This window comes from Crotalus tigris, unplaced genomic scaffold, assembly GCF_016545835.1.
Source record: "Crotalus tigris isolate CLP2741 ecotype Arizona unplaced genomic scaffold, ASM1654583v1 scf7180000019826.329540, whole genome shotgun sequence".
Taxonomy (NCBI): Eukaryota; Metazoa; Chordata; class Lepidosauria; order Squamata; family Viperidae; genus Crotalus; species Crotalus tigris.
Genome location: NW_024097729.1, coordinates 46,790 through 107,162, shown reverse-complemented (window position 1 = coordinate 107,162; position 60,373 = coordinate 46,790). Strand labels below are relative to the sequence as shown.

The 60,373-nt window shown below is 39.3% G+C and overlaps 1 protein-coding gene across 1 annotated transcript; it reads left to right on the top strand.

The window, feature by feature from the left end:
- The first annotated feature begins 287 nt into the window (after positions 1-287).
- Positions 288-30,706, top strand: LOC120317798 (cytochrome P450 2C23-like). The gene is made up of 5 exons (XM_039364673.1): positions 288-464; positions 5,198-5,360; positions 7,845-7,991; positions 26,948-27,108; positions 30,555-30,706. Exons 1-5 carry the CDS (start codon positions 288-290, stop codon positions 30,702-30,704), a joined length of 798 nt encoding a protein of 265 aa, XP_039220607.1. The 3' UTR covers positions 30,705-30,706.
- Positions 30,707-60,373: the final 29,667 nt, after the last annotated feature.

Genomic DNA, 60,373 nt, shown 5'->3' with positions numbered 1-60,373 from the left:
TACCATCTAGTTGCATTTTTCATTCTAAATCTACCCACAACCAGAAGATACTTATTTCAATTTAGAAAATTGGATTAATTACATAACATTTGTTAGAAGCATGTTATTAGAGTACTTCATGTTCCCGAAAAATTGGTAGAAGAAAAGAAGACAGATAATTTGGGGAGTAGATGGGAGAAGACTAGAGAAACAATCACATTGATTTTGCTTCTCTCATTCTCATTTGCAGATTTTTTCCAACCCCAAAGTCTCATCCCTTCTGCTCCATCAAGGCAAGAAAAATAAAAATGCAGGTGGACCTGATCTCTGGAGCAGCAATACTGTTGATTGTCTTTCTGTTCACACTCTGGGCCTTCCAGTTTCAGCAAAGAAGAGGCAGATTCCCTTCAGGCCCCAGGCCCTGGCTCTTTCTGGGGAATCTACTGCAAAAAGATATTTTCCCTCTGTATAAAACCTACTCAAAGGTAAGACAGTCTTTGATATGGCTTCTTTCTTAGTGGATGAGAGATTCAAGAATCATTTACCAGTTACCCATATTTTCTTAATTCTTTCTTTGCATCTATTTTTACACAAAAAGAAGAAATAACTGAACCTATCAAAAGCAGTGTTGAAAGAAAATCTTCATTGGGGTCCAGTCCAAACCTGGAATAAACAAAATGGAGACTGCTTTAGAAAGGTTGTAGTTTATTGAAGAGCAGAGCCAGACATAAATGTGGCTCTGGGAAAGCTGACCACATGTAGCTGGGAGTGGTGGGTTTTTATACCTTCTTGGGCTTTTGTGTTTGGAGTTGTTTCCAGTTCCTGTGGCATGAACTTTGACCTGAGCTTTTGAGTGTGTCCTTTTTGGCATTCTGATGGTGGTGGGTTAATCCTATTATGTCCTAAAGGTCATAGCCTGCTTCTCTGGGGCTGTGGCTGATGACTATGTTAGCAGCACTGAGAAAGGTATAGGCACACAAGTCAAAATAGCCAAGAAAATAGTAAGAGAATGCCTAACCATGCTGAATAAGTTCAAATCACCTTCATTAGATGGTTTATATCAGAGGGTTCTGTAGGAGCTGGCAGATATAATCTCTCAGCCACTGAATGTAATTTCAAAGTTCCTGTAACACAGAAAATCTACCAGAGGACTGGAAAAGAGCTGATGTGGACCCAATCTACAAAAGGGGGAAAATTTGATCCAGGAAATTATAGACCAATTAACTTGACATCAATAGCTAGGAAAATCCTGAAAAAAGACAATCAAGTGAAGGGTTTGTCAGCATCTAGAAATAAACAAGGACATTAGTCGAAACAAGCATGAGATTCTTAAAACAAACAGTTCATGCCAGGCAAACCTTATATCATTATTTGATAAAGTGACTTAATTGGTGGACTAGCAAAATGCTTTGGACATAATATATTTGGTCTGCTTTTCATTGTTCTGTTCACAGTAAGCCAAAATTGGCTTTTGATTTAAGAAATTTCACTTAAAATAGCTATGAAATTTAGCCATAAATGAAGACATATACCTATGAAATTTAACAATGAATATTTTGGGCTCAGTTGTGTTCATAAATTGAGGATACCTGTAATATCTCACTGAAAATGGGTTGGGCCCTCGGAAATACGTTTGCTTGGGTTTTGGGTTTGCATCGGCCAAGAGCCCAGTGGAAGAAGGAAGTTTAGTCATTATCATCTGTAAGTTGTTATAGGTTTTCAGGAGCTCTGTAGATAACTAAATGTGAGGTATTCTGGTTAAAGTTGGGCTGAAGAGAACAGTTGGGATTGTTGCTGGTGTATCATCCTCTCTGCTGCCAAATGTCATGCCTCCTGAGTTGATGGATTTTTTTTTTCTGAGTTGACAACAGAATCTCAAAGGTTGTTGGTGCTTTCAGGATATCAGCAGCCTGATGCATGCTGGCAGCTGCATGTTGGATCTGGTTTTTGTCTTTGGACAGTTGAGATATCAACTGATATCAATCTATTGGCATAGACAGATGTTGTTATTTATTAAATTTATATGCTTCCCATCTTACTCTTGAAGTGTCTCTGGGTTTCATGTGACTCTGGGCTTCGGATCACTCCCAGATGGCCTTTTGACTCATTGGTGTTACCCTAAATTGCAGGCAAACAGGGTCTGTTGAAATGACCTATTCAGAGTGTTGATGGACCCAGTAAGATTTTAGAGTTTTTCCTTGAGGATAGCATGGGTGGTTCTGCTGAGGCCATAAATCACTCATATCTGGCTTCTTCCTGAGTGCCAATACTAGAGTGTACCATGGTTTACCAAGGAATTCCAAAATATGGGAATACCAGAGTGAGCTCCTGGTCATTAGAAGACTTGAAGAAAGTCTGACCAGATGCAGGTTTACTGATAAATTCATTATACTATCAAATGATTTTGTCCATGATGATATGTTCCTAACCTCTTCTTTCAAGTCTCCCAAACGTGCATTCTAAATCCCCCAAGCTTGCTCTGGTCATCCTCTTCATTTTCTTCCCACCTTTCCCAGAATTAAAGCGTTTTCCAGATAGTTAGAAGTTTACCTAATGTGTTCAAAATAGGATATTTTGAACTTTGTCATTTCTTTCTTGAAAGAGGATCCTGGCAGATTGGTTTGATGATCCATTGGTTTATTTTTTGATGGTCCACAGCTTTCTCAGGAGTTTTCTCCAACATCAAAGTTGTAGTCAAACTTTCATTTCACTAGAGTATCACAGGGAATACATTATTCTGGTCTTTGTAGGTATAGATACAACATGGAATTTGGATATCTTCTCCAAGGCCTTCATATATGATCTATCAAGTGCTACTTTGGCGTATTTCTTTTTAAATATTGTTAATTAGAATTTTTCAATACAATGTAAGTATAAAAACTTAAAGGAAAAAAGAAAATAAATGAAAAAAAGGAAGAACAGAAGCATGATTTTTACCCTTCTTTCCATTAAGTAATTGTCATCTTAATTTTTATCTTTAATCCTTTTTAATTCCCAAATCCAAAATTCATCAATTCAGTGTTTTCTTCTTTTAACAGAAATCTAAATGAGCCTTCCAATATTTTAAAAGTCTTTATATTTTTTCTCCTTCAGCAAATTGGTCAACTGTACCATTTCCACAGGCTCCATCAATTTTATAATCCCATCTTCTACTGTATTTCATTATTCTTTCATCTTTGTCTATACTATAATTTTACCACACTTACCATATACAGTTTCCCATATTACTTTTCCAGCTTTGGTTTCAATATAATATTAATCCACAGTATCTTTTCACCATTGTATATAGCTTAACCAATATCATATATCAATGATACAGCATTTTATAAAACGTTGTCTCTTAAATTATGACACAAAATAATTTTATTTTATCTTTTTAATATATTTTATAGATTTTTTACAATAATAGTCTTTACTGCTTAGTAAACAGTGTGTTATCTGGGTTCATATATTTAAAAACAATCAATAATAATTAATTTCTATAATTCCATAATCAATATATTAATTAGTGATATATTTCCTTGATCTTCACTTCTTCCAATAGTATTCTTCTTTATCAACATTAAAAAAATATAATTCTTAATACTTTCGATACATACGAGGTTAAATATAGACATTTTTCTTGCATTTGTAGAAGCAACAATAACATCAACCTATAACATCTTTTCTGGTCATCTTATGTTTCAATTGCATTTGTAAAAGTCATCTTATTAAGTCACTATTTTTCAAGATTCTTATTTAAGCTTGTTTTCCCCTCAATATTCAAACCATTCTTATCAGTCATAATTTTCTCAAAATTAATTGCCTTTAAATATCCAAACTTTTCATTCACATACACCATGCCAAATTTTTTTACATTTTGTATATTTTAAAAAATACTATACTACTTATATATCTTATCCCTCTTACTGTAGGACCCCTTTATATCCAAAATTTATCTATTCTTTTAACCATATTCAAACAAGTGTTTAATCATAGAGTATACCATCTGGTAAGTCGAGTCAAATCTCTTAAATTTAGCTCTAGCCTTCTTTTAAAAAGCACCTTTGGGACTTTAAACTCTGAGCTGGTCAAAGGAAGCTGTCAACTGCCTGGAGGTGGTGTAGGTTTGGATTGGGAGGAACCACATCTGACTCATTCCAGCCAAAAACAAGAGGCTGAGGGCGTTTCAGACACCCAGATCTAGGGGTGTTTCATCTCAGACCTTGGATAAGGTAACTCTTCTCTTTTCAAGCATGCTACGCGATACCCAGGTTGGAATATGGTTACATGAGGCTACTGTTTAAGAACACCTGGAAGCTTCAACTGGCACAGAATGAAGTGTCATGCTGGGGGAAAAATGGTTATAACATACAAATGCAACAATGGAAGTATAGTGGATGAATTTTACATTATGTTATAATCTTAAGGATAATTTTTATAAATCGCATTGTTGTTAGTAGTCATTGGGAAAAATTTTTAAAGGTACTCTGATTTTTTTGCTGGAATAGTGAACAACATGAAGGGACTTTTTATCAATTGTGATACGTAGGTAAAAGAAACTGAATACAATTGTATTGAAATACACATGTTAATTTAGAAGATTTTAAAGATGAATATATAACTGAAGACAGAGGTGTTTCTTTTGGGACTGATTGAGAAAAAATTGGAAAAAACGAATGGAACTTTGTTTCTATATATGATAAGTGCAGCAATTCTTTTATATGCACAACAGTGGAAAGATTTGGCATTACCCACAATGGAGTAGTAGATGGTGAAGATGATGGAGCTTGCAGAGATGGCTAAACTGAGAGCCTTGATCTGAGAAAAAAAACACTAATTAAATTTAATGCCGGTGGAAATCACTTTTGGACATTTTTCATGAAACAAAAAAAATTATATGTGGATTTGATGACTACAAATGATAGATGGTAAAAACAGCAAAAGTTACTTTGTAGCCCTAGATTAAGAGTTTAATGTAGATTTATAACGGTTGTAAAAGAAAATGGGAACTCAATTTCTATTTTTTTCTTTTTTTCCTGCTCATTTGCCTTTTTCTTTTTTCTGCTCTTCTTTCTTTCTCTTAAATATTGTTTTTTGTAAGCTTTTATTTTTTTGTTTAAAATTTAATAAATTTTAAATACAGTACCATGAGAAAAAGATCCTGTCAGCCATTAATTGAATCAGATATCCAAGAGTAAGATCATAAATCTTGCTGATTCACACCTTTTTTCCTCAGCTCAGTAAGAAGTATGGTCCAGTTTTTTCTATCTGGTTAGGAACAAAGCCAATGATTGTAATTTGTGGATATGAGGCAGTGAAAGATGCCTTAGTAACTCATAGTAAAGAATTTGGTGGACGACCTCCAGTACCTAACCTTGATCAAGTAACCAAGGGCTATGGTGAGTGCACAGATTATTTTCACTTTGATTTGAGTTGTAGTTTCCAATTTCTAGAGAAAAGATAAAAACACTAACTTTTCTAGGCAAGAGACGGTGGCCAATATTCTTTTTAAGGAATACAAAAGGGAAATAGCTAAGTCTCTTGGAGATACTTGAAAATCAGTTCAGTCAAAACTCTGCTTAAAGGATAAAGTATCAAAACAAGAAAGAGCGGGGCACTCAAACCTGTATTTAACATTCCTTCAGAAACAACAGATTTCAGAACTGCCATTTCCTCAATTTTTTTTTTAGCCAAATTTAAAAGTGAACTAATTAAATAATGCCAAATCCAAAATTTAATAATAAAAAACTTAAATCAGAACCAATGCATTAAATGCATTAGATAATGCTAGATATATTTTTTCTTTAGAAGTAACATCATAAACAGTAAGTATCAAATTTCAGATAGAAGGTTAATAGAATTTACTTCCAATCGGTTTGTTTATGTTTTATTTTTTTAAAAAAATATTTTATTGATTTTTTAACATAAACACCCTGATATTTAGTAAACAGTGTGTTGTCTGGTTTTATATTTACAAAGTAATCACTAATGGTTAATTTCTATATTCCAAAATCCACATAATTTTCTCTTCTTCCAATAATATTCTCTTTGCAACTTTAAATTAATACAATTCTTATTAATTTGATAGGTAACAATTAAATATAATGATTTTTCTAAAATTTATATCATTAATAATCACATCAATATCATGCTTCTTTTTATCTGGTCATCTTGGTTGCCTTGTCAGCAATCTATTTTGTCAAATCTTTCTCCTTATCCTCAAATTTACTTTGTGCTCTTAGAATACAAGTTATCTTTTCTACGTTCAATGTTTCTTGTAAGTCATCCTCCACTTGAGTCTCCATTAGCTTATATTCAGTTGTCTGCTTTACATGATCTCTCTCTCTTTTTTTTCTGATCATTTGATTGTTGTGATGTTAAATTGAGAATGCATTCATTTAAATTTTCAAATTCATTTTTGATTTCCTCATCATTTGAAGTTAATATCATTTGCATTTGTTGTAACAGAATATACATTTCCTACTGGTAAGTTTTTATTTTTTTTTCTTGGTATGTTCTTTCTGCACATCTCTGATGCTCAATAATAACCAAAAATCATTTCTTTGCCAATCACTTTAAAGTCGCAATTTAAAAAATATTTATAATTCAGGAAGGTCAATTTTTTTCTAACTTTTATAGTTCTCATTTTATAGATAGTCCACAATGTTTTTTTCTTTTGTTACAGCTGCTCTTTGTTTAATCAAAGCCCTGAAGGTCATGACAACAGGCTTTTCTTTCTGGGCTGTATATTTAGGGCAGTATTTTCATCCACCACTAGATGTCAGCACCAGTCATCTTTCAATTTTCTGTATTTTTTTTCTCTAAACTTAATTTGCCGCTTCCGTTTAGAGGAGGCTGGAACAAAGACCCCCCCCCTCACTTTTGGAGGATTTTTTACTTCTGGGTTTTTTTCTTTTTTTCTCAGGAAATCAGTCAGGTAGAAGAGAGAATCAATACTTACCCAGTTCAGTCACGCTGTTTACAATCACACTTAGTTTAGTGCTTTGGCTGCATGTAGCTTGGGCTAGCCTCAAGAATGACGCTAGCCTTTCTTCTGTCGGTTTTTGGAGAGCTTTCCGCAGATGTCCTGATTGACCACCATCTCCCCAGGATCAGTGGGGCTCCCCTCCTTCTTTGCCACCTCTCCGGGGTGGCTTTGGGCCTATTTAGGGTCCCCAGAGAGAAATCAGCCGTAGGGGTCGGATTGTCTCGATCCCTTGGTTGTCGTGCTAGCTGCACAGAACCGGAAGCCTAGTTTGTTTATGTTTTAATGAGGGAGGGAGGGAGGGAGGGAGGGAGGGAGGGAGGAAGGAAGGAAGGAAGGAAGGAAGGATGGATTTGGTCTTTACCATTTTTAGGGCACATTTCAACACCAAAGTTGCAACACTGCAATACTGAAAGTACCAAATCTACAAAACCCTTTCAAGCCATCAGATACCATATGTTGCTTGGAATGTTTATCTTGCTAAAATTGAAGATGTCAAATTTCAAGATATATTGAAGTAACAGAAAATAACACTTTTGCTTTTCAAATATGCCTTCTGTTTATGTATGTAAGTGGGAAACAGGAAAACAGGAATACTGAGGAAAAATGAAAAGCTCTTCTATCCTTTTCATGTTCGCATGTTCATTATAGTTATCAAAATACTTTGTAACATTGCCAAGTTATAATCTGACTAAGAAGAGTTCAAACCCATGAGAAAATTGAATTTCTTTTCCTTTTGCCAAAGTACCAATGACTTCTGAAAAAAGAACTAAAAAATTATTTGAGAAAGGTAGATGCTTTATGGATGGGAATGAATATTGGGTACATTGCTTTTTTATTCTTTAAAACAAATGCTGCAGTGTCTGTTGTCTATTACTGCCAACTTCTATCCCTCCAGGTCTTATTAGTGAACATGCAAAATGGAAGATTTTACGTCACTTTACTCTCATCACACTACGGAACTTTGGAATGGGAAAGAGATCAATGTGTGAGCGGATATCAGAAGTGGCCCACTGTTTGGTGGAGAAGATAGCAACCTTTGAAGGTGATCTTACATTGCAGAAGATTTTTTATTTATTTATAGAATTATATCCTGCCTTTAAGCATACGATATAAGGTAGTGTACATAATGCCCCTGCCTCTATTTGCTTCACAACAGCAAAACTGTGAGGTAGTTTGTTTATGTATAAGTTAAGAAACAAATACTTGGTTTTTGTTGAATTAATACTCTGCCGTTGTCAAGTACAAGCAACCAGAACCACTCAAGGATATGCCCAAGTAGATATTTTATTGTTGTTCATCTATATTACAAGAATCTCATCTCACTTGGGAGAAAGAAGCTATAGACCTAAGGATTTGATCGCAGACATTTCCTGCCCTGAACAGCCTCTAAGCTGGAATGCTTCTACTCTCCCTAGAGGAACCCACTCCTCTTCAGCCAATGGTTCTGTCACATCACCTCCATCTTTAAACAAGCCACCTCCTTCCTCCATTTCTTTGAGTTCTCATGGGACCTGGGCAGTGAGGGTTGCAATGCTATCTAAGAACAGCCATCCTCCTCTAAGTCCAAAGAATCTTCTCAAGTAGGTGATTCTCTCTGCAAAATGTCTAGAAGATCTAGTTAGAAGATTCCTCTCCCATTTCCCTTGAGAAGTGAAGCATGGAAGTTAAAGGCTGAGCCTAGTCATCTTTGACATCTTCACTAGAGGGCCCCTTTGAATGGTTAACCACTTCAGCCACTAGTTCTTCCTCATGCTCTGTAAATCAAAGTGGGTACTGGGAGCTTGGAAAGTTTTTTCTGGGAATCAGTAGTGAAACAATTCTATTAATTCTGAAGCATGCACATACTTCGCATTTTCCTATGAATACTCTGTTTCTGAGGAGCTCTTCCAGTAAATCAAATATTGTGTTCCTTCCCCCCCCCCACCTCATTGAGTCTAATATTTCTATTACTTTGAATTTCTCCTTACCTTCAACAATCACTGGGGGGGGGGGCTGTTGTGATCACAAATCATAAAGTGCTTGGCAGCATTTCACCAGCAACAAAAAATGAAAAATTAGATGCACATTTAGATGGTGCCAATTATAAATGAATAGTCAGCATATTAACCTATTTTAGGACCTTAAAATAACCCACAAACTGCATCTAACTTTTTCAAAGGTCTAGCAGAAGCTAAACATTCAGTAGATAACCACACACTGTTTCCCTCTGCAGTTGCTAGCATCTCTTACTGATGAGTGTCTGCAGGCTGCTTGCATGCCTGTTTAGCTTGGTCTAACTGTTCTTTCAACAGCCCTTGAATAACACATTGCTCTTTAGAAAATCTACAGCTCCAGAGTTGAGACACTGTTGCAAGTTGCAAGTAAATCCCTCAGGTATCTCTCACACAATGCCTGGAAAAGTGTCATTGAAATTGATTTATGTACTGCATTATTATATGAAAATTCTGTCCTGGCTATAAGTACAGGATTACTGGCCACCACTGGTCATAACATGTCAAATATTGTTGCAACATCTGATTAGTTTTATCAGCATCTCCATTTGTAGCAGTAGGGTAGGCAGATAAAAAACTGAACTGTACCTTCAAAAGTTGGAATAGTACCCTCTAAATCCTGGAAGTAAATTGATTTCTGCAATCTGACACAACTCCATAAACCATTTCTCCATAATGAAAGACACGATCCAAGAATATCTAAGTAGACTCCCTTGCCTTTGGCAAATCCTGGCAAGGAATAAAATGTGCCATTTTGGTGAAAAGATCCACCCTCATGAATATGGATGTATAACCTGCACTAGTGTCAAGTGTCATGGTTCCGTTAGACAGAAATGAATAAAGCAGAATTCCAAGGCTTGTGACTTCCTCAAGGAACATCTTTATTTATTACAAAGTATCAACACAGTCAAAAGTGAAACCAAGTCTGAAGTTTCATTCAGAAGCAACAATACTACAAAGTTGAACTTCCCTCCCAACAGCTATGCAATCAGCTACATTACACAATAGAATAGTTTTGCGGGCTTTCTAACTAAATGCTCCAGCCCCTATCTAACTGACCAAAATGACCTTGGTTCTCATGGAACAGTAAAATGTTTTGACTTGTAGAAATCCTCCATCGCCTTCCCAATCCTGTGGCAACTTAGAAAGAAAGAAATGGCTGCAGCCAGGTTTGTTGTAAAGTTGACAGCCAGACCCCCCTTAAGGAAAAAGGCAAATCCTGTAAATGAAACAAAAATGCAAGTTAAGATTCCTCCCTGGGTTTCTGTGGATATTTGTCATAAAATTTCTTAATCAATCTGTCTACTTTCATGTCTGCACCCTTGACCCAGGTAGTCTCTGACAAAGGGTAGCCTTTCCACTGAACCAGATATTGTAATTTACCCTTATATAATCTTGAGTCAAGAATGTGTTTCATCTCACAATGAGTCCCTCCCTCTACCAAAATGAGGCCAGGCACTTTTTGGGGAATTGTCCACAAGGATGATTCTGTGACCAGTTTTAATAAGCTGCTATGGAAAACAGGATGAACTTTCCCTATTATTCGTGCAAATTGCAATTGGAGTGTGACTGGATTTATAATTTTGGCTATGGGAAAAGTGCCAAGAAACTTAGGTCCCAATTTCTTACTTGGTAGTTTTAATCTTAGATATTTTGTGGATAAGTAAACCTTCTCTCCCACATGAAATGGCTTCTGGGGGGATCGCTTTTTATTAGTCTGTTCCTTCTATGTCTTTGCCACCTGGGTTAGTGATGGAATGAATGACCAGTCATTGCAGGGTGTAAAGATGTCTGACTGCCTTTGCAGTGTTTATTCCTTTTTATACAGGTATTCCAAATAGCATAAAGTAACATGGCATCAGCATAGCAACAGCATTTCTATTGGTGAAACCCCTTGCCAATCCTTAAGAATATACCAGCTAGGAGGCCCCAGCCAAAGAGGGGCTGCCACATCCTGTTGATGTAACCTAGCTGATATCATGTGAACCAGGTGATATCATGTACCAGCCCGGGGTATTTCCCTACATCACCATGGCAATGTGAACGGATGAGATCATGTAGAGAGAAGAGGCATGCAGGCTTTGAAGGGGCAGTTTGTGCTCATGACCTCTACCTGACCCCTATCTTTACATCTCACTCTTTTTTGTTTTGTTAGAGGAAACATTGTCGTAAGAGGGGTTAGTAAAAGTATTATAATCAGGAGAAGAGCATCCTTGCAGTTGTTTATACAGGGCATAAACTTGACCCTGAGGCAATGTGGGAGAGGATTTGGGGCTAAAAGCTCTGATACATATATTGCAAAAGGAAGGAATACACTGAACAAAACAGCACCCACCAATCAAAATAGCACAAGTAATGACTGAATAATGTAGGATATTTCCCAGTAATCCTGTTGGCAACCAAGCCCAAAGGTTTTCCCACCAAGATCCTAAAGTATCAATTTTAAAATCAGAGGCCAAATTGTGTAAAATATTGATCTGGTGCTGGATGGTTCGTGAATTATCAAAAATATTGAAACAACACATTCCCTCAAAACTTTCACAACTTAAATGCTGTTGCAGAAGCAAATAATCAATCGTGGCCCGATTTTGCAAGATAGCCTTTCTCAAATCTTGCGGCTCATGGTTGATTGCTGAGATAGCTGAAGAAGTAACATTAATTGTTTTTGCTAAGTTACACGCAATAGCATTGATGTTGAGGTGAGCATGAACAGCAAGTCCTGGCACACCCACTAGAGAGATAGCCAGTGCTACATATTCTGCTTTATTAAGTAAGGCTGTCTCAGAGTCACAAGTGCTATCTAGCATGACCCCACGTCGGGAATGGTTCAAATGAACTTGTTGTTTGGAAAGCAAAACAGGAATCAGCCAGCTGAGGCAACACTGCACTTCACTAATATTAGCAGGAATATAATTAAAAGTTTCTTGACCACATGTAAAAAAAACATCCTTGCGGTAGCCAAACATGTCCAAAATGAAAGGAAGTCTCTTCAAAAGCCGAGGTGGCGCAGCAGTTAGAGTGCAGTACTGCAGGCCACTTTAGCTGACTATGTTCAGCAGGTCAGCGGTTCAAATTTCACCGGCTCAAGGTTGACTCAGCCTTCCATCCTTCCAGGGTAGGTAAAATGAGGACCCAGATTGTTGGGGGCAATGTAAATATATATATCCATTGCTTACTGGTGTATACCGCTTAGAGAGTGCTTGCACTTAAAGCAGTATATAAGTCTCATAAATAAATAAATAAAAGCTGTGCAGTTTAAAACAGTGAGCTAATGCGACGACTATGAGGTTTTTTACTTGAAGAAGTACAATTAACTATTTTTGCACATGTTATATTTGCAGGGATTGCTACCACCGGGGTGTGCAAAGCAATAGCATCAGGGGTAGATAATAGGCAGTGACCCTCCATCTAGATATAGCCTTATAGTTAAAGTTCCCATTTAATAAAATTCTGCTCAGTGAGGTTTTGAATTACTGCAGAAGGGGTGCAAACAGGGACTAAACATGCAGAAAGCAAATTTTCCGTGTCATATGCTTCAGATAAGCAAAAGACATCATTTTGTGTGATGTTAGCCAGCTGCACCCATAGATTTTGCTTCATTTGTTGCTCGAATGATTGTTTAGGTGGGATGACAGCTGCTGTTGCCAAAGGGCAGATGTTAACAATCAGACACAAACAAATGATGGCTAAAGAATTTGCAGTTAAAACCACAAAAACAGAAGCTCACAGGTTCTCGGGGGTCTGCTCTACTTGCTGCTGCTGCAGCACTGCCTGAGCTTTGGCGGTCAAGTTCTTCACATCTCCCCACATCACTGGCCGACTGGCATGCCCGAATCGGATTGGTTGCTGTGCCATCTGTAGTGTCACCCTTGCCATTTCTGGGTGGGTCCAGGGACTGGTGCCACAACATCCCTGGCTGGGTGAACGTAATGTGCTGGAATCCACAAAGGTCCTATAGAAGCAAGCACAGCAGCATAACCTCACCCACAAGTGATCAGAGGGACCGGTCCCAACCATGCTTTGTCTGGTAAAGCCCGATAATATACTAGAGGCAGAGGCAAGCTTGTTTTCTGTTGAAAGTGTCTCTGATAAGCGGTCAAATTTTGAATGGAAACATTCAATTGGTGTAATGTAAATAATACTTTTTTTAACCTGTTGTGTTACCCACGACAAATTGGGTACCTGAGAACCGTCCTTTTTTATTTGTTTGTGGAGGTAGTTCTTAAAGGACCGATTAGCATGTTCCACAATGGCTTGACCCGTGGAATTATAGGGAAGACTATGAGTAAGAACAATATTCCAGAATGTAAAAAATTGAAAAAAGATGAAAAATAACATGTGCAGCTGTTTCTCCTTGTTGAGGCTTGGTCCAAATTGCTCCTGAATAGGTATCAATAGATAAATGAATATATTTCCAGGGAGCCAAAGAGGAAACATGGGTAACATCCATTTGCCATAGTTGATTAGAGGCATAACCACCGGGATTAGGAAGATATAAAAAAGAGGCCCAGGAAGGGAAGAGTGACTGCATATATGAGAAATAAAATATAAATGTTTTCGGTCTTGTAGCAGCTGCTGTAAAGTTAAAAACAAAGCCATAAGATTGGGGTCGATCCTGGGCGTGATATAAGCACCTGGAAGATTAAAAATAAGTTGACACACATAATGAGAGTCAGAGATTAAGTTAAAAGACTGTTGAGAAAAGGTGTGGAAAGCTAAAATAGCAGCAGATAATTCTGAGCATTGTGGTGAGGATTGCATTGCAGTGTAGGACACTTTCCAGGTATCATCATGAGGATCCTTGTAAGCAGTTGCTCCTCTCATTTGCCCTCCATCAGGAAAAACAGTAGGAGCTTGTGTCAAGGGAGAAGGAGAAAGCAGTGGGTGGACAGGAAAGGAAGAAGTCATTAAACAAGCAAGTCAAGGCTCTTTAGGCAGATGCCATGAAATACAGCCTACATAATCAGTTAAAGCACACTGAAGAGATAAGTTATTCTGAAAATAAAATTGAAAATCAGATTTTGGGATAGGAAGAACAATATTAATTAAATCAGTCCCATTTTGATGGCAAGCTCGTGTGCGTCCTAAGGTTATTATTTCAGCAACCGCTTGGATAAAAGATAAAACATTTTGGGATGGGGTGTGGGGTAAGTAAAGCCATCCAATACAATATATTTTTGTGCTTTTAACACAGCTAATACTTCTGTAGGTAGCTTACTAGTAGGAAATATCAAAAGTGTTAACTGATAATTTTTATGTGGAATTCTGGCCACAAATTGAATACTCAAGATGTCATTAATTTGCTCAACTGTGGCAAGTGCTGTAAGTGGAACTACAATGAGATCTCCAGGTTGTTTTCCTTTGGTCAATAAGTCAAATTCCAATTTAATCAAATTCCATTCAGATGGAAACAATTTTCCATTAAATAGGTTAAACATTTACAAATCTAAGCAAAACAATTCAGAGTCATTTCTTTTGGTTGATGGATATATAGGTTTAACTAAACAATTTAAACTCAACAATTTCCCCCCCAAAGAAATTGTCCAACAATTACTGTCTCCTCTTTCAAGTAAAAAATTGCAAGCTGAAACTTCAAGAGTGGGCATCAAATTTCACATTCACTCCACCATTCTCAAATCGGAATTCTAAGCAGAGAAAAAAAGTTAAAAGGAACAGCCTCCCCCTCTTCTTTCTGTCTCTCTCGCTCTTAAAGCAACACAGCCAGCAGAAAAATGAAAGAGACAGGAGAAAAAAAAGAAAAAGATATTTTACAAAAATCTCACCACTAAAAAAATAGTTTTCTCTCCTTCATATGCATTTTCCATAAATTCTCTCAAACATCCTCTATGGGACTCTTCTCATGCAAACATTTATTATTGCTTTTCAATTTACTTTTACAACAATAAAATCTGCAGTTTACTATTTCTTTCACAGCCTGGGAGGGAGTTGGTGGGGGGTAGGGTTTGAGGGCTAGCACACACTTAGGTATCAGCAAATTAACTCATTCACTTTCATTCTAACTGCTTGCATAAACAATTCCACATACAAATATTTCATTTCATACTTTCTCCAGGCAAACCATTTATTTTTAAATAAGGCCTTTTTGTGTGTTGTTATCAGAGAGGGTTTTGACCCTCTTCCAAGTCTTAGAAATAACACAGAACAACACAGACAAACATATACACAAATACTATTAAAACAACATTTATTTAGACATATGGCTTCTCCTGCAAGAAGCGAGAAAAATCATGAGATGATTCCAACCAAACATGGTTTTTATAGGGCCTTTTAACCATCTCCTATTTTTCTCACCATTCCAAGCCCAAGTGTAATGTTCTGGGTGGCTACACACACACACACACACACACACACACACATACATAAACAAAACACACTACACATCAACACAAAGCACCAACAGACATTATCTGACAAGGTTAAACTTAACAGCCACTTGAAGTTTCAAAACATCCCAATTGTTCAAAACACATTGCAGAGGAGTACATTTTGATTTAATTTGTTTCTTTAAATTACTCTGATGATTCCCCATATTATTTTTTTTCTACTTCAAGATTGTTCCTCTAATATTTTCCTTATGGCGGTGTTTGATGGCTCGGAGCTGAAGATCCAATTAAAGATGCTTTAGGAGGGATAAGTTTTACTTGGTTGTAATCAGGAGGGGGGCTGGTAGTTAATTGTGCCCTTCTGAATCATCAGAGCCAAATTTTTCCACTGCTTGACGGCACTGATACCATCAATGAAATATCTTTACTGGAGCCCGAGGTTCAAGATGTAAAGTATGCCCTATCTTTTCCCAAACTTGTAGCCTAAGCGTCCCGCACTCAGGATACAAAGGCAATGTTTCCCTACCTCCTCCAGCAGCTTCCTTATGTCTGCCTCAGGCACTGTCACACCTGATTTATGTAGCAGGAATCTGAGTTCCTGTGCATGTTTCTGCTGGTGCTGAGATAAATTGCAACCCATACTTACAGCTGAGGGGTCCCAGAGGATGAAAGTGCACTTAGGGTTCTGTTCCAAATGCTGGTAAGTATGTTGGCTGTTGCTCATCCATGGGGGGGGGTCCCAAATGTCTCTGTTCGGGTCGCCAGCTGATGGAATCAGTGACCAGTCATTGCAGGGTACAAGATGTCTGACTGCCTTCACAGTGTTTATTCCTTTTTATACAGGTATTCCAAATGGCATAAAGTAACATGGCATCAACATAGCAACAGCATTTCTATTGGTGAAACCCCTTGCCACTCCTTAAGAATATACCAGCTAGGAGGCCCCAGCCAGGGAGCAGTTTTCTGCCACATCCTGTTGATGTAACCTAGCTGATATCATGTGAACCAGGTGATATCATGTACCAGCCTGGGGTATTTTCCTACATTGCCATGGCAATGTGAATGGATGAGATCATGTAGAGAGAAGAGGCATGCAGGCTTTGAAGGGGCAGTTTGCTGCTCATGACCTCTACCTGACCCCTATCTCTATATGTTAGAACTTTTTTCATATTAGCCCAAACCACTTGCAAAGTGGTCACCCCCGATCTAAGGTTTGAGAAGCAGGAGGCTCCTGGAGTAGCTATTTTAAATAGCATTAAGTCCAGTGCTACTGTTGTTATATGCCACCTCAGTGAACAGTAGGAGGTCCAACCAATTAGTCTGCTGGTAATTTACATAACATCTAAGGTATTGTTCCAGTATTGTGCTTGCACGTTCAGCCAATCCATTCATACTCAGATGAAAAGCAGATGAAAGTCCCTGGGTAGATCCAATGAGCTTCATAAACTTTTTCCAAACCTTTGTAGTAAATTGAGCCCCCCCTAACTGATATTATCCGTTTTGGTGCCCCATGGAGTCAATAGATGTGTTTTAAAAACAATTTGGTGAGCTTTTGGGCAGTTAAGAGCCCTGAACAAGCAATGAAATGTTTCGAGAGCAGATCAATGCCAGTCCAGATCACCATGCTCCCCCTGCTCTCAGGCAATTCTACAATAAAGTCCATAGTTATTTCCTCCCAAGGCTGTGAAGGATCTGCCACTTGTTGTAACAGACCAGGAGGCTTGCCAGGATGCTTTTTCAAATTGGCCCAGGTAGCACAGATTTGCACATAACTTTCAATGTCTTTTTCCATGCCTGGCTACCAGAATTGCTGCCACACAAAATGCAGTCTTTAAAAATGCAAAATGAACAGCCTGCTTTACATCATGGAGGGCTTGAATTCTGAAGGAGACTGGAAGGTACAATTTAGAGTCCTTCCAGGCTAATCCATTTCAATAGGTCAATAACGATCTATTGTCGCTGAACCAAGAGTCTGTTTTTATTTTCTCTTTGAGCTTTCATGTCAATGGGCTATCAGGTTCATCAGATCCACTCCATGTCTGACCTCTTGTGGTCACCTGAGAGGCTGACTAGGGCAGAAGAATGATGGAATTAATGACTTCCTCACAGTGGCTTTTATATTGGGGAATCCTAGACAGAGCATCTGCCAGAAAGTTCTTCCTCCGAGGAAAGTATTTGAGAGTGAAATTAAAATGGTTGAAGTACTGTATCCATCTAACCTGCTTGGGAGATAATTTACAAGGGGTCCTCAGTGCCTCTAGATTTTTATGATCAGTCCATACTTCGAAAGGCACTTTACTCCCTTCCAGGAAATGGCACTAATTTAATAACACCTATCTCACTTTAAAAGCCTCCTTCTCCCAAACTGTCCATCTTCTCTCTGTCTCTGAAAGCTTATGTGAAGTGTAAGTGCAAGGCTGCAGATCCCCCCTATAGTTTTTTTGTAGGAGGACCATACCCATTGCAACATTGCTAGCATTGGCTTGGATCAGGGGTCTTCAAACTTGGCCCTTTTATGACTTGTGGGTTTCAACTCCCAGCATGCCTGGCTGAGGAATTCTGGGAGTGGAAGTCCACAAGTCATAAAAGGACCAAGTTTGAAGACTCCTAGCTTGGATGATGAAAGGTTCCTCAGGGTCAGGATGCTTAAGCACTGGTTCTGCTGCAAATAATCTTTTTAACTGCTCAAATGCCACTTGGCACATAGTCCATTGTAAAGATTGAAAGGTCAGGGTCCCCCCCCTTTTCCAGTTTTTAACAGTTTGGTAATAGGCATGCGATTTTTGCAAAGAGGGGATTAACTGCCGATAGAAGTTTGCAAACCCCCAAAAGTTTTGAAGCTGCTTGTGGGTCTGTGCAGGCCTGCCACTCCAGCACTTTGGCAGGGTCATTTCCACTTCCTCATTAGAGATCTGGTAACCTAAGTAGTCAAGGTGTTTTTGATGGAACTCATATTTAGAAAATTTGGTATAGAGACTAGCTTTTAACAGTTTCTTAAGCATCTCTCAAACTAACGTGATGTGTTCCTCCATGGTTTCAGTATAGATGAGGATATCATCAAGGTAAACCAAAACCCCCTTGTATGGGTGATCATGCAGCACTTGATTTATTAGTTGCATAAACACAGCAGGAGCTCCATGGAGTCCGAAAGGCATCACCTTGAACTGGAAACTTACTAAGGGGCAATTGAAAGCTGTCTTCCATTCATCCCCCTCCCTAATTCACACTCGGTAATAGGCTTCTCTCAAGTCCAATTTGATGAAAAAAGTTCCTTTAGCCAGGTGGGCTAACATGTCTTTCATCAGGGGGAGCAGGTACATGTTTTCTATGCTGACCACTTTTATCCTTTAAAATCTATGCAGAGCCTCAAAGATCCATCTTTCTTTTCTTTAAACAACACTGGGGAGCTACCCACGATTTTTCAGCCTAGATGAACCCTCTTGCCAGATTCTTGTCAATATAGTCCCGTAATTCCTTCAATTCTCTAGGAGCCATAGAGTACATCTTGGGCTTTGGGAGCTTAGCTCCTGGCAGTATTTTAATCACGCAGTCGGTAGCCCGATGAGGAAAGAGGATGTCGCATTCCTTTTCACTAAAAGCCCCCGCCAAATCCTGATATTCACTGTGGATAAGTTGGATCCCTGGTAGCTGTTCCACAGCAGCTATTAATGTGTGTGTGTGTGTGTGTGTGTGTGTGTGTGTTACATCTGAATTGCTAACAAAGAGTTAAAGGGAAGCTGGTATAGCTATTTCAAGCTCCTTAGCTCTCATCAGTCAGATTTCTTCTTCTCATATTTGGGCCAACCAGGTGCATCATAAAAAACACTTAAGATATATATATCTACACTCTGATGTAAGACACACACTCAGATTACAGTGCGCTCAGCTGGGACCGGTGACACAGTCTAGGAGCCAAGTGCAGATGATTAGCGATTGCATATAAGCTTTCCCAACAACTGCCTTTTACACCCTGACGAGGTCAAGAGTTCTTGATGAAAGCTAGGTTCAGTAAATAAATTTTCTATATTTTTATTCTCTTGGTGATCGACTTTTTATTGATTTTAACATATATATATATATATATATATATACACACACACACATACACACACACACATACATATAAATATACATATTATTATTATATTTTTATAGTTACAAATCGTTCATGCTTAGTAAACAACGTATTTGTCTAGGTCCAAATATTTGACATTGATAATAATATTAGAGCTTATAATAATAGTAATGATCATAATACAAATGCCATTCCTACTCTTTGTTCCATTTTTCTAGCCATTTATAAAAATTATCCCAAGTTTGAAAATATTCTTTATCTTCTTTCCCTTTCATTTTTAAAGTAAGCCTATCTAATTCCGTACAGTCCACAATTCTCCTAATTATACCTTCCTCTGTTGATGTTTCTTCATTTTTCCAAAGTTGTGCAAATATGATTCTTGCTGCTGTTAATACATGTAATATTAAATATATACATTTTTATCATAATTCTCTGTAATTATACCTAAAAGAAATAGTTCTGGCTTAAGATCTACATGTTTTTTTTAACATTTTCTCTACCCACATGTTTATTTTTGACCAACATTTTTTTGCTTTAGGCATATCCACCAGAGATGGTAATACATGCCTGACTTTTGCTTACATTTCCAGCAATTAGCAGACTTGTTTTTAAACATTTTTGCCAATCTTGCAGGTGGCAGATGCCATCTATGAAACATTTTATATAAATTTTCTTTATAGGCGACTGCCCTTGTTATCTTCTGGTTTCTTTCCCATAAATTTTGCCATTTTTCTAGGTCTATATTATGTCCAATTTTTTTTTGCCTAAGTAATCATTGTTTCTTTAACTTATTCATTTTCATCTTCAAATTTAGCAAAAATTTATAGAATTTCTTAATCAATTTTTCATCTGATGATAATATCTGGTCAAACACTGTTTGATCTTTATAAAAACCATATGTTTTAAAATCTTTTTCGTGTCTCATTTGAATTTGCAAATATGGCCACCATGATAGCTCAATACCCTGCTCTTCCAATTCTTGTTTAGATTGTAATTTTCCTTCAGAATTCAAAATGTCTCTACCATATTTTCTGGAATATAAGATGACTCAGCATATAAGAGGACCCCCAACTTCGGAGAAGATTTGCATGGTTAGAAAGTCGTCTTATACCCCAGAAAATACGGTATTTTCCAGCGTATAAGACGACTTGGCGTATAAGACAACCCCCGACTTCAGAGAAGATTTGCATGGTTTAGAAAGTCGTCTTATACACCGAAAAATACGGTATATATAGTTTTTCACAGTTAATTAAATTTGGGTGGACAAACACTTCCATTGTCAAGATCCATCTTGGTATTTTCATATAGATTTTCATTTTTATCTTTTCCCCTATCAAAAGTAATGCATTTTTATACAATGACTTTGAAAGTAGTTATGGACCTTATTCTTCCCATATCATAGAAAAGCATGCCATTCGAGTTGTAAGTCATGTCCCTCTAGGGATAGTAATCTTTTATTTCTAAGGGTTATCCATTCTTTTAACCATGTTAATGAAGCTGCTTGGTAGTATAGGACCCAATCTGGTAGTCCAACTCCTCCATTTTCTTTCACTTCTTGAAGCAATTTCAGTCTTATCCTGGCTTTTTTTCCTTGCCAAATGAAGATTGGCAAATCAAGATCAGTGCATTTAGTTCATCAAAAAAAAAAAATGCTCTAATTTTATAGGTATCGTTTGGAATAAGAAGAGTAGTTTTGGTAAAATGTTCATCTTCACCATTGTTATTCATCTCAGCAACAATAGTTGTAGGTTTTTCCATCTTTCCAAATCCATTCTTATTTGTGTTACTAGTTTGTGATAATTATCTTCTTTTAGTGTTGCACATCTTGCTGTTAAATATATCCTGAGATATTTAATTTTCTTAACTATTTGGAGATTTGTTTTTTCTGACAGTTGGTTTCTTTGTTTATCTGTAAGATTTTTAACTATGACTTTGGTCTTATCTCTATTTATTTTCAGTCCTACTACTTCACCAAATTCTTCAATCTTTATCAATAGTTTAGGGCAGGGGTGTCAAACTCAATTTCAATGAGGGCCGCATCAGCATTGTGGTTGCCCTCAGGGGGCTGGGTGGGTGGGGCCAGGGTGGGTGCAGCCTACTGGGTGGGCATGAATGGAGTGGATGTGGCTTATTGGGTGGGTGTGACCAGCTCTACATCATTTGCATCAAGGGTGCCTGTGGGGGCCTGGGCAGGAATGGGCTAGATCTGAGGGTCTCTGGCAGAAGGAGGTGGGACTAGGGCAAGTGCCAAGGCATGGTCCACTGAAGGAGCCTCACTGCTTCTCTCAGGCCATGTGGGTGGGGGGGGGCTTATGGAGCTAAGACTGAATGCATTTCAGCATAGATGGCCACCACCAAATTGTACACTGGCTCCCGGCTGGCCTGGGCCAGGGCCAAGGCAGAGGGGGCTGTTCCCTCACTGTTTTCAGGATGGCTTCGCAGGCCACATGAAACCACTTCACAGGCCGCATCAGGCCCTCGGGCCTTGTGTTTGACATATCTGCTTTAGGGCTTGTTTCCAAGGGATCTTCTAATATAAATACCAAATCATCAGCAAATGCTTGTAGTTTATATTTTTCATCTTTGATCTCTATACCTTTAATTTCTGGGTCCTGTCTAATATTTCTATTCAACACTTCAAGAGTTAGAATAAATAATAAAGGTGATAATGGACACCCTTATCTTGTACCTTTTTTAATATTAAAATTCTCTGTAAAATCTCCATTTACAATTACTTTAGCCATTTGTCTATGGTAAATTGTTTTAATTATATTTATAAAATTTTCTCCAAAATCCATATAGTTTAGTTGTTGTATCATGAATTGCCAATTGATATTATCAAATGTTTTTTGATCTAAGAAAATTAATACCATTTGTTTCCCTGGGTACATTTCATAATATTCCAAACTATCTAAAACTATTCTTAAGTTATTCTTTATTTGTCTTTTTGGTAGAAATCCATCAATAGCAGCTATTAATGTTTTGATAGGCTCTCTCTCGGCTCCAATGGCAGCAGCCCCCTTTATCTCAGTGAAGTTGGTTGGTGGGAGAGGTCCTATTCACAAAAGTTCGCATGCCATCCTCCCACCAAATATTTGGGCGCCATTTGTCCAGCCTAGCCAAGCCTAGAATTACTGTTTCTTTCATCTTGGGGACTACCATGAAGCAAATAATGTTGTCCCAATGTTGTCCCATTTCCAGATGCAATGCTCTGTTAGGTACATTGCTGGGGAACCTCTGATAAGCGGCCCATCCACTTGTTCAAACCTCGCAGCAATTTGGTGCGAATTTCCAACTTAAGAATGGTGGGCAAGTTAATGAAGCATCTGGTGCAGCCTGAGTCTATTAAAACGTCCAAATCAGTCTGAGCCCGTTTTCAGCACTATAATCTTGGCAGGAATAGCAAAAGATGGGATGGGTTGACTTACCATAAGGTTGTCTTCATCATCCTCATCACTTTCATAAGGCACTGGTGCCTGTTGTTGCCCAGGCAGGATTTTCTCCTCGAGTTTGGTAGGAGAGGAGATCTCCATGACCGGATCCTGATGGGCCCATTTGGACTTCTCTTTTACTCCCCATGGAGCTTTATGCAGCTTAGCAGTGGCCTGGAGGGTAGCAGCTGGGCATTCCACAGCACGGTCACACATTTGACTGCATCGGTAGCACTTGATGGGAGTTCTGGTAGATGCTTGGGAATGTTGGCCAAAAAGACATTTCTCTTGAACATGTCATGGTTTAGGTTTGGCTGGGCTTGACTTTCCAGGGCAGTCCAATTTGATGTCTAGAGTCACTACCAGGTTATAGCAGTCCCATAGCTGGTTGGGAATGCCCAGATAAATGCAGGCTTGGAACAAGTTGTGGTTCAGCCCTTGCTTGAAATAGTTGATCAGTGAACATTCTGGCCATTGCCCTAACTATGAGCCAATCTTCTGGATTCTCAAACATATTTTTTAGCAGAGCGGACCCTCTGTTTCAAACAGTGATTTCCTTCTCTGACATCAGGATTAAATATTCATTTTCAAAGCGGGCCCTCAGCTGTTCTATGAATAACATCCTGGAGCCCCTTCATCATGGAGGTTGGTCACCCACTTGGCTGTCTCTCCCTCTAAATTTGCCATCATAGCATTCCCCATTATGGCATCATCCGGATAGACATAGGCATAGTCTTCATTTAGGAAGAAAGATAACTTCTCGGAGTCCCCATTGAAGGTGGGCTTAATGGAAGGGGGCTCCAATGGCTGTGGGGCCAGATATACCGGTTGATGGGCTGGCCATTGGTCCTGGGGACATGGTCAAATCACTCTCCAGATTTCACTTGGTTGGGCTCCAGGACTTGCAGCTCGGCGGTATGTCTGAGGGTTTGGTTGGGTCAATCCAGGGCTGGACATCACAGCAAATTGGGGAACAGGAGATGCAGTGTGGGCTTCAGCAATCTGACTGGGATTCCAGTGAGGGGGGGAAGGGATGGATAATCCTTGGGTTTTCCCCACATGCCACAGATACACATTGAGCAGTAGAAGTTATATCCTTTACCTCCAGACAGCTGAATTTTTCCTTCAGCTGCTTGACTGAAGGGTTGAGGACTACAGACTGGAACTTCCAATCCCCAGAGCCATCCCATCCAGTAGTCCCCTTACTCTTCTTCTGTGTCACTGACAAAGGACCCTGAGACAGGAGCAGCAACAGGAGTACTCCTGTGCTGAGGTCCGCTAGGACTGTACTTCCTTCCTGTGGTACCAGCTACCCAGGTTGGATCAACCTGAACTTTGGCCGAGCCCCTGCCAGCGATGCCTCCTTGGTGACTGAGCTCCTGCTCCCACTCCAATGGCTGAAGCTCTGTTGCAGCCAGCATTGGCTCTGTTTCTCATCTCCAGCCTCAAATCTTTGCCGAGTCCCAAAAGTGATGGGTAGGCAGCCGGGGCCCAGCACCCCCCCAAAAATGGAAAGGTTTTAGGAGACTTGGTTTAATGTCATGGTTCCAATAGACAGAGACGAATAATGCAGAACTCCGAGGCTTGGACTTCTTCAAGGAACATCTTTATTAGTTACAAAGTATTGGAGTGATCAAAAGTGAAACCAAGTCTGAAGTTTCCTTCAGAAGCAACAATATTACAAAGCTGAACTTCCCACTACAGAGCTATGCAATCAGCTACATTCCCCAATAGAATAGTTTTGCGAGCTTTCTAACTCAACCCTCCAGCCCCTATCTAATTGACAGAAATGACCTTGGTTCCCATGGGACAGTAAAATGTTTTGACTTGTAGAAATCCTCCATTGCCTTCCCACTCCTGTGGCAACTTAGCATTAAAGAAATGGCTGCAGCCAGGTTCATTGTAGAGTTGACATCAAGTCTGTTATAAAGTCAATTGACACTATATGCCAAAACTGGGAAGAGGTGTTTTTAGGGACAGTAAAAGTCTGCTGATTTGCCATGTTATGGACTTAGCTCTTCTGCATATTTGGCGTGCTGCCTTTGATGTCTGCTGTCAGCAAGCCTACAAAAAGTCTCTTAGCACTCTTTGCAGGGACTTGAAGATTCTTCCAGCCATCTCATGGAAAAGCTATAGCATTTCTTCTCTTAAAGATACAGGCACAAAGATCCTGCTCTTATGTCACAGATTCCTTTTTCCACTGAAAATGCAGATCCAGAGGTTACCCATTCGGGCCCACATGTATGGATTTTTCTGCTTCTGAGTCTTGATTCTGGTGAACAAATCCTGGATCTGTTTTTCCTATCCTAAAGTTTCTTTGATAGTACCTGTGTGTTGTCAACCAAAGTTACAAGGCTATAAAATTCTCATGGGGGTTGGTGCCTATTTTTGCAAGACTGAAGATATTCAGACTTGTGAGATAGAGGATCTGTGCTGCCCCACTAACTCACATACACCTATAACTGTGGTTTAGTGAATATATTAATATTCTCCAGCAATTCCCTTCAGCAAAACTCAAAACTATCCCAATTAAGTCCAGTCACAAGCAGGCCAAGTTTAGTCCATAGAGCAATGGCCTAATAGTCCACAAAGCAACTGAAAGTTGCTCAAACAAAATAACTCCACCAGGCAAAACTTAAATCCACACACAAGAGAGCTCACGTGGCAAGAAAAGTTCAGAGTCTCCAAGGCACAATTCCAAACACGGTGTCAATCCAGAGTGAAGCAGGAATCAAAATGATCAAATAAATAGCTAGAAAACCAACACGTTGTTCCCAGCAATGCCTCCATCTGTCTGATGTGATAAATAGCCAACTTTCTGAAGCAGCCCAACAAGATGGGTGGGGTTTCCCCTTCTTGAGTAGTCTGGCTAATCTCCACTGCTCCTGCCTTTTCCCTGCCCTGCATATTTTTGAATCAAGTGCAGAAGGCAGTTCCTCCTCCTCTTTGCTGGCTCTCTGCCACTGCAAACTTTCGGACAGTTCAGAGCCATCAGTTAACTCAGTTCCTAATGTGCCAGAAATGGGCTCAACTTTCCCTGAGCTGACATCTGAGGAGGAATCTGGGGAGTCACCTAATGGAGACATCACAGCATCTGGCAACAAATTATGCAATCCATAGGTAATATAAAAGTCAAAGCAAGAGAAAAACTAATTCTACCTCATGTGTCTTGGGGAAAGCAATTGAGTTTTCTGCAACAACTGCAAACTTGTAGTATTTGCAAACTTCCATTGGGAAAGAAGAACCTTCCAGCCAGTACCATTGTTGCTCAAAAGCCACCTTTACATGTAGCAGCTCCTTGTTATAATTTTTTTCTGGAGCTGTTAATGTTTTAGAGTAAAAGGCAGAAGGATGTAATCACCCTCCTTCTTTTGTAAGAATACTGCTCCTAAAGTCATGACCGCTTTTAGAACTGCTCCTAAGGTCATTGATGGGTCAAAGATGCTTCAAAGCATCATGGTGGTGGGTAAGTGGCTGAGCAGCAAACAGCTGTTTTAACTCTTGAAATGAAGACTGCTCCCTCTCCATCCAAGCAAACTTCGCTTTCTTTTTCAACAATTGAGAGGCTCAACTTTGTGTGCAAAGTTAGGAATGAACTTCCTGTAAAAATTTGCAAAGCTCAGGAAATGCTGAACGTCTTTCATGTTATGTATAATTTCTGGAGACCATTGGTTAAAATCCCTTAGATCAAATAGTCCAATTGCTGGAGGTCAAAAGCACACTTTTCAAGCTTGGCAAACAGCTTATTCTCCCTTAGCATTTGCAACAACTTCCTAACATGCTTCATATGGCTCTGCATTCTCAGAGTAAATCAAGATGCTGGCCAAATAAAGCACCACAAATTTGTCAATTATGTCCAAAAAATATTGGTTCATAAATCTAGAAAATGCTGCTGCACAATTGTTCACTATAGCATAGTTTTACCAACCATCAAAAAATGACCTTGCAAATGGCTGTAAATGCAGTCATCTTGCCAAGCACCTTAAGTACAGTCATGTGATAATGGGAGGGGGTGGGGAGATTGTCAGAACTTCAGAATCAGATCATAATTCCCTTTTTCCAGATAGGTAGTAACTTTGAAAGGTCACTCATTAAGAAAAAGTTTTGGAAATGCAAAATGTGGTCACACAATCTATTCTTTCCATTTGATGTTACAGGTCAACAGTTTGATATAGTCCTACCTATCAGAGCTGCTTCTTCTAATGTTTTATGCTTTGTTGTCTTTGGGAATCAACTGACTTATGAAGGCAAAACCTTCTCTGAACTATTGGCAATCTTGGAGGCATTTTCAGAATTGTTTCTGACTGTTCCTGGACTGGTATGTTGATTTTTATGTGCTTCTGCAAGCAGGGTTTTCTGCTTACCAGTGATTCTTTCCAGTTATTGAATATATAATGCTTCAGCCCTGCTTCTTCTGAGCTAACTATTCTGACTACTACCACTTCAGAGTGGCATTCATAAACAATTGCTTTTTAAATCTTCCATGACTATTCTACTTTCATTCCACTATTTCTCATAGTAGCAACTGAGGAGACATAAAGAAAGAGAAAAAACATAACTGAATAAGCTTAGTGTCCATGAGCATACATATTTTATATTCATTTGGTCAGGAGGCACAACAGAAAACCATGGAAATGTCCATAACTGGTCTTGTATATTGTTTATTTTTAAAAATATATAAATAAAAGAGCACTTTATAGACAAATGAATTTTCCTATGTAGCTTTTAAAGCAGAGCATAAGACATGAACTGGCAATGATTAATTTTTACTATTACCATGTTTCAGATGTACAATACTTTCTTTTTCAACAATTGAGAGGCTTAATTTTGTGTGCAAAGTTAGGAATGAACTTCCTGTAAAAATTTGCAAAGCTCAGGAAATGCTGAACGTCTTTCATGTTATGTATAATATCTGGAGATATTATACATAACATTCCTTCCTGGACCTCATAATAAAGTCTTCTCTGTCAAAAGGTCTGTAAGTTCATTAGGAATGAAGTGGATGCTCACAAGAAGACCCTGGATCCAGAGAATCCGAGAGACTATATTGATTGCTTCCTTCTTAAATTACAAAAGGTACATTACAAGGGTGTTTCCTTTGCAAGGCTACTTCACACACTAGTACAAAAAAGACAGGGTTTCAGTTAATCACTTGTGCCCCGTTTTCTTGAGATGCCCATGGGGGTGAGTAATTTGTACTATTGATAAAGCAGAAAGCAAAAGAACTGACGTCTCCCAACTCTGCCACAAATGCTATAGCAAAATATGAAGCTCCTAGGAGTAGTGGCCATTGTAAACAAACAAACTCACTCCTTAAGAGGATCAGGAGTTAGCAAAGTCAGCTTGGTACTATGTTCCCCCAAAACTAAGACCTATCTGGAAAAGAAGCCCTAACTTGATTTTTGGTCTAATATAAGCCCTACCCCCAAAATAAGCCCTAGTTTTGGGATGAGGTGCATGCTTAAAAATCAAGCTAGAGTGGGGGTGGGGGGTGGAACTGCTTCACATGCTCGGCACCCACTTACCCTTGCAACCAGGCTCCTCCTCACCTGCCCACTTCTTCTGCAGCATCCCCAGGTTTGCATTTTGCAGTCAGAGGCCTTTCTGGAAGGCCTCTGAAGCGAAATGCAGGCCTGGGGACATTGCAGAAGAAGTGGGCCAGCTGGGTAGGGCTGTCAGTGCCAGAGGTGAGTGGAAAAGTCACCCCTTAAAAATAAGACTTGGTACCTCTTTTGGAGGTAAAAAAAAAATAAGACCCCGTCTTATTTTGGGGAAAACATGGTGGTAGATAAAGATGTAGAGCAGAGGAATGTTATCTTTTGGGGGACTGACCGTTCTGAAGATAATGATCTTTTGATGTGTTCCTTAAAATGTTGGGGCCAGGACAAAAACTGAATGTGATTTAATTGCCTTAAAATAAATTAAATCCATCCCATCCCATCCATTCAATTTGCACTTAAACTATAATTCAATTGGCAACTTTTGAAAAAGATTTCAGGGGCTGCATAGTGACAGAATGGCCAGATTTGAATACTGTTTTTCGTTTTGTTTTGCGTCAAAATTAGGTTGGGAGTGGGAACTGCTTGGAGGATTGTAGTCTCCTGTTTCAATCTGCCTCAAAGGCCAAAGCAAGAGGCAACAGCCCTGAGCGCATCCTCCCCATCACACCCTTCAACTAACACTCAAATAAGCAGGAACAGTCAAGGAAGAAAAAAAAAAATCTCCCCAAATCCACAGAAGGCTGTAAAACAGCAAACCAACTTCATTTCCCATTTCAGAACACAGATGATATTATTAATCTGGTAATGAAATGTCTGCAAGAAAAAAACAAGCTGAAAGGAAGGTCTGCCAGAGAATGGTGCAGACCAAGTACAACATTATCAGTAAGCAAGTGGACAGGTAGTCCTTGATTTATGACCATAACTGAGTCCAAAGTTTAGGTTGCTAAGAAAGACATTTTTAAGTGAATTTTGCCACATTTTACAATCTTTCTTGCCATACTTGTTAAGTGAATCACTACAGTTGTTTAGGTAATGACGTGATTGTTAAGTGAACCTGGCTTCCCCATTGACTCTGCTTGTCAGAAGTTGCAAAAAGTGATCACACGACTCCTGGGACACTGCAACCATGATAAATAAGAATCAGTTGCCTCTGAATTCTGATCACATGACCATGGGGCTGCTGCAACGGTCGTAAGTGTGAAAAACAGTCATAAGTCTCTTTTTCAGTGCTGATGTAACTTCAAACACTCACTAAATGAACTGTTGACTACTTGTAATGAGCTAAGTAGGCACCCATTGTTTCTGTCCATGCCTTCTGTATTGGTTTGGAATGTTTTAATCCCCAACCTCATTCTGGATAAAGAGACATGGGTCAAAGCCTCTAAAGCAGTGGTTCTCAACCTTTTTAATGCCGTGACTCCCAACCGGTCATAAGTCGAGGACTAAACCGGTTGTAAGTTGAGGACTTTCCCTGCCCAGGAGCGCCGCACATGCATGATGCCGCCCCCTGTGCCGGCCGAGGCGTAGCTGGCAAGCGGCAGAGACGGAGCAGGCCGACCACCGACTGGGCCACCAGCTGGCCCAGCCCAAGGGAGGTAAGGCACCCGCTGGAAAAGGGGAAAAAATGGCGGACACCCTTGCTTGGCAACCCCTGTGAAATGGTTGATCGACCCCAAATGGGGTCGCAACCCATAGGTTGAGAACCGCTGCTCTAAAGAAAAATAATGCCAATGTACCAAGGCAACATAATATTAACACAACAAGGGAGCATTTCTAAAATAATTCAAAGTAAGATTTTTTTTTGTTAGAGAAAAGGAGTAAGATGTTGAATAGATAACTTTAAAATGCTCATGCATTTATAATAATGTCACTCAAATTTCTTCTTATTAGTTTTGTTTTGTTAACTTAGGAAACAGGAGTATAACTTCAAAATTTAGGAACTACCTTGAATTCTACTTGTCATCCCAAATTTGTAAATTTTAATAATATGCATTGGGATAAATGTAGTTTACATTCATGAAACATAGCAAGCAAATCAGTCTTGTTATGCCCTTCATTTCAAGTAACATAATTTTTGTAAGGTTTTTAATCTTGGGAATATGCTTTGGTCAAAAACCGGGCAAGGTTCAATCTTGTAAATTGTATCAATGTTACTTTTTTTACCTTCCAAGGAGTTCTATTTTTGAAAAAATTAAAAACAGCTCATTTTTTTAAATGGGAAAATATCCACTTTTGCTTTTTGTATCTTCTTGTCTCCTTAAAGGGCACAACTGTTCTTCCATTAGGCATTTCAGTACACTTTGATCCTCTCTTCTGGGAAGATCCTGAACAGTTTGACCCAGCTCATTTCTTGGACAAGAAGGGTAAATTCCAAAAGAAGGATGCCTGCTTGCCTTTCTCTGCAGGTAACTGAGGAGCTATGGGTGATTTAGTGATTTGGGGTCTTCAAGAGTTACTTGTAAGGCTGAATTACCTCAGCTATGCTCATGGGTGCTGTTCTTCCTGCCTGCCCTTGCCACTAACTATACCTGTTCCCAGATTCAAGATGGGCACCCCCAGAACATGCATAGATAAATGGCAAAATCATTGAGAGAATCTGATTGAATCATGAAAGAGAAAGGGGCGTTATCTTACCTGAACGCCTTTTCTCAGCATGATGATGGAGAATCCACGGATGGGTTGTCTTAATCTATCTGGTCCAATTAGACTAAGTCTGAAATTTAGTACCGCCCCCTTTGTGCCAACTGCACCCCAATTTTAGGCTTAGGCGATACTCAGACTTTAGTCCGACGCGTCTGATCAATATAGGAACTAGGCCAACTGACCTTATGGGAGGGAGTGGATTCTCCATCATCATGCTGAGAAAAGGCGTTCAGGTAAGACAATGCCCCTTTCTCCAGCATGATTGGATGGAGAACCCATGGATGGGACATACCAAAGCCCTGTGTCCCTAGGGTGGGGAATTAGATTGGGCCTGGGTCCCATCCAATGTTAATGCATGTTCTAGAACCTTGTGGCCAAATGAAGCTGTAGAAGAGGCATATATATCCATCTTGTAGTGACGGACAAAGGAAGAGGGCGATGCCCATGTTGCTGCTCTACAAATTTCCTCTATGGAGGCCTGGGTAGACCAGGCAGCTGTAGTGGCTGCGCCCCGGGTGGAATGGGCCGTGATATGCCTAGGAGCTTGCAGTGACTGAGTCTGGTATGCCAGAGAAATACAAGCTCTAATCCACCTGCCTATTGTGTGTGAAGAAACCTTCTGTCCTAGTGACGAAGGGTGAAAGGACACAAACAGAGCCTCTGTTTTGCGGAAGGATGAGGTTCTCTGTATATAACAATATAAGACCCTGCGCACATCCAATTTGCTCCACTGAACCTCTATATCATTAGATGGGTTAGGACAGAAGTCCGGCAAAACTATTTCCTGAGATCTATGATACAAGGAATTAACCTTGGGCACGAAGGAGGGGTCTAGCCTAAGGATTACCCTGTCCTTATGGAAAGTACACAGGTCCTTCCTCACTGAAAGAGCAGCCAGTTCAGAGATCCTTCTGGCTGAAGTTACAGCAACAAGAAATGCCACCTTCATCAATAACTGTTTGAACAAACAAGTGTCAATAGGTTCAAAGGGTGGTGAAACAAGAGCCTGTAAAACCTGATGAAGATCCCAAGAGGGGTATCTATGTACAGTTGGAGGTCTGGCGTTGTTAGCTCCCTTTAGGAAGGAGCGTATCATAGGGTGATGTGTTAAGGATTCATTGCCGCAGGAAATAACTGTGGCAAGTGCTGCTACCTGCCTGCGGATGGTGCTTGTGGAAAGCCCTTTGTCCAGACCATCCATCAGGAACTCCAGGATAACTGGCACTGAAACCGCCAAAAGGTCAATTTTGTGAACCGAACACCAATTACAGAAGCTTTCCCACGTGGCATCGTATATTCTATTCATCGAGGGTCGCCTGGATTGCTGGATCATAGCTATGACCCTTGACGAATATGAGTCTTGGCCTAAGGCCTGCCTCTCAAGTGCCAAATGGTTAACTGGAGCCATTGGGGGTCCGGATGCCGTAGTTCCCCCTGAATGAGAGAGATGCGATTTGCTGGGATCCTCCATGGAGGGGATGCGGAGAGCTCCATCAGGTCGGCGAACCAAGAGCATCTCGGCCAATGCGGCGCAACCAGGAGGACCTCTGCTCGTTCGCGAAGGATCTTCCTGATCGTGGCAGGAAGAAGCGGTAGGGGAGGGAAGGCATAGAGCAGTTTCCTGGGCCAGGGACTGCAGAGCGCATCTGTTCCCTCCGCTGATGGAGATGGGAACCTGGAAAGGAATCTGGGAAGTTGTGAGTTGGTTGGGGAGGCAAAAGTGTCTAAGGTTGGGGAACCAAACCTGTCCACGATCTCTCTGAACACCTTCGGATCCAGCTGCCATTTGGAATGGTCCACGGTGGCTCTGCTCAGTGAGTCCGCCTGCTGGTTGGTCACTCCGGATATGTGCTCCGCCCTGATGGAGGCAAGATTCAGTTCCGCCCAAGACCCCAGCAATTTGGCCTCCTGCATGAGAGGCCTGGACCTTGTCCCCCCTTGTCTGTTGACATGGGCCTTGGCTGTAATGTTGTCGGTTAAAATCAGGACATATTGGCCCTGTACTATATCGCTGAATCTCTTTAAGGCCATATGTATGGCTCTGAGTTCCAGCCAGTTTATATTGTTCTTTAGATCCTGCTTGGACCACCGACCTTGAGCCCAGTGCGTGTGGAGGTGTGCCTCCCACCCAAACAGGCTTGCATCTGTAGTAATGGTAATCCTGTCTGGTTCTTTGAATTCTGCTCCCCGTGACAGAGCCGGGGAGTCCCACCATCAAAGGGAGTTCAACACCCTTCGACTCGGACCGTCTGGTGGGATGTGCTGATGTGAAGTCTCTGAAATGGAAGGAGAAGCCACTGTAATTCTCTGGCATGGAGACGTCCCCATGGCACAATTTGCACGCAGGACACCATCTTCCCCAGTAGCTGTGATAGGGAGGCCAATGTGACTACTCTGTCCCTTCGGATCCGACGTACAAGAGTCTGAATAGAGTTCTGTCGGTCCTGAGATAGGTAGACAGTACAATTGTCTGTGTCTATAACAGCGCCCAAATGGAGGAGCCGGGTTGTTGGTACGGAATGACTTTTCTGGAAATTAACAGAAAACCCGTGCTCCTGAAAGACCTTGATGGCTAGGGCGAGGTCTGACTGAGGTTTTGGAATGATGATGACTGAATTAGTATGTCATCTAAATAGCATTGAATTCTGATTGGAATTTGTCTAAGGTGGGCTGCAAGCACTGCCAGCACCTTTGTAAATACTCTCGGTGCAGATGAGAGGCCAAATGGTAGGGCTCTGTACTGGTAGTAGTGTTGGGCATAACTGAATCTGAGGAATTTGCGGTGGTCAGGAAAAATAAGAATGTGCAAATATGCCTCAGTTAGGTCTATTTAGGTAAGAAAGTCATCTTGCCTGATGCTGGCCAGGATTGATTGAAGTGATTGCATCTTAAACTTCTTATACCTCAAGTAAGGGTTTAGACCTTTCAAGTCTAAGATTGCCCTCCAGCCCCCCAAAGTCTTAGGAATGACGAAGAGGTTTGAGTAAAACCCTCGTCCTTCTTGGTCTTGTGGTACTGGTTCAATTGCTTGTATTTGTAATAAATGAGCTATGGCCTCTGACATAAGATCAGCTCTGGACCTGCTCGTTGGAATAGGGCAAGAGCGGAATTTGTCAGGTGGTTGAGAACAAAATTCTAGTCTCAGACCTTGGGTGACAGTGTCTAACACCCATGCATCTGTAGTGGTGGCTGCCCAAGTGCTGGAATAAAGGGCCAGCCGGCCTCCTATGGGAGGTGAGACTGCGAGATCCCTTGCTTCGTTTAAAGGAATGGCCCCCCGCGCCTCGAAAGGGCCACTTGGCCTGGATCTGTGGTCTGCTTCTGTATGCTGAATGATCTTGCTGTCGTTCTTGTCTCTGAAAGGAATAGCGAGATGCCTGGGCCCAGTCCCAGGATGGAGCTGGCCGAAAGGGCTGCCTCCTGTAATTGCTCTGTGACATGCTGTTCCCCGAGTGTTTATCTCCTTTCTTTGATGAGTTAACCAGAGTTTTACGTTTGTCCAAACGTTAAGTATGGTTCTAGTGCCTTACCAAAGAGATGTCCACCTGTGTAAGGTTTAGAGGCCAGACGCCACTTGGCCTTGGTGTCTGCTCGCCAATTCCTGAGCCAAAGGAGCCTTCGTGCTGAGATGTCTGCAGCGATGGTCCGGGCAGTGTATCTAGCCGTGTGCAGAGAAGCTTCAGCTAGATACTGGGACGTAGCCACTAACTTACCCAGATTTTGGTGAGCTCTGAGCTGGTCTGGAGGAATCATGTCCTGGAGCTCACGTAACCATAGGACTGACGCCCTGGCGAAGAAGGCCATGGATGTTGCCGCCTTTGTTGCCCAGGCTGATGCCAGATGGGACCTACGTAATGCGGACTCAATCTTTTTATCCTCTGTCTTAAGTGCCTCATTTATATCCCCAGGAATGTTAGCATTGGGAAACAATGAGTTCAATGGCTCATCAATCTCAGGAATCTCCAATAGGGAGGTCAGAGAAGGGGCAACATTGAATAATGTCTTCTCTATGGCACCAGGACTTGAGAGGGATCCTAAATTCTCCCATTGTTTTTGAACCATATTGAGAAAAAGAGGAGGGCAGGGGATATGATTCTGAGAGATTGAGGGCTCAGTATATATGGCATGGGGACCCTTGGATGTTGTAGGTGGGGTCTCCTGCTCTTGAGGGAGGTTTGCAGTTGTGCAGGCCTTGATTAGCAGGGAATTAAAAAGTGAATGGTCAAAGAGACCGACAGGAAGGGTGGGGTTAGATGGAGTGATACCTTCGTCCTCTGACATAATCAGGCCCGATGGTTCAGCCCCTGTTGATTCTAGATCTGATGAAGGTTCATCCATGATATCTGGAGATTGGGAATGATATATGGATTGTGGGGGTGGCTGTGGGGCGTTGGAAGCCATGAATTGAGTCACAGCCTGGGCTATCATGGACTGAAGGTAGTCCGGATTTAGAGTTTGGTTCTCAGGGGGGCGAAGCCCTGCTGCAGTGGGGGTGAATGTGGCCTGAGGGCCCAAATTAAGGGTATCCTGGCCAGTCACACCTGTCCCTGGAGCCACTCCTGTGGCTGATTCTGGTTGTGAAATTCCCCTGGGGGGAGACCAGGCCCCTGGGGCTGAGGCACAATGTGAGGAAAGGGGTTCAAAAATGGACTTTCCTGTTGTGCCTGTCTGACCTGGGGAGGCCGCCCTCAGTCTGTGGGACTCCTCTTCCCTCATCTGTGCTCTGTTTGACTTGGCTCGCTTGGAAGTATTCTTTCCACTTGCCTCATTTGGATGTTTCCTCTTGGCCGGCTCGTTGGTAGAATTCTCTGCCATGATGAATCTGCTTTGGGCTCAACCTCAGCAAAAATGCCCCCCCTCAGCGTTGTAAGCTTACTAAGGGACCCCAGCAGAGATGATCTGGCCCGGGGAGGGGGGTGGGCAATGGGGGGTTGGTAGGCAGTGTGTCCTTCCGGAACGAGCTTGCCCTTCCCAATCCAATCAGTCTTGTCTGGTGATAAGGTTCGTCAGATTTAGAGGCCTCTGCCTCAGATTGTCAGAAACTGCCCTCTGGAATGTTCCTGCAGGCAGTCTGGGCCTCAGTAATTTTCAAAATGGCGGCCGTGAGGTAATTCAAAATGGTGGCCGCAAGTTCTGCGTGCCAAAAACGGCCATTAGAAGAAGGCCTTGAGGCCTGAGGCCTAAACTGCGATGAGCCCTTGTTCTGGAGAATCGCTTGGGCTCCTAACGCAGTGGATGGTTCTTAAATGAGTCAGCTGGGAAGCGCTGAGGCTGGCCGAGGACCAATAAGGCCTCCAGGCCTCAGAAATCGAGTTCGTGCCAAAGCCTACTCCTTTCTTTTGTGACGTTCTGCTGAGGCCGAGGGATCTAGAAAGGGCTCCCTCCAGGCCTGACAAGCTTCATCGCCGCTTGCGGAGCCCCCCAGTTGATCGGCAAGGCTTACCCTTGTCTCCAGAGCCTCGGGCAGTCAGCGAGTGAAGATCGAGCTTTCCGACGATCAGCTGACAGCAGGGGAATCATCGGAGCGGCGGCTGGTGTTTCGGAGCTTCCGAAGCTGAGGAACGGCCCCCTGGGTAGGAGGCTTACCTTGTCTCTGGTAAATCAAAATCGAGCTTGGCTCTTAAGGCAATAATTAGCAAAGCTCTGAGAAGAAGAGGGGATTCCCCTGAAGGGAAGCTGTAGATGCCCAGTCTGTCAGCCCGGCCAGGCAGTAGGCTGGGGAGGATTTTGATCACTGGAGAAATCTTATATGTCAAATCAAAATTAATGAAAATTAGAAGTTAGAACTAAGCTAACAGGAATAAGAAAAAGGAAAACACAAAGTCTTCTGCTCCAGGAGCGAAGAAAAAACGTGTCTTAGAGCAAAGAGACTAAGTCTAAAACTGGGGTGCAGTTGGCACAGAGGGGGCGGTACTAAATTTCAGACTTAGTCTAATTGGAGCAGATAGATTAAGACAACCCATCCGTGGGTTCTCCATCCAATCATGCTGGAGAATGTTCATCTCTTGGAAAATATGTACTGATTGTTTTTTTAGATAATAAAATTACTGAAGTTTAGAATTATAAAGGTAATGGAGTAGTTAGATCAAAAAGAGTAAAATGAGAAAATGTTAAAATTCAAATATTTTTGCAATATTTTTAAAATATTAAAAAAATTGAAATAGATATCAGTAGATCCAAACGGAACCACTCAAAATAACCACCTATCACACTTAACCCTAGTCTAATAAAGTTTGTATTTCTTTTTAAAAAATATATAGAACAATCTTTCTGTTTAATCTGTTCAGATGGTTATTGATTATTGCTACAAATTACTTCAACACAGTCTCTTTCGTAAATCTAGCAAAAAAAAGGTCCAATTGTTCTCTGGGATTTTCATTTTTATTTCCTTCTCAATTTAATGTTGTTTGCAGTTGTGCCATTTTTTAATACATTTTTATTAATAATACAAAATTAAAAACACATTGGATATAGATATGACATCACTGGTTCCATACATCTTCTGACATTTTACAGTAGTATCATATAGACATAAAGTTATTGAGCTTTGCTCACTATTTATAATATAATATTAACACTTTTCCCTTATTTCTGTATATCTATTTATCTTTTAAATATACATTTGTCTATAAGCTATATTTCATTCTAACACTATACATTTGTCGTGCCATTTTGAAGGTATCTAACTTGTATGAAAGAGTTAATAGACAATATCCAAAGTGGTTAGCAAGAGAAATACAAACTTAACATTCTGTGAAAGACTCCGTTTGCAGCTGGAGGCAATACCTTGAATTTCCTTATCTCCCAATTTCCCTCTTCCCACATCATTTTTCCTTTTTCTTTTGTTTTCTTTTTTTGGGGAGGGGGGGAGGAACAACTGTAAGGAAAAACAGCTTAGGCAATCTTGTGTCCTCTCTTTGTCCAGGGAGGGCTAGAAGAACCAACCTACTGGAAGTATTGTCTGTTGATTCAATCTTAGGTTATTTTTTAAAAAAAAAATAAAAAAAATTAAATAACAGACTAGGTTTTGCACTCTCTTGATTAACCTTCAACATGGGTTTCTTTTTTTAATTTTTACAAATCCAATGTTTGTTTGTTTTTAACTGTATTATAAACATGGGTTTTTTTATGTCTTTCTCATGATGGCTTTCTTCTTTCTGAGATAATACCTTATATCTCTGTAGCATAAATACCTTGGATATTTGTTTATTTGATTAACTGATCGATTGATATAGCTGCCTGCCCTTCTCAACAAGTCACTAATTAACTAATTGACAATTAACTAATTATCTTCTTCATTTTTTGTATGTAGGGAAGAGATCATGTACAGGAGAGGGATTGGCTGATATGGAATTGTTCCTGTTCATTGCCATTCTGCTTCAACATTTCACTTTTGAATTGACAATAGACCCTGAAGAGATAGACTTAAAGACCTTGTATAAAAGCTCTAGGGAAAAAGGGAAGTTTTGCTATTTATGGGCCATCACACGTAACATTTAAATTAGTAACAGAAATAAAAGATTGTTTCAACTTTTGCCAGCCCAGCCCAGTATCAGAAAGTTTTGAATTAAGAGACCAAAAAGGACTTGTGGGAAGAATTTATAAATTTATATAACTGTTAGAAATATATAGGGAATCATATGTTAATTATCCCAGGTCTCCAACAAGGTTATTGATTAATGAAACAAAGTTGCAGAAGTTGCATGGAAAAGGTGCAAGTCATAATAACAAAATCGCTTACACGTACAGCAAAGTTAAGAATTAATTAAACACTTATTTCAAATTGAAAACACACACAAGTAAACTCATAAGACTCAATTAATATAATGTAAACATAATTATAACACCCACAGTTCAACTAAGAGACTCAATCTACATTGCTTGATGTCACACACTAGAACCAGCACGTACACAAACTCACACCTCTGAAGCCTACATCATGGACCAGTCCCTCTATAAAATAACCTCTCTGTAAGCCATTTTTTTTTTGTATCTAGACCCAAGACAAACCTTTTTAGTTTGGGAAATATATACATCTTGTTTCCTCACAGCCATCTGGATTTCATTCTGATTTAATTCTTGTGCACAGTGTTTCTCAACGTTCGTGTGACGGCGACCCCCGTCACACAAACGTGCCGTGCATGTGCGGTGTCGCCCCATGCGCGCCGCCGCCCCATGTGCGGCGTCGCTCCATGCGCAGCGCCCATGCGCGGCGTCGCCCCCTGAGGGGGGAAAATGGCGGATTGCATTGTTTGGCGACCCCCGTAAAATGGTCGATCGACCCCAAATGGGGTCACGACCCATAGGTTGAGAACCGCTGCTTGTGCAACTCTGGCTGGAGTTGGAACCCCAAATTATTCTTCTGACAGACTTCAAGTAACTTTTTGAATTTAATTACAAGAATATTTCCTGTGGGTTGTTTAAAATTTTACAAAAACATATATGAAGACTTTGAAACTAATTGTAAGTAATCTTCTGTGAGAAAGTGTTGTTGATTAGGGAAAAAAACCCTACATAGTAAGAGATAAGAAGGTTGGCTAGATGGAACCAGAGATAACTAAATATTATAATTAAAAAGACTGATTAATTCAGAATGAATCGGTGTTATTTGACTGTGGAAGAGTTGAGGGATATTTGGGAACAATTCCCTCAGAAATTACTCTTAAGAATATCTGCTATAAAAATGGAATTCAAAATAAATTGTGGAAAAGGAACAGATTTTAGTAGATAAAACAGAGACTGTAGCTAATTTGAATGTAGAACTGCAAATGGATTTTAAAATGTCAGGTTACAAAAATGATATGGAAAACAATGTTACACTGAAATTGAATGAAATAGCCTGAAAATTAAAGGAGACATTCAAATAATATATCAGAAGAGTGACTTCAGCAGGTTTTTAAATCTTTGATTAACAAAAAAAAAAGTCTTAAACTTGTGAAATATTCTGAGAGAGAGAAAATGATAAGAAACCAACTTGTAGGACACTATTTGAAGGGATTAAAGACCAAGCTTCTTAAAAATAAAGGGAAGGAATACAAAGGGGACTTATTTGTCAAGGTTAAGATATATGTTGTTTCTAGTAGCTCTTAGTGGACTATATTTTACTGGGGCCAAATGATGAGGCTCTAAAGATTTGTTTATGGATAGCAAACAAGATATAAGAAGAGTTTTTTGGTGTATTTTTAGAGAAACTGATGTTACTGTGTTAAAAGGAAAAGGGAATATAAAACTGATTTAATTAAATATATATGCTATTATTTCTCATAAATCTTAATGACTTCCTGATTAGTGTTATTTTATCATTTGTTTATTGATAAGAGATGAGAATAGAAAGAAGAAATATTTCGTTGTAACACTGGAGAATGGGATAAGTTACGGAAGTTGTTTGCATTTATCTTGAGGGAATCAATTCTTTACATAACTTTTTGCTTTTTTCTTTATTTTTTCATTGCTATTCTTTTTCTTATTTCTTTTTTATATTCTTAGTTTGCATTAGTTTTTTATCTTTGCATTTGTATACTTCAATAAAATTAGAAAAAATAAATGAATCAGAAATCCATGAAATCAGAAAAGTGGAAATATTTGTTTTAGTTGCCATGTTAAAATACAGATAGTTCTTGACATACAACCAATCATTTAACAACAGTTCAAAGTTATGACAACCTTGGAAAGGGTGCTTTATGGTCTGTAAAGTACCTCCAACTGTCATAAAATATGACACACATGCACGTGCGCGCGTACACACACACACACACACACACACACACACATTCCCTGGAAAGTGAATCCACTTCGACTTTGACAGGAAGGAGTTCCAGCGCCTGAGTGGAGAAACACTTTTACGCAGCCTCTCCTGGTCCTCCCAAGGCCTCCCTCAACCCAGCTAAAGCATCCCATGTCCCTTACATTACTGCTCTCTGGTTGCTCTGACACCTATCATAATCTAAGCACACTGAACCATATGTGATTGCTGAAATAGGTTTGCAAAGGAACAAAGAAATAGCTGAGAGATGCTTTTTCTACAAGTCCATCTGCTACTGGTACATGATGCAAATCCCCTTCCCCTGCCCCCCAACAGAGGTGTGCCTTTGACCTGGATGGCAGGCAAGGAACAGTGGAAAAGGGGGGAATGAAGAAAAAAAAAAGAATGACAAAGCGTGCTCCTTTCCCCTTCCTTTCCCTTCCCTGTCATTTTTTTCTTCGATGTCCAGCTGGTTTCTCTCCCTCCTCCCTCTCCTTCCTTCTTCATCACTCTGAAACTCATCCTTCCTCTCTTGTATAAACCATGTACACGAACACTCTCATTCCTGAACAGACTCCTAGAGAATCAGACAGCACCAAAGAAATTTCTAGAAGAGATCGGCTTCACTTTGGTTTCTTGCGGGTTAAAACATCAGATCAATTTCTAGAGAGGAACAGAACCATGAAACAGATTTCTAGAGAGGAAGGCAAAAGGTGGTCACTTACTACACTGGGTGAAGGGCCAGCTTAAGCATGATGTACTTCAATTTATCGTCATTATCATCATCATTCCTGCCCTGATGTTTTTGGTGTTATTTCCTTTGCTTGAGCAGGAGAGATCAAAAGAGGGAATCAGAAGAAGAAAAAAAATGTCACCTGAAAGAATAATGTTCCCCTTATATCAGACCATCCATTTCCAAAATAAAAGGGCTACACTAGGTTTGATTTACCAAGCTGAGAACTGCACTCCAAAATCAGTGGATTCATATATCCCTTGCTTAAAAAAATGTTACCTGATTCATTTTTATTTTTAAAAACAACAGGCAGTCCTCAACTTAGAATCATTCATTCAGCAACCTTTCAAAATTATGATAGCAGTGAAGGAAGAAACTTATGGCTTGTTTCCAAAAGAAAACAGCATTTAAGTGAAGATTCTATTAAGGTAACCTGGAAAACGTCAGTCTTGCAAGTCTGATAGTACAAATCTCTTTTACAGCCTGAGAAGATAGGGAGGGTCCTCTCCTGCCACCCAAATCTCTCCAGGTCTTTACCACACACCTGTTACATAATGTGGTGACACTGATGGGCAAGATGCAGCACTGATTCTGGAGCAGTGCCAAAACTCTTTGTAGAAATGCCCTGAAATAGGAAAATATTGGATCCTACACTAAACAAAACCACACATTGTAATTGGCTTTTATAACACTCCTCTCACTTCCATGTTTTATAATAGTGTTGAAAGAAAAATCTTCATCAGGTCCAGTGCAAACTGGGAATAAACAAAATGGAGACTGCTTTAGAAAGAAGGTTTCATTTATTGAAGAGCAGAGCCAGACAGAAATGTGATTCTGGGAAAGCTGATCACATGTAGCTGGGAATGGTGGGTTTCTTGAGCCTTTGTGTTTGGAGTTGTTCCTGTTTGAGGTTTCCTGTTTGAGGCATGAACTTTGACCTGAGGTTCAGTGTGCCCTTTTAGTATTCTGATGGTGGTGGGTTAATCCTATTCTGTCCTAAAGGTCATATCCTGCTTCTCTGTGACTGTGGCTGATGGCTTACTTCCTCTGTTGGATTTCTTGGGTGAGGGGTTGCTGGTTCTAATCCTATCACTCTGCTATTGTTAGCTATCAGGGATTTCAAAATATTTTGTCTTGAATGGGCTTCTGCCTGCTAGTATTTGCTCATGAATGGGGCTGAATGGGATTATCAAATCTGCATTTCTACAGACCTGGCCTCTACTTAGTTTCTGCTTGGGGCTATTAAGAAAAACTGGGCCTGCTTTTCTGCCTTTAAGATCCTTTGGGGAAATAGAATATTCTGCTTTTTAATATTCCCAAAATATTTATTTCTCGGGGGTGGGGTGGAGTGCTGTCCTCCCAAAATCCCCCCTTTGTGTCATAAGAGTATGGGTGCCACACTTTTACTGACACAAGATTAAAAATTGATCTGGTCAGGAAGACTTGATAAACAAGCTTTTAAACCAGGGGTAGTCAACCTTTTTATACCTACCGCCCACCTTTGTATCTCTGTTAATAGTAAAATTTTCTAACTGCCCACCGGTTCCACAGTAATGGTAATTTATAAAGTAGGGAAGTAACTTTACTTTATAAAATTTATAAAGCAGAGTTACAGCAAGTTAAAGCATATAATAATAATTACTTACCAAATACTTTATGTCAGACTTTCGCTAAGTTTGGCAGAATAAATCTTTATAAAACAACTTACTGTAGTTAAATCTATCTTTTTATTTATACTTTGTATACATAGAAGCATGAAGTCTGATGAAATTACATTTAATTAATTAAATTATTAATGAGATCCCTGAGGCTGATGCTGCGAAATTAAATACTGGATATCTGCTCAATTTTTGTAAGCAACAAACGAAGGTCTCCTCCTTCGGAAATATTCGGCGGTTTCTTTCTTTGGTCATAATATGATTAACAGCACTAAAGCCTGATTCCACAAGATATGAGGTAGGGAAAGGTATCAATTAACTGAATATCATTTTCCACATATTTGGATATAAGACAGGCATTTTTTAACTTTGCCATAGGTTTTCATATCCACCACTATCAAATTTATGTTTACTTTCTTCATCATATCTAATTTCTAACAGTTCTTCTTGGCAAGTTGTATCAGCCTCTTCAATATTTGTGGTAAAAGTTTTTTTCATCCAGTCATACACCTTCAATTTCAAAATATCTTCAAATCGTTTTTCCATGTCCAATTTAAGTTCGTTGAGGTGGCTACTGAATCTGTCAATATCCTCTGGAGTTACATCATCTTTTATAGATGATAATTCAGGAAACTGATGAAATTCTCTCTTCAATAGATTACAATGAAGTAGTTCAAGTTTGTCAATAAATAATGACACAATACTTTGGCAACCTATAAGAGTTTTGTTAGCTCCTTGAAGCTGCAAATTGACATCATGAAATCTCTTGAAAATATCTGCCAAATAAAAGGCATCATTCTTTACTGTTTTTAACTGTTGACACAGATTGGTCTCATTATTACTTTCAAAAAATTGTATGACACTATCATATAATGCTACAAAATGAGCCAAAGATGTACCCTTTGACAGCCTCTGAACTTCTGTGTGCAAAAGTAACATAATAAAATCTTCATTATTGTCCTGGCAAAGCTGTCGAAACATTCTATCATTTTTTGCATTGGATTTGATCTTGTTTATGGCTCGAATTATTATAGTTAATGAGGAATGGAGACTTGTACTTAGATGTTTTCCTACAAGATGTTGTCTGTGCACCACACAATGAATACATAAAACATTTGGCACTGCTTCCTTCAAATGAGCAACAAATCCACAATAGCAACCTACCATTGATGGTGCTCCATCAGTAGGCATGCAACAATATTATTCAAAGGAATATTATTTTTTGTAAAGTATGATTTCACAGTATTAAATATAGATAATCCTCTTGTATCTGTAATGAGATTTATTGCAAATAGCATTTCTTCTTGTAATGTATTGTTTTCATCAAAATAATGTACATATGCCATCAATAAAGCATTATTATCTGCAAGGGTAGACTCGTCCAATTGCATGGAAAATGAAGAGTTTTGGAGAATACTTATCAGTTTTTTTTCAACATTAACTGCCATTTCATCAATTAATCACTTTACTGTGCTATCGCTTAGGGGCAACGTTTTTAAATTTTCAGGTATATCCTGATGCATTACTGTTGAAATAAATTCTTTTATTATTACTGTTTCTCCAATATTATAGCTTTTACCACTTTTTGCAATTAATTGTGAAATGCGATAAGCGCAAATTAATCCATCTTCATTCACTGCATGTTGTTTCTTAAATGATGCAACGATTGTTGAATGATTTTGAAATTTTTTATATATTTCCTGAAAATATTCAATGGGCTTGTCCTTATCATTTGGATGCTTTGTAGAAAGATGTTCTCGCAATCAACTTGGCTTCATTTCCTCATTGGATAATGTTTTATGACACAATAAACACATTGGCTGTGTTTATTTACAAAAGATTCCATGAAACCCATCTTCAGATACTCTGGCAAATAGCCACAAGCGTATTTCTTTTTTTGAGACATGGACTCACAATATTTTGCTTGAAGCTGTAGGCATGTGCTCACTCTCACAAATCTAATTGCATACTGACCAGTGTGACCACAAACAAAAGAGCCTGCGCCGTGTATTGTTGTCTGCGCATGTCTCTCGCGCATTGTGGATTGGGTTTGGGGGGGGTGCCGGCTACCAGCTCTGCTTGTCTGAGGCTCTTTTGTTTGCGGTCGCACTATAGCGCCATTTAGTTTCACTTACGTAACGTGAACTAAACTTATGCGTGGGCGATACAAATAATATATTTTCAGAAATTTAAATTGTCATGGGGAATTTTATAAAAACCTAATGAAAATGCTTTTAAATAATGCTATGAAATTTTTTTTAAAGTCAATTAAATTAAAAAAAGGAAAGTGCTTCAGTATCAGACAAAACCCCTACCACCCACCATGAAAGCTGGAACGCCCACTAATGGGCGGTAGGGACCAGGTTGACTACCACTGGCCTAAATGTTGGAGATGTGGAAATTTAGATGCAATTTATTTCCACATTTGGTGGACTTGTAGAGATAGAAAAGCTTTTTGGATCAAGATTTGGTGTAATATTCAAAAGATTTTTAAGAAAAAGATTAAGTTTACTCCACAATTATTTTTGTTGGGTATTATTGTAGATTTTGATGTTAAAGAAACTAATTTGATGTTGAACCTTATAACAGCTGCAAGATTATTGGTGGGGCAATATTGGAAGAAGAATTTGTTGCCTACTTTGGAAGAATGGATACTTAAAGTGTCTAATTTAGCAGATATGGCGAAGATCTCTACCTATTTGAAGGACCATTCACAAGAAAGATATATTATGGTTTGGAGAAGCTGGATTGTTTATATTCAGAAGAAATATGAAATTGAAAAGTATTATCTTGCTTTTGAGTAGATTTTAGATAATTATTAATAGCTTTAATTATATTATTATTTTTGACTTAATTTGTTAATATTTGTATTGATAAGGATTTAAAGTGTCATATGGTTTTGATTGATAGTAAAGTTGGTGTATGTTAGTTGGATTATACTTGTTTATTCTTTTGTTTTACCCTGTAATCAGCTCTGGAAAGTGGGGGGAGGGGGGAAGCGGTGGGGGGGTTTATATTGTAATAAATTTATAAAACTTTTAATAAAAGAGGTGGCAGCTAAAACCATCCCAAAGAAAAAGAAATGCAAGAAAGCAAAATGGCTGTCTGAGGAAGCTTTGCAAATAGCTGAGGAAAGAAGGGAAGCGAAAGGCAAAGGAAAAAGAGAAAGATACACCCAATTGAATGCAGAATTCCAGAGAATAGCTAGAAGAGATAAGAATACCTTCTTAAATGAACAGTGCAAAGAAAGAGAAGAAAACAACAGAATAGGGAGGACCAGAGATCTCTTCAAGAAAATTGGAGATATGAAGGGAACATTTCATGTAAAGATGGGCATGGTAAAGGACCAAAATGGTAGGGACCTAACAGAGGCACAAGATATTAAGAAGAGGTGGCAAAACTACACAGAAGAACTATACAAGAACTAGCTTAACATCCCAGATAACCACGATGGGATGGTCACTGACCTCAAGCCTTAGGTTGTGAAGTGAAATGGGCCTTAGGAAATCTGAGCAACAACAAAGCTAGTGGAGGTGACAGTATTCCAGCTGAGCTATTCAAAATCTTAAAAGATGATGCAGTAAAAGTGCTACACTCAATTTGCCAGCAAATTTGGAAAACTCAACAGTGGCCACAGGATTGGAAAAGGTCAGTTTACATTCCAATTCCAAAAAAAGGCAATGCCAAAGAATGTTCAAACTATCGCACCATTGCACTCATTTCACATGCTAGTAAAGTTATGCTTAAAATCCTACAAGCTAGACTCCAGCAGTATGTAGATCAAGAACTACCAGAAGTACAGGCAGGATTTCGAAGAGGCAGAGGAACTAGAGATCAAATTGCCAACATAGGCTGGATCATGGAGAAAGCTAGGGAGTTCCAGAAAAACATCTACTTCTGCTTCATTGACTATGCTAAAGCCTTTGATTGTGTGGATCACAACAAATTGTGGCAAGTTCTTAAAGAGATGGGAGTACCAGACCATCTTATTTGTCTCTTGAGAAACCTATATGCGTGTTGTGTCCTGAGCCTGCTGCAGTAGTGAGGAAGCTCAGAAATGTTGCAAATGGTCCCGAACAAAGCAAAAGCTGCCCAGGATCAGACTGTCTGTCGCCAACCTTGTGCGCATGCACAAGGCGTGAAACAGCCAGCTTCCTATTGGCTGACATTGTCCGGGTTCAGGACTCTATAAAAGGCCTGTGTGCCTTTTGGCTTTTGCTTGGTTGTAAGAAGAAGATCAATAAAGAGATTACTTGTTCATCATGTGTCTTCGTCTAATGCCTAAGAACTGAATATATAAAAATGCGGGTCAAGAAGCAACAGTGAGAACTGGACACGGAACCACAGATTGGTTCAAAATTGGGAAAGGAGTCCAGCAAGGCTGTATACTGTCACCCTGCCTATTTAACTTATATGCAGAGCACATCATGAGAAAGGCAGGGCTAGATGAATCAAAAGTTGGAATTAAGATTGCCGGGAGAAATATCAACAACCTAAGATATGCAGATGGTACCACTCTAACAGCAGAAAGTGAAGAGGAACTAAAAAGCCTCTTGATACGGGTGAAGAAGGAGAGTGCAAAAGTTGGCTTGAAACTCAACATTAAGAAAATCAAAATCATGGCATCCGGCCCTCTCAATTCCTGGCAAATAGATGGGGAAGAAATGGAGGTAGTGACAGATTTTATTTTCCTGGGCTCCAAGACCACCTCAGATGGGGACTGCAGCCAAGAAATTAAAAGACGTTTGCTTCTGGGGAGGAAAGCTATGGCAAATCTAGACAGCATATTAAAAAGCAGAGACATCACCCTGCCAACAAAAGTGCATATAGTCAAGGGCATGGTTTTCCCAGTTGCAATGTATGGATGTGAAAGTTGGACCCGTAGAAAGGCTAAGCGACAAAGAATTGAGGTCTCTGAACTATGGTGCTGGAGAAGACTCCTGCGAGTCCCTTGGATTGCAAAGCATTCAAACCGGTCAATCCTAGAACAACCCCGACTGCTCTTTAGAAGGCCAGATCCTGAAGTTGAAACTGAAATACTTTGGCCAGCTAATGAGAAGGAAGGACTCACTGGAGAAGGGCCTAATGCTGGGAAAGATTGAGGGCAATAGAAGAAAGGGACGACAGAGAATGAGGTGGCTGGATAGAGTCACTGAAGCAGTAGGTGTGAACTTAAATGGACTCCAGAAGATGGTAGAGGACAGGAAGACCTGGAGGAATGTTGTCCATGGGGTCGCAATGGGTCGGATATGACTTCGCAATTAACAACAACAACAAAAAGATCAAGCTTTTTAAAAGTAAAGGGATGGAATACAAAGGGGACTTATTTGGCAAGGTTAATATATATGGAAACTAATCTATATATAATGATTAGGCTGTAAAGATTTGTGTATAGAAAACAAACTAGATATTACAAGATTTTTTGCTGTATTTTTTAGAGAAACTGATAAATTACTGTGTTAAAAGGAAAAGAGAATATAAAACTGATTTGATTAAATAGATATGTTATTATTTCTGGTAAATCTTAATGGATTTTCCTATTTCGGGCTATTTCACCATTTGTAATAATAATAATAATAATAATAATAATAATAATAATAATAATAATAATAATAATAATAATAATAATAATAATAATAAATATAAAAAATATGGTGAGACGTAAATTTCAGAATGCCATACCGGCTCGGACGTCGCCCGGGTTAACAAGGTCCGCACTAGATATTGGAGTTCCTGGATATCTGGTGAAAAATGGGTTACAGGACTCAGGACTGTTGGCTGAGCAACCAGGGCCAGCAGCTGCAGAACTACTGGAAGAAAAGGTGTTTACCCGTCGCAGATACACAGTGATGGAAAACAAAGAAATAATGATCTGTTACTACAGATCAAGTCCAACAAGAAGAGGATATCTAAAACGAATGCACCAGTTCTGGAAAGAACAACATCCAGAATCAGAAATAACAGAACAGAGACTAGCAGATCAACGCCGATTTATAACACGAAATAAATATTCACAGAAACAGAATTGGACGAACTGCAAAGGTTTACCCAGGGCAAAGAAATCAAAGCCTTACCAGAAGTAATTCAGAATGTAGAGGCAAACCAGGGGGAGTTGGCAGTGAAGGAATCCAGCAGAGATATACAACTGTTCTCATTTGGAAACCAGGCACCTCTTCCTCAGGAAGAACAAAACCCTCTAACTAAAGAAATAAAAGAATTGAAACAAAGAATAACTGAGCATCTAGAACAGCACAAAAACAACAGAATAAGGCTACCTGCATTGAAGCTTGTTCCAAAGAAACAGCTAGCACAAGCATTAAAAGATGCAAATACTGCAATATCAAGTATAAGCACCAATTCACTGCAAGAAACAAACCAACTAATGTACAGCACAGCTGCAGTTATAACAGAATACCTGGGATGCAAAATCAACAAAGAAGAAAAACAAACAAACAGTGCACCAGAAAAATGGAAGGTTAGACTAGAAAATAAGATCAGCAAGTTAAGATCACATGCAAGCAAGCTAGAACAGATGAAAGAAAAGAAGCTGAAGAACAAGAAGACCAAAGAATACCTAATCAAGAAATACCACTTAGAAACAAGGAAGATCAAGGAAGCACTGGAAATAATAAAGCAACAAATAACAGCTATAGCCAGGAAAATCAGTAGATATGAAGCTCGAATTGCAAACTATAGGCAGAACCTCCAATTTCAATCCAATCAGAAACGTTTCTACCAATCCATCAATGGAGAAACTGCAAGGAATCAGTCAGTACCTGACAAGGAAGAAACAGTGCAGTTCTGGAAGCAGATATGGGATAACCCAAAGAAATACAACAAGGATGCGGCTTGGTTAAAAGAGGTGGATGCAAATAAAACAGAAGTTGAAATGAAAGAACTAGTAATAACAACAAAAATGGTAGAAAAAAGAGCAAAGAAAATCAAAAATTGGTCAGCACCAGGTGAAGATGAACTGCATGGGTTTTGGTTGAAACATCTAACTGTTATACACCCACTCATTGCCAACAGTTCAACAATATACTACAAGGAGGAGAAATTGAAAAGTGGCTAACAACTGGGAAAACCTACCTAATAATGAAAAATCCAGCAAAAGGGGCAACACCAGGTAACTACAGGCCAATTACCTGCTTACCAACAACTTTCAAATTACTAACTGGTGTGGTAGCTGATGCAGTACAACAGCATCTAGTTGAAAACAATCTCTTTCCACCTGAGCAGAAAGGAAACCGCCCCAATAGCAGAGGAACAAAAGATCAACTCCTAATAGACAAAATGATCTTGGAAAACTGCAAGAGAAGGAAGACCAACCTGAATGTGGCATGGATTGACTACAAAAAGGCATTTGACTCTCTGCCACATGATTGGATAATAAAGTGCCTAGAAATAACAGGAGTCAGTAGAAACATCAGAAAATTTGTGCAAAGATCGATGGCACAATGGAAGACACAGTTGCAGATCAATGGTGAGAGGCTGGGAGAGGTTAATATCAAGAGAGGAATATTTCAAGGAGATTCATTATCACCATTACTATTTGTTATTGCACTGTTTCCTCTGTCAACAATACTGAATAACTCAGGACATGGCTATCAAACATCAAAAACATCTGCCAGACTATCCCACCTCCTTTACATGGATGATCTGAAGCTGTATGGAAAAACATCATCTGAAATAGAATCGCTGCTCAACACTGTCCGTATATATAGCCAAGATATTGTAATGGAGTTTGGCTTGGACAAATGTGCCACACTTACTATCAAACAAGGAAAAATAGTGAAAACTGAAGGAATCAAGATGCCCCACGAAAATAACATTAAGAGTCTGGATGAGGAAGAGTACTACAAATACTTGGGTATCCTTCAAGCTGACAACATCAAGCACACTGAAGTCAAGAAAAAGATTAGAGGTGAATACATCAAGAGAGTGAAGAAGATCTTAAAATCCAAACTCAATGGAGGAAATACCATAAAGGCAATCAACACCTGGGCAATCCCAGTCATTAGGTACACAGCTGGAATAGTGGACTGGACTCAAGCAGAACTAAAAGCAATGGATAGGCAGACCAGAAAAATAATGACAATGAATCATGCCCTTCATCCACGCAGTGACATTGATAGACTTTATCTACCAAGGCAAATAGGTGGGCGTGGAATGCTACAAGTACATCAGATGGTTGAAGAAGAAAAAATGGCTTTGGAAGAATATCTGAAGAACAATGATGAAGATGCACTGAAATTAGTATATCAGGAAGGCTTACTAACTACTGGAGAGACCAAACTGGCCTACAAGAAAGACCAAATGAAGAACAGAATAGAGGCATGGGAAGACAAAGCACTACATGGCCAATACATGAAAAAAATAGCTGGGAAAGCAGATAATAATAAAACCTGGCAATGGCTAAGAGCAGGAAAATTGAAGAAAGAGACCGAGGGACTAATTCTGGCTGCACAAGACCAAGCCTTAAGGACAAATGCATACAAAGTCAAAATTGAGAAGACAGCAACAGACAGTAAGTGCCGCCTATGCAAAGAAGCTGAAGAAACAGTGGACCACTTGGTAAGCTGTTGCAAGAAGATTGCACAAACTGATTACAAGCAGCGGCATGACAAAGTAGCAACAATGGTGCATTGGAAGATCTGCAAAAAATATCATTTGCCTGTAAGCAAAAACTGGTGGGATCATAAAATAGAGAAAGTCATAGAAAATGATAAAATTAAACTGCTCTGGGACTTCAGAATTCAAACAGACAAGCACCTGCAACATAACACCCCAGACTTAACAATTGTCGATAAGAAAGACAAAAAAGTCTGGATAGTGGACGTGGCAGTGCCTGGAGATAGCAGAATAGAAGAGAAAGAACTGGAGAAGATAACAAAATACAAAGACCTACAAATAGAAATAGAAAGACTGTGGCAAAAGCAAGCAAGGGTAGTACCAATAGTCATAGGCTCCTTGGGTGCAATCCCAAAACAACTGGAGCACCACTTGAACACCATTGGCATTGACAAATTCGCTATTAGTCAATTGCAAAAGGCGGCCTTATTAGGAACTGCTTCCATCCTGCGACGATATCTGTAATACCATCAAACATCCACATCTGCCTATCCCAGGTCCTGGGTAAGGACTCGATAGGTAGACAAAATGCCAAATCCAGTCTGAACATCTGGCTGACTGTGCGATGATCGATAATAATAATAATAATAATAATAATAATAATAATAATAATAATAATAATAATAATGAGGAGGAGGAGGAGGAGGAGAGGAGGAGGAGAAGAGAAGAAGAAGAAGAAGAAGAAGAAGAAGAAGAAGAAGAAGAAGAAGAAGAAAGAAGAAGAAGAAGAAGAAGAAGAAGAAGAAGAAGAAGAAGAAGAAGAAGAAGAAAAAATCTGGATAGTGGACGTGGCAGTGCCTGGAGACAGCAGAATATACGAGAAAGAACTGGAGAAATAACAAAATACAAAGACCTACAAATAGAAATAGAAAGACTGTGGCAAAAGCAAGCAAGGGTAGTACCAATAGTAATAGGCTCCTTGCGTGCAATCCCAAAACAACTGGAGCACCACTTGAACACCATTGGCATTGACAAATCTGCTATTAGTCAATTGCAAAAGGCGGCCTTACTAGGAACTGCTTCCATCCTGCGACGATACCTGTAATACCATCAAACATCCACATCTGCCTATCCTAGGTCCTGGGTAAGGACTCGATAGGTAGACAAAATGCCAAATCCAGTCTGAACATCTGGCTGACTGTGCGATGATCAATAATAATAATATAATATATAATAATAATAATAATAAGCCTTAAGGACAAATGCATACAAAGTCAAAATTGAGAAGACAGCAACAGACAGTAAGTGCCGCCTATGCAAAGAAGCTGAAGAAACAGTGGACCACTTGGTAAGCTGTTGCAAGAAGACTGACTACAAGCAGCGGCATGACAAAGTAGCAACAATGGTGCATTGGAAGATCTGCAAAAAATATCATTTACCTGTAAGCAAAAACTGGTGGGATCATAAAATAGAGAAAACCATAGAAAATGATAAAATTAAACTGCTCTGGGACTTCAGAATTCAAACAGACAAGCACCTGCAACATAACACCCCAGACTTAACAATTGTCGATAAGAAAGACAAAAAAGTCTGGATAGTGGACGTGGCAGTGCCTGGAGACAGCAGAATAGACGAGAAAGAACTGGAGAAGATAACAAAATACAAAGACCTACAAATAGAAATAGAAAGACTGTGGCAAAAGCAAGCAAGGGTAGTACCAATAGTCATAGGCGCCTTGGGTGCAATCCCAAAACAACTGGAGCACCACTTGAACACCATTGGCATTGACAAATTCGCTATTAGTCAATTGCAAAAGGCGGCCTTACTAGGAACTGCTTCCATCCTGCGACGATATCTGTAATACCATCAAACATCCACATCTGCCTATCCCAGGTGCTGGGTAAGGACTCGATAGGTAGACAAAATGCCAAATCCAGTCTGAACATCTGGCTGACTGTGCGATGATCAATAATATTAATAAATTGGAAGGGACCTTGGAGGTCATCTAGTCCAACCCCTGCTCAGGCAGGAAACCCTATACCATTTCAGACAAATGGCTGTCTAGTCTCTTCTTAAAAACTTCCAGTGTTGGAGCATTTACAGCTTCTGGAGGCCGGTTATTCCACTGGTTAATTGTTGTAACTGTCAGGAAGTTTCTCCCTAGTTCTAGGTTGCTTCTCTCCTTGATTAGTTTCCATCTGTTGCTTCTTGTCCTGCCTTCAGGAGCTCTGGAGAATAGCTTGACTCCCTCTTCTTTGTGGTAGCTCCTGAGATATTGGAAGACTGCTATCATGTCCCCCCTCGTCTTTCTCTTCATTAAACTAGACATACCCAATTCCAGCAACTGTTCCTTATATATTTTAGCCTCCAGTCCCCTAATCATCTTTATTGCTTTTCTCTGTACTCTTTCTAGAGTCTCAACATCTTTTTTACATCATGGTAGCCATAACTGAATGCAGTATTCCAAGTATGGCCTTACCAAGGCATTGTAAAGTGGTATTAATACTTCACATGATCTTGATTCTATCCCTCTGTTAATGCGGCCTAGCACTGTGTTGGCATTTTTGGCAGCTGCAGCACCCTGCTGGCTCATATTTAAGTGATTGTCCACTAGGACTCCAAGATCCCTCTCACAATTACTACTGTTGAGCAAGGTACCCCTTATACTATACCTGTACATTTGGTTTTTCTTGCCTAAATGTAGAACCTTACTTTTTTCACCACTGAATTTCATTTTGTTGGATAGCGCCCAGTGTTCAACTCCTGTATCTTAAGACTTTCTTCTGGAGTGTTGGCTATTCCTGCTAGTTTGGTGTCGTCAGCAAATTTGATGAGTTCCCCATCTATCCCCTCATCCAAATCGTTGATGAAGATGTTGAAGAGCACTGGGCCCAGAACAGAACCTTGGAGCACCCCAGCACACATTTCCCTCCATGTAGATATGGTTCCATTGTTTATTAATATGAGATGAGAATAGGAAGAAGAAATCGTTTATTGAAACACCAGAGAAGGTGGTAAGTTACTGAGCTTGTTTGTGTTTATCTTAAGGGAGTCAATTCTTTTTATATATATTTTCTTTTTTAATTTTTTTTAATTTCTTTTTTTGCAATTTTCTTTTTTATATTCTTAGCTTGCATTAGTTTTTCATCTTTTTATTTGTATACTTCAATAAAAATTATTAGAGAAAATAAAAGTAAGAAATCTATAAAATCAAAAAGTAGAAGTATTTATTTAGTTGTCATATTAAAATACAGATAGCACAATACAACAGTTCAAAGTTATGCCAGGCTTTAAAAGGGTGCTTTATGTCCTGTAAAAGGCCTCCAACCATGATGGAACATCACAGAGAGAGAGAGAGAGAGACATACACACAAACAAAGTTTCCTTGGAAAGTAAATAATTTTTAAAAGTTTGACATTAATAGTATTTCTATTTTGTACTGTACTATCTTACATTTTTAAAAGATTTTATTTTAGCTGCAAATAGACTATGGATCAAATCAAATCGTAATCTACATCTGAGATCTGAAATTATCCTGGCTGGGAGAATTCCAGGTGATTTCCTTTGCTCTAGAGTGGCTTAAGAATCCATCCTTTGCATATACCCTTCTCCCTTCTATCCACAATTTACTCAAATGACACAGGCCTTGGAAGTATATGTTCCTTGACAAAAGATTGCAACAAATGATCCTTGTCATCACTTAAACATATCATTTTCTTTCCAATTTTCAGGCATCTGTTCAGTTTGACACAATAAATGGACTAGGCAGTAAAAGTTCTTACATAATATCACCAAGATATACCTTAATCTTAGGCATGCGATCTCCTGCCAAATAGATTCTATTTAATGGTAAATAATCAGCCATTATTGGTTATTCTCAATTTCTCCATTTTCTCTTATTAGGTTGTTCCATCCCACATTTTTATGTTTCATGAAAATATTCATCTATTGTCATGTTTTTCCTGTATGAGTATGCATTTTCCCTAATCCATACATTTTGTTAGGAATTCATATTTATAGAGAGATTTTCTACATATTTTTCTACATGGCAGGATAGAATCCAGAGAAATAACAAATAACAAAAGATCAAAAGGCAAGGTATCTGGCTTTTTTACAGATAAATCAAATGACTAGTGTAAGCACTATAGATATAAGGCCCCTGAAAAATTGATATTGAACCAAAGAAACATAACTTTTGTTGTGGTGGCTGCTCCCCAAGCTCTGCTCCCCAATCCCACAACCCTGTCTTCTGCTATACATTCTTATCTTTCACAACACTACTGCTTGTTAAACTTGAATGGATCATTTCCAAAACCTATTTTTATATCCTATCTTCCCCATTAGGGAAGGGGTGATGAGTGCGATAGGGGAGGGGGGGAATCGACAAAGATTCCCCCCTCCCCTATCGCACTCATCACCCCTTCCCTAATCATCTGATAAACTAATCAGGGCTGCCTAAAATCACTATCCCTCTCATGTTTCAGGAAGCCCCTTTGTGCACATCCTATCCATTACCATCTAATTTTCTATTAACAAAGCTCAATTCTTATAATTAGCTCTATATTTTTTTGTGGTTATACCTTTGCTAGCTTAAGCTCTAAACTTTATCCTCAGTTTTAGTGTTTCCTCTACTTGCGGTTTCAGTTAGCTAGCAACTTCTGCTTTTTTTTATTTGTATATAATTAACTTGTCTGAATTTCTGACTTTCAGGTGGCTTCTTCTCTCGACTTTTAGACTCATTAGAAATTTCTGATTAATAATCTACTCCTTTCACATGTGAAAAATCTGACCTGGACTTTGAAAGTATGGAACCGTACATCTAGAGAGTGGGGAAAAAGAAGCTGATTTCTACTTTGTTCTATCTGGAAAAATTCAGATAACATAACAGTCAACAATTAACAAATGAGAGCAATTAAAGAAGAGAGCTTTAACTCATTGGTTCAGATTTTCTTGTGGGATTGAATAGCAAATTTTCTGCTGAGTTTCTCTGCTATTAAATACAAAACCAGTAAATGTCAAGGCTGTCTGAGGCCTCTCAGAATATTCCTCCAGTATTTTGGACTGCATGAAGCTTCTAAGCACTATTAAATGTATTTCTTATAAAAGAAATAGCACTTAGACTTATATACTGCTTCACAGTGCTTTACAGCCCTCTCTGAGAGGTTTTACAGAGTCAGCATATTACCCCCAACAATCTGGGTCCTCATTTTACTGACCTCGGAAGGATGGAAGGCTGAGTCAACTTTGAATCAAGGATGTGCCACTGTGGCCAAATCAATTACAGGTGAAAAAATCTTTTTGGCCATCATTAAAATGTGGGCTCATCCAAACATTGAATGTAACTATAGGAGATACAGGTGACATTATCCCGGGACATGTATATTTGCCTTCATTCACAAAAAATATTACACCATTTCGCAATTAAAGATCATGACAACATTGTACTTACTTATGATCATAATACTGAATTCAGGGCTATGACAATCCAGTGAAATAAAAAGAAAAAACTTAAATTCCATAGGGTTCAATTAGCAAAAGTTAATTAATTACTCTTTCACATGCTATTGTATAATTAGGAAAGAAAAGAGAATACTTAAAATGAGCTATTATTTAAGGATTTAGTCGAAGTTGGAAAAATTTCAAGAGCATAGATAAATAAGATAAGAAAAGTTGATTTTATTAAAAATGTTTCCCCTTCAAACTGCAAGCCTGGGTTATTTTGTGAGGGATGCTGTGTAGACCTCAGAGTCCTTGGAATCCATAACTAAGTCTCCCTGTGCCATACATATAAATACTTGAAGGTCATTTATGTCAGACATGTTTGAATTTCCCATTTCTGTTTATTCTGGAATTAGTAATTTCCTTTCCTATTTCTATTTATTCCAACATTGACAATTTTCTTCCCAATAATGAGATTTAAAACATCTTTTGGATGAAATTTAAATTCTAAATGGCAGTCAAAATCATGCATTTTTTGTCATTTTTGTGTTCAAAATCTTCCAGAAAGATTCTTTGCTGCTGATGGCTATCAATTTTCTTCTGAAAGGGTCTCTGTAGAGGTAAGAGACAGGCAAAGATTGTGTGCAGAACACTGCCCCTCCAAAGCCTGTGTACCCCTCCTCTCTGCATCTATCTCATTCCTTCACATCACCATAGTGATGTGGAAGTATGTAGGTCTGTGTGACCTTGGCCAGTTTGATAAGGCTGGCTGGTGAACAACAAGTTTCCCTGTTTATGGCCTCTAGCTTTTTACTCTTGAGGTTTTGTAAAGGATTTTAGCCAATGAAATGCTATTGCCATGCAGTAACTTTTGCTATTTGTAAAACTCTATAAAAACAAATAAATGCTGCGTGCGAGCGGCCATTTTTTTGCACCCTTCAATGACTAAGGACTGATTACTACAGCTGGTGCCCTCAGCAGGGACATTTCATTTTGGGACCCCTACAGGAAGAAGCAGCTGCCAACATACTTACCATCATCTGGAACAGGCCCATAAGTGCACTTTCGTCTTACGAGACCCCTCAGTGAGTAAGTATAGGCTGAAAGTTATCTCGGCCCCAGCAAAGGCAAGGACAGGCATGGAGGAACTCAGATTCCTCCTACAACCTGGGGCAGACACAAGGGAGCTGGTGGGCGGAGATAGGAAAACAGTGTTCTTCGAATCCTGAGCATTGCACGCTTAGGCTAAAAGATAGACCATAAATTACATCTTGAACCTTGGGCTCCAGTATAAACATCTATAGTATTCAGTCCTGTCAGACAAGGAAAAAAATGGCTCAAATACTTCAGAAGGGCAGCAATTAACTATCAGCCCCCCTTCTGCTTGCAACTAAGTAAAATGTATTCCTCCTAAAAAACATCTTTAATTGGATTTTCAGCTTCTTCTGAAGAGGCTAATTCGTTTGCTGATTACTTAGAGACATAACTCAAAATGTACTCCCTCAGAGTGAAGTGTTTTGAGCAATCGGAATGTTTTGAAACTCTATAATCTGTTAAGTTAACCCTGTCAGACAAATGTCTGGTTGTGTTTTGTGTTATGTGTGTGTGTGGCCACTCAGAACATTATGCTTGGGCTTGGAATGGTGAGAAAAATGGGAAATGATTAGGGCCCTCAAAACCACTTTTTGGTTGAAATCACCTTGTCATTTTTCTCGCTTCTTGCAGGACAAGTTATATGTCTAAATAAATGTTGTTGTAAGAGTATTTGTGTATATACGTTTGTCTGTGTTGTTCTGTGTTATTTCCAAGACTTGGAAGAGGCTCAAAACCCTCTCTGATAACAACAATACAAAAAGGCCTTGCTAAGAATATATGATTTGCCTGGAGAAAGTATGAAATGAAATAATTGTATGTGGAATGGTTTTATGCAAACAGTCAGTATGGAACTGAATGAATTAATTTGTTGAAGTGTGTGTTAGCCTTCAAAACCCACCCATTTTCTCCCAAACTGTGAAAATAATAGTAAATATTTGTATGAGAAGAATTTCATGGAGAATGTATGAGAGAATTTATTGAAAAATGCATATGAAGGAGATGAAACTACTTTTTGGTGGTGAGATTTCCCCTCCCCCCGTCTCTTTCGGCTGGCTGCGTTGCTTAAAGAGTAAGAGACAGGAAGGAGGAGGAGGAACTGTTCGTTTAAAATTTTTTTTCCTCTGCTTGGAATTGTAATCTGAGAAGAGTGGAGTGAATCTGAAACTTGACATTCACCTATGCAGTTTCGGCAAATAATTTTTTTTTACTCAAAAGAGGAAACAGTAAATGTTGGACAATATTTTTTATATCCAACAACAAAAAGAACTAACTGAATTACTTTGTTATAGATTTATAAATGTTTAACCTATTTATATACAATTTATTTCCATCTGAATGGACTTTGCTTAAATTGAAGCACCAAAGATACAATTTAATTGGCTTTCAGAAAATATAAAATGATTTAGGATTGCAATAAATCCCAGAAAAAATATAGTTGCACAAATTGATGACATCATGAGTACTCAATTTGTGGACAGAATTCCACACTTTTGATTTTTTCCTACTAGTAAATTACTTAACGGAGTATTAACTGTAATAGAAGTGCAGAAAGTATATTGGATTGAATAATAGGTACTTACCCCACATCCCATACCAAAATGTTTATTTTTTATCCAAGTGGTTGCTAAAATGATAACCTTAGGACGCACAAGACCTTGCCATCGAAAAGGAACTGATTATTAATATTGTTTTCAAAAATAACTTATCTCTTTAATGTGCTTTAACTGACTATATAGGCTGTATTTCATATCATTTGCCTTATGATCTTTGACTTGCTTGTTTGTTTTTCCTGATCTACTGTTATTTTAGCTTTTCAAATCTTTTCTCAACCGTCTTTTAACTTAATCTCTGACTCTCATTATGTGTGCCAACTTACTTTTACTTCTTCAGGTGCTTACATCACGCCCAGGATTGACACCAATCTTATGACTTTGTTTTTAACTTTGCAGCAGCTGCTCCAGAACTGAAAGCATTTATAATTTTGTTTCTCATATACACAATCACTCCCCCCTTCCTGGGCCTAATTTTTTTTGTATGTCTTTTTTATGTCTTTTATGTGGTTTTGCCTCTAATCAACTATGACAAATGGATGTTATCCATTTTCTCTCTTTTTGGCTTCCTAGAAATGTATATTCATAAATAGATATTTAGGAACAATTTCCCCCACCTCTACGAGGGGAAACAGCTTCACATGTTATTTT

Excerpts from the sequence above, each read along its gene's own strand:
- LOC120317798 (XM_039364673.1), top strand. The coding sequence starts at position 288 with ATGCAGGTGGACCTGATCTCTGGAGCAGCAATACTGTTGATTGTCTTT. Across the intron at positions 465-5,197 it reads TGTATAAAACCTACTCAAAG|CTCAGTAAGAAGTATGGTCC; the intron begins GTAAGACAGTCT and ends TTTTTTCCTCAG. Across the intron at positions 27,109-30,554 it reads TTCTGACTGTTCCTGGACTG|GGCACAACTGTTCTTCCATT; the intron begins GTATGTTGATTT and ends GTCTCCTTAAAG.